This window comes from Lutra lutra, chromosome 1 (genome assembly GCF_902655055.1).
Source record: "Lutra lutra chromosome 1, mLutLut1.2, whole genome shotgun sequence".
Classification (NCBI taxonomy): Eukaryota; Metazoa; Chordata; class Mammalia; order Carnivora; family Mustelidae; genus Lutra; species Lutra lutra.
In genome coordinates, this window is record NC_062278.1 from 36,521,560 (window position 1) to 36,593,648 (window position 72,089).

General features: G+C 33.7%; 1 long non-coding RNA gene across 2 annotated transcripts; it reads right to left on the bottom strand.

Annotated features, from left to right (window-relative positions):
* Positions 1 to 23,743: 23,743 nt before the first annotated feature.
* Positions 23,744 to 35,181, bottom strand: LOC125108685 (uncharacterized). Of its 2 annotated transcripts, none has more exons than XR_007129994.1 (3): positions 35,112 to 35,181; positions 29,409 to 29,660; positions 23,744 to 24,596 (listed from the first exon to the last, which is right to left on the bottom strand). It is a non-coding gene; the product is annotated as an uncharacterized LOC125108685 (long non-coding RNA). The 2 variants fall into 2 exon arrangements; XR_007129998.1 differs by lacking the exon at positions 35,112 to 35,181 and adding an exon at positions 31,725 to 31,787.
* Positions 35,182 to 72,089: the final 36,908 nt, after the last annotated feature.

Genomic DNA, 72,089 nt, shown 5'->3' on the forward strand with positions numbered 1-72,089 from the left:
GAAGGATGTAATGGAAGAATGTGGACTCTGGTATAAGAGAGATTCATATTAGAATCCCTGAAAATTAAATTTCCATCTGAATCTTACATCTCAGCTTTCTAATCATTAAAATGGAGGATGTAAACACTTAACTCACAAAATTATAGTGAGGTCTAAATGTATAAATATATGCCAATCGACCTACATATAAATAAAAATTTAACAAAACAGTAGAAGTAAAAGTAGAATGTGGGCTGAGACATTTATATTTTTCCTCAAGATATTCTTGACCCCGACCCTCTTTAATATTTTTCCTTTTAAGGATTTTAGTCCTGCTGCAAGTTCTGAGCCTTCACAATGCCCTAATTTTATCGGAAATATAAGCTTTTTTTATCCTAGCCACAGTCCTTAAATCAATAGTCTGCAAAAAATCTAAGGATTAGAAGAATTATGTTCTTAAGTAAACTTGCATATTGATAACCTTACTTTTATTATTAGATAGGAACTTTATAAACTTGTTTATAATAGAGGAATCAGAAAACCATGGTCAATTCCCTTCTTTATCACCAACTCATTGTATCAGTACAAACTACTAAATTATCCTTTCCTTATTTTTGGTTTGCTACATATTAAAAAACAACAATTAAACAAACACAATTTTTCTATATCCCTTAACACTGTTTGATTGATTTTTTTTCCCTTTTCCAAGAACTTTACTTTGGTTTCCATACACATGGAATCAGCATTCATTTAAAGCTTTAAAAAAAATCTTCGGCCAATTCTTAATGTTCACTGTTTCCTTTTACTCAATGACCTTTAGGATAGATTAATTCTCCAAACTTCTACATTGCTACAATAATGAAGAAAGATGATCTGACTGGTAGTTATTTTTTTTTTCAAAGTTATTTCTGGGATTGTTCTTTTTAATGGTCTAACTTTAAATATTTTTAGAGGAAATAGATGTCAGAGTAGAGACAGATTGAGGAAGATTTACTAGAGTCTTAAACTCAAAGGCACAGAAGTGCTAAGGACATTGAGCAACATGAGCTAGAATGAGACAGAACAGCTGGGCCACCTAGGCAGTGTCTGAACTTGTATAGGAGACTTCTTTTATATTCTGCTTGTAACCAGGTTGATGGGACAGATTATAAAGAATTCTGATGATAGATATTTTTCCAGCTGATTTGACCAAATAGGCATTTTTTAGAGGATGTCTTGCAGTCTTCAGAAAGAGAATTAGTGAGATATAGGAAGGTTATTATTAGTCAAATATAAATATATAAATATGTATAAATATATAAGTATACAGATATATAAATGTATAATATTTTATATATTTACATATTTACTATAACATATATATATTTTTAAATGGGATCAAAGCAGATTCAGAATGGAAAGAAAAAAGCCCTCTTACATCATTAAATTAAAATAAGTTTTTTTAGGAATTACATCAACACTCAAATATGGTGGAAATTTCTGAACAGGGGGCTTAAAGCAATCTTTTGAAGTTCCATATCCAAAACTAAATTGTTAACTAAAGTGATAGGGTATTGGATGTGTCCAGAAATCCTGAGTGAGACTACAATTCCTAGATACGGGAGAACAACTTGCTTACAAGTATACCTGAATATGGACCTAGAAGCAAAGAGATTCTCTTACGTTTTCAAATACCTTCAAATGCACTCACGTAACTTTCTCTCAGAAAGACGTTGCTTTACCCGAAATTCCCTGAGGTGAGGCTTTTCATTCTTCCCCATCCTGTACAAACCATAACATTTTATAAATACCTTTATTCCCTATTACCACCTCCAGATAGTTACTTGTCCAACTTCATGCAGGATTTTCTGTAGACAAAGTTTATGAACTCTTACTATACTATTCCTTTCTCTTTTTTGTAGTAGGCATGTAATATGATACTGTCTTTGTTCCTCAAACAGATATTCATTGAGGATTCTGGCAACATATTCCTCCTTATTACTAAAAGTCTTATCATCATTTAACATGACTTTAATGCTCATACCAATGGCCTAATCAAATTATTATCTCCAGTGCCTCTTGATCTCAACAATTCTTCAATTAAAAATTTCATTTCCAAAGCCGTACCTAGAAATTTGTCATCATTCTCAGAAATATTGTAACAAGATTGATTAATATCTATGGGAACCCTCTTGTAACTATAACAATTTAATAGCTTTATTGAGATATAGATAACATATAATAAACTACATATATTTAATGTATAATAAGTGATAAATTTTGATATATGTATACATAATAAAAATATAACCACAATGAAGATAATGAATGTATCCATCACCTTTAAAAGTTTCATGTCTCTTTGTAATCTCCATTTCTTTTGATCTTCCCCATACCTGTGTCTCCAGGCAATCATTTACCTGCTTTCTGTCTCTACATATTAGATGACATAGTCTAAGATTTTATATAATTGGAATCATATGATATGTACTTTTTTGGGAGGAGGGGTCTGGCTTCTTTTATTCAGCGTAATTGTATTGAGATTCAACATGTTATTGTGTGTGCAGATAGCACATTTCCTTTTAATTATTGAGTAGCATCCCATTGTATAATGTGCCACAATTTCTTATCCTTTCACATCCTCATGGACATTTCCTTTCTTATAGTTTTGGCTCTTAGACACAAAGTTGTTATGAATATTCAGATATAAATCTTTTAAGGGACATAGGCTTGGTTTTATCTTAGGTAATATCTAGGAGTAAAATGGCTAGATGTGTGATGAATTGGTTTTTAATTTTCTAAGAAATTATCGAATGTGTTTTCCAAAGAGGCTATGTAGTTACATCCCCCCAGCAGTATATGAGATTTACAGCTTCTCTATGTACCTTGCCATAACTTATTTTTTCTTTCATTTGTTTATCTGGTGAAGTGCATTAATTCTGTTTTACAAATATTAAACCAAACTTGTCGTCTTACAATAAAACCCATTTGTCATGCTGTACTGTTACATTGCATAATTGCCTAAAGTCTAGAATTGGCAAATTGGATTTGATAAATTTTATTAATAATTTTTGTTACTATGTTCATGAGCAATATCATTTTGAGTTTTGATTTTTTTTCTAGTTTTGGCATATGGGTAGGATAGCCTCATAGAATGAATTGAAATATATTTGTCTCTAAAAGTTTGTATAGAATTGATATTTTTTTCCTTTAATATTTCATAGAATTCACTAGTGAAGCCCTGTAGGTCTGAAGTTCTCTTATGGAAAAGATTTTATTTCAAGTTAAATTTTTTTTTTTTATGGATAAGAGACTATTCTGGGAATTTATTACTTTGTTCATAGTATTTGATAGTTTGTATCATCCAAGAAGTTTGACTCTTTTATCGAAGTTGTTGAAATTATTGGTAAACATTTATTCATAATATCTCCCTTTTTAAAATATTATTTAGACATGTAATATACAGTAATGTGCATAATACACATGAGAAGATGTGAAGTAATGCTACTTCTTTCTTTAATGATTCTGGAAATTTGTGTCTTCTGGGTTTATTTGTTTACTTCTTTCCTTTTTCCCCTCCGTGTCTCCCTTCCTTCTTTTTCCTTTTCTCTCTCTCTCTGTTTCTTTCACATTCTAGCTAAAGATTTATCAAATTTATTGATCTCAGAGAATTTGCCTTTGGTTCCATTGATTTTCTTCTTTTTTCTTTGTTTTCAGTATCATTGATTTCTGCTCTGACATTTATTATTTTTTTTTCTGCTTGTTTCATGGATTTTTCTTCTTTTTCTACATTCTCAAATAGGAACTGAAGTAATTGATTTATGTTTTTCTTCATATTTTTTTAAAGATCTTATTTATTTATTTGACAGAGAGAGATCACAAGTAGGCAGAGAGGCAGGCAGAGAGAGAGGAGGGGGAAGCAGGCTCCCCACTGAGCAGAGAGCCCGATACTGGGCTCGATCCCAGGACCCTGAGATCATGACCTGAGCTGAAGGCAGAGGCTTCAACCAACTGAGCCACCAGGTGCCCCTTCTTCATTTTTAATAGAAATTTAGTGTTAGAATTTTTTACTGAGGTTTTATTTGTACCCCACACATTTAAATTTTTTTAAATTCTTCTTTTGTTCTGACTACTCTCTAATTTCTATTTTCTTTAACCCTTGTAATATTTAGAAGTATATTCTTTAATTTCCAAATAGATATATCTATTATATTTTTCCCATGATTTCTAATTTAATTCCTTTTTGGTCAACAGAAATGTTTTGTGGTACATGACTCAAATAAAGTTGATTGAGATTAGGTTTATTAAACAAAGCATACCTTACTTGAAATATGTCATGGATATTTGAAAAAAATATATATAATCTGCTGTTGGGTGAGATGCTTTATAAACAGCAGTTAAGTGAACTGATCAATAGTGTTGCTCAAGTCTTTATCCTTACTGATTTTCTATTTCCTATATCAGTTATTCAGAGGAGTATTGAAATCTTCAACTACATCTGTGGATTTTCTATGTCCTTTTTTGCTTTATGTGATTTGAAGCTTTGCTAATACATGCTAAATATTTTGGATTTTTATGTTCTCATCATGAAATTACCATTTTACCATTATAAAATGACTTTCCTTATTGCTTTCATTAATTCCTGCTCCAAAATTTATTTTTTCTAACATAAATATAGCCATTCTAGTTTCTTTTGATTACTGTTAGTATAGTATATTATTAATAATGATAATAGATAATATATAAATAATATGTTATAATATCTATTATCTAATATGTCAATTAATCTATTATCTAATTATCTATTATTATATGTTATTATCTAATATATTATCTATTATTAATATTAACAATACAATAATACATATTAATGTTAGTATGGCATATTATTATTCTATGTTAACCTATGTGATTCTTTATAATTAAATAGATATTTAGAGGTAGCATATAGTTGGATTTTGCTTTTTTTCTTTAATCTAATAACTTCTGGCATTTAATGTATTATTTGTCATTTATATTTAATACAATTATTGATAGGATGTTTAATCTTAAAATTTTCTATCTGGTTTCTATTAATTCCACTTATTGTTTCTCTTTCCATATTTTCTGGATTTCTTTTTTTTTTTTTTTTAAGATTTTTATTTACTTATTTGACAGACAGAGATCACAAGTAGACAGAGAGGCAGGCAGAGAGAGAGAGGAGAAAGCAGTCTCCCCACTGAACAGAGAGCCTGATGTGGGGCTCTGATCCCGGGACCCTGAGATCATGACCTGAGCTGAAGGCAGAGACTTTAACCCACTGAGCCAACCAGGCACCCCTTCTGGATTTCTTTTAAGTAACTTACCACATTTTATAATTCAATTAATTTCCTTGCTGGTTTATTAGCTACAACATATTGTTTTGTTATTTTATTGGTAGCTTTTGGTCAGTACTATATTATAGTCTATTTCTTTTCTTTTTTTTTTTAAAGATTTTACTTACTTATTTGACAGAGAAAGAGATCACAAGTAGGCAGAGAGGCAGGCAGTGAGAGAGGAGGAAGCAGGCTCCCCGCTAAGCAGAGAGCCCGATGTGGGGCTCGGTCCCAGGACCCCAAGATCATGACCCAAGCCAAAGGCAGAGGCTCAAACCACTCAGCCACCCAGATGCCCCTATTATAGTCTATTTCAAACATTGTATAAGAATATTAAAATAGTATTTAATTATTTCCTCTAGGTTTCCATGTTTTGCTGCCATACATTTTACTTCTATATAAATTATAAGCCCCAAATTTCTTATTTTGCAGACATTTTATTTAGATGAGAAAGCATTCTAAAGTGTTAGCATGATTTCCTCCCCATCCTCTTCCTCTTATTCCCCTTTTTTCTTTTTCTTGAAATTCGGAATATGAAAGTTTTAGTGTCTGAGTACACATGGAAGGAAAAAAGAAGAAAACACACAACCTTGGCTTTGACTGCTCTGGAATTATCAGAGTTGAGTGAGGGTCTCTGGTACATTATTTTTTTCCAGAGCTGCAAAGATAAGGATACTGCCTTAAAGCTCCTCTTCTAAGGTATCCCATTATTATAGAGCTTGGAGGAAAAAATTCTATTCATCTACAATGTTAATGCTCTTGGTAGAAATTTTTATTCAATTTTACTATATGCTTTTAATTTATTTTCACTTTCTGATTTTAGTTCTGTGGTTATCATTCCTTTTGGTTATTCTGTTACATTTTACAAGGTAGTATAATTATTTATTATCATTGCTTAGTAAATCTGTAAAAGACTACATTTTCATAAAAGACCTGTCTTGTTTTTTTCATTTGGAATTTGTAGTTTATTGTTATTGAAGGATAACTTTCATTCACATTTTTATAGATTATTTTATACATGTACACATAGGAATGATAGCATCAGTAAAATAAATAGATTTGAGCAAACCTCAAACTTTTAAAAACTAAGGCCCCAATCGATTACATTTATCTACTTCAGAGTTATAATTTTTTTATTATTAGTAAGAGTTATGCTCTCTACCTGCAAGGATATTAATGATGTATATTTTTAAAGAGAATTCCATTAATTTTTCCAATATGAACTTCAAAGCTACTTATACCTATTCTGCCCGCAATGACCATAACAATAAACAGTGACAACCATGTCTTCAATGTAACTTATCAAACTGTGGTTTCAAGTTGTTAAAATATTTTTAATATATACCTTATATCTAATTAAGTACAGTCTTATTTCCATAATTAAAAAATGTTTTACTGAATATTTAACTTGTACCAGGGTATGTGTTAAAAACGGGAGATATAAAAATGAACAGGAAAAGTACATTCACTTCTCTTATGAGCTGGGGGGGGAAGTGGGCATTTGCCTATTTTATTCATTATTTTTCTTCCTAAACCTCAGAGTATTGCATTATGCTGGCTCACTCTATTAAAACATGAAGATTTACACAAAACCTTGGTTAGCCCCAGACTTCAAGATGAGATTCATCCCTGAAATCATTTACTTGGTTCAAGGGAAGTTACAGACAAAGGCTGATAATTGGTACATTCTCAGCTACTATTATCTAATATTTTTCTGATAATTTATAATTTTACTATTGATATAAGCATTTATAATATGTTGCTCGATATAGAAGATAATATTGGGATTGAGAAAATGTGATCCAAGAAAAAAAAACATACCTATAATATCAAAATAATCACACACTTTGCCAAATTAAATAAAACAAGGAAATTATCAATTAAAATACCTGTAATGTTCCCTCTCTTTTCTGTATTTGAAAACAAATGAAGCAGTTCATCGGTTTTGTTGTATAAGCAGGTCAAAAATATTCTATCTGTTCTATAGTTCAAAAAGCAAAAAACTTAAAGGGATATTCAAAACAATATTTTCTATCATTTTCAATATAAAATTACAGTGCAGACCTTACATTGATAAATTACCCTGTGTATAACCTGCTCCATTTGTAGCTCAGGGAAATTGGATAATATAATATCATTATGTATATGGAAGAAAAATCATACCTTCTTATCTCCCATAGAATCTATAAACTGTACTATAAACACAATTACATTTTTCTATTGATTTCCCTGAACTCTCTTTAGGGTCACTCTTATTTTTACTCTGAGGAGACAATTTGACTTCTTGTTTTCCAGAGTTACCTGGAAGAGTAATAGTCACTCTTCACATTGTACTCTTTCCTTGCCAATGAAGGTTTTGATTAAATAATTTTTTTTTTAGATTTTTATTTATTTATTCAACAGAGAGAGAGAGATCACAAGTAGGCAGAGAGGCAGGCAGAGAGAGAGAGGAGGAAGCAGGCTCTCCGCTGTGTAGAGAGCCCGATGTGGGGCTCGATCCCAGGACCCTGAGATCATGACCTGAGCCGAAGGCAGAGGCTTAACCCACTGAGCCACCCAGGCGCCCCCTTGATTAAATAATTTATTTAAAATATGATAGGTGATAAATTTTGAAATGCAGGGAGACCAGTGAATACCTAACCAAGGAAAAAAAGATTTCTACCCTCCCTTGAGGACTAGGCTATTCTCTTAATTGGCAATCTAGTAATACTTCTTACATTTACTGTGGAAATAAACCATTAATGAGAAATAAAAATGAATAGAAGTCACTTAACATAAACCATAACATCAAAAATAAAATGATATTAAACTACCATGTAAAGTTTCAAATCACATATTTAGATGTGAATTTTTTTCTGTAATTAATTTTGGTTTCTGAATCTGTTCTGAGGCTTCCTCTGCATACTGGAAATAAATATCATTATTAGCAAATTTCTTGTTTCCTCAAGTCATTTTACATTTAACCTGACAATTCAGAATTTTCTCCTATACCTAAATACAGGCCTCTTTGGGCCTTCTGTCTTTCTATCTCTGTGATAGTTTACAGGGCACCAGAAACAGTTATTCTGCCCTTGAAGTACCCCTCAGCTATGCTGAGTCTGTTGTCCTTATATCATGCCAATGTCAGAAACTTTGGGAGCAAACACTTCTCAAAGTTTCAGACAGGAAATTTGCTATAGATCATATGATTCTCAAATTATTAATTGGGTCCAGATGTTTAACATCCCCACACTTTTGTATTAACCTGGGATAGGTAAATGGACCAGGTAGAGAAAGACATTTATAGACCCTTTTCAACATCTAACTTTGTCTCTCTTCCAACAAAAAGGTCATTATCTAGGATGGAGGAAAACAGAAATGTTTATTTAAGCAAAATGGAAATGTGGGAGGGAGAACTGGATATTTTAAATACGATTCTACCAAAATCTCTTTGTTTCATACATGGATTATGGGTTTTATCTTAAAGCTAAGAATACCATTAATTTTCCATTAAATGGAAATCTGTGTTAGAGGAAATTAAAGACTTATATGTTACTATTCAGAGGAGAGCCATGGGATTAAAAAGACGGGATAGATGATATGGGGAACCATTCATTAATATTTCACAATTTCATCCTGATGATAATAGAAAAAATAATTGAATTAATTCACAAGATTTCAGTTTATTGCAATTTGTTCTTTCAGAAGACTATGTAAGAGAAAACTAATAGTTAGTGGTTAAATTTCTAGATACATAATTATTGGTACAATATTTTAAGTAGGAAAAGATAGCCCCATGGAGATAGCTGTAGATCCCATGATCTGAAAAGCAGTGCAAATTACCCAACCTGTATTTTAACAAGGCAGACTTGGAGCTTCCCATTGGATGCAATGGAATCAAGATCCATATCTTTCCCTGACTTTGTACTTTTTCAAAACTTGACATCTCCTCCTGCTCTTACCTTTTCTTTTGCCAGAGGTCATTATGCTTTAATTTATTTTAGATTTTAATATATTTTAGAAAATCTCCTGGCATTTTGGAATCTTTAAAGAACATGGCAATATCCCACCTTGTCTTATGTTCTCAGCTTCTACATTTTCTAATGAAGTTACAATAAATCATATCCAAATATGTTTCACTCTCTAATATCAAAAGAATCCTCCAATAAATGTAGGGACCAAGTAGACTTAATATTTTCAACATTTCAAATTCAGAAGTATGCAAATGATTTTTGTTTAATATAAAGAATACATTCCTAGGAGTTCTTAAATTTCTTCAAACTCTTTTATCAATTCCTTCTTTGTCCCTAGAAATAAAAGTAATTGAAGACTTCCCAAATTTTCTTTATGTTTCACTCATTAACATGAATTTAAATCTGTCCAGTTTTGCTGGGTTCAAGGAATGTCCCTTAAGACTTATAAATTCATGATACTTGAGGACTGCAGCATGAGAGAGTGGCCTAAATGAGTAACAGCACAGGAGTGCAGAATTTTAAGTGATTGATTATCTAAAACTGAACATCTCCATGCTCAACCACAGTCATTTGAATTTGGGATTTCTACCCTAATAATGTATAGCTGGAGGTTTAGCCAGTCATGAACTTGACAGCAGGCTTCCTTAAAGGGCCAGGATTTCAACATATAGTTAACATTTTTGTTTACTTTTGCATCTCCTTTATTCACCTTTGTTTTTCTTTTTTTCTGATTCTAAGCCACCTGCTCCTCTATGAGAAGCCAAGAAGCTAAAAAAGATTCTCTTAATGACGGCACCCAAATGCAATGACACTGCAGGATTGCAGGTATGAGTATTGCATATATGAATATTGCATATATCAGAGTGCTGGTCTAAAAAAGCAATGAAATAATTAGAAAATATAAAGAAGCTTGGGAAATAATATCCAAAGAATTTGTTCTCTAAATTACTAAGAAACAAGGTACATATCAGTTATAACATAGATAAACTAGTCATTCATTAAGGGTGACAGTGGGATCCTTCATATATAGTAGGAAGCCTGACCTTTTCAGCATAATCAGTAATGTCATCCACACAAGCTGGAAGCAATAACCAGCCACCTCTTGGAAATATATAAAGTATCTTTATCAGATTTTTCTTTTTTTTTTTTAATATTTGAGAGAGCGACAGTGGGAGAGAGCATGAGAGAGGAGGAGGTCAGATGGAGAAGCAGACTCCCTGTGGAGTTGGGAGCCTGATATGGGACTCAATCCTGGGACTTGATCCCAGGACTCCTGGATCATGACCTGAGCCAAAGGCAGTTGCTTAACCAACTGAGCCACCCAGGTGCCCTCTTTGTCAGATTTTTTCAAGCCGTAGAGATCTCTCTGCTAACGTGGAAGATCGGTGTGTCATGAATGTAACAACTTCATGGTTATTACACAGAAACATGTTCAGGACCACAATTTTGGCTCTGACAAGCAGAGGCTATTACTGCGTAAGGCTGGGCATAGGCCAATAAGGTAACACATGCTTGACTCAAAGGAAAGATTGATGTCTGTCACACACTAGCTTTCATGCAAAGATGCTTTTCTATTGGAACAGATGGCATGCCATGATTCAACTTTCTGTGTCTCCATTTCATAGATTTTCCTTTTTTAACTCACTCTGGGTCTGTGTATGTGTGTGGATATGTGTTTGTCTGCTTGTTCAGTGGCTAAAGCCCTCATGTACCCATCTTCGTGGATCTGTGATGACCCACTTGTACACTAATGACAGAAAAACATTACATAGAACTAGCTCTGATGATGGTCATCCAAGATTTACTTTTTTCCAAATGTATGATAAATTATGATATATAACTTGAACTTCTCATTCGAAGCTTGCTATTTACAACCTAACCCATTACATACTGAGTATTTTTGCCTTTCTTTAGTAACAGCAACACAAGAAAATTTTCCTTTTGTTTCAAAATTTCTAACTACTATCTTCAAAATCCATTGAAACTTTTTAAGGATTACCATGGTTTCTCTATCAAAATAGTAGTTGTGCCCTTTCTTGTCGGACTTATAAAACTAGTTAACTTTATAAAAAATAATTCAATAAAAATAAAATCTTTCAGGGAGCTTGGGTGGCACAGTGACTTAAGCATTTGATTCTTGATTTTGGCTCAGGTTGTGATTATCAGCGTCATGAGATTGAGCCCCTCTGTTTAAGACTTTCTCTCCTGCTCTTCCCTCCCTGCTATCTCTAAAATAAATAAAAATAAATCTTTAAAAATAAATAAAATAAAATCTTTAACTTATATGGTTTGATAAAAATGCATTATCATTTTAGGTCTATAGTAAATGAAGGTTTTTACTTGAAAGATTTCTTTCTGGTCATTAGCATGAAAAAGTAATCAAAAAGTACAAATACTTTACTTCTAAAACCTCTTGCATCTTTCTAAGGTAACTTGGAATTTACAATATGAAAGCTATGTGGTGTTTAATAAGTTTCAGCTTCTAAAAAGATATTATGTTTTAGTTTCTATATGCTAGTGCCCTTAGTTCACATAAGTGTAATGGATAATATTAAAATAATTTAATCATTATTCTATAAACCTTAATTTATTAATAAAATTTGAATTTTGATTGTTTTTTGATAGTAAAATTTATTTTATATCTAATTATATCAATATAAAATTGATAGTTGTAGAATAAGATATATGGTTATTGTAAAAATTGGGTGAAACATTTTTTTGTATTATATGGCAAATTTTTTTGAGTACAAGAATCCTCAAAAGCATAAAATGATTCATATTTATTTTGACAGGTCTTTGTATTCATTGTATAGTTTATTACATAAAATGTGGGTCACTTTGTTGTTAAAATAGTCTTTTGGCAGGTCTAGCACTCAAATTACTTACTTGAACACAGAAGGACAAAATTTCTCCTCATCAAAGATACATTAAATCAATGTCTTTTTCAAAAACAACAGATTAGCATGATACTATTGGTATCATAGGTACTACTATAGGTAATTTTTTCTTGTAACTGTCTCACAAATAGAAATTTGTCCTCCTCACCTGTATGCCTCTCTTTTCTTGACTACCTTTGCAGTTACCAAATATACTATATTTAAAGCTAGGAAAATAATTCTTAATTATCTTCATTATAAAACCAGATTTTATTTTATTTTATTTTATTTTAAAGATTTTATTTATTTATTTGACAGACAGAGATCACAGGTAGACAGAGAGGCAGGCGGAGGGGGGGGGAAGCAGGCTCCCAGCTGAGCAGAGAGCCTGATGCGGGGCTCCATCCCAGGACCCTGGGATCATGACCTTAGCTGAAGGCAGAGGCTTTAACCCACTGAGCCACCCAGGCACCCCATAAAACCAGATTTTAAAAGAAATAGTGATTACCCACCATCTGCAAATATACTCAGGCTGTCAAAAAATCTGCGAATAAATCCACTATATAGTATTTGAATTACTGTGGGAAAGAAGATTTGTTCAAAAGGATCTATTTATTTAGACTCAGGCCTTTAAAAGTAACATAGAATATATACAATTTCTGTAAATAATACAGGAGGAAAAACAAAATTCAATGTGAATAGTGGTTTTAAGATATTTTGGTAGGGAGCACATTAATTGACTGCAATTAATGAATTAATATAGGAAAATATAAATGATAGAATTTATTATAAAACACCCATCAGAGCAATAAAACGTATCATGTAATTACGAAGATAAAGAAAAAACAAGCAGAGGCTGCAGAGATGGGAATGGATAAACATGTAACATAGACTTCTCGGAGCAATTAAAGATGTGGAGAGTTCCACTGAAAGCAACTATACCCTGTCTGTGTCTGTTGTGGTACCCTTGGCTCTGTGTTTCCTGGCAACAAGGTCTTCTGAGACCCCTACTGGGGACAAAACTAGTACTAAGCAATCTTCCGTGTCTAACAACCTGGCTCTGTTTCCAGTGGTTGAGCTAAAAAACACAATTAAACACATTCACTTGCTCACTAAGCTAAGAATAGGAAGACGTAGTTCTTTTTCTTGCTGTTGCTGTTTGCTACATACAAGAAGAAAATACTTCTCAAAAGTGAGATACTGATTTTTTGTGTATATGGAAGAAAAGTAAAAATTATATGGAAAGGTACACATTATGATTGTGAATGCTTTTGATAAATGGTCATGGCACTTAAGATTATATAAAAGATATAGCACTTTAGTAGTATATTAACTGAACATACACATTAATGTCAGGTCACATTCAAATACAAGTTTTTGTTTTCAAAGACTATAATACAATATTTATTAAATATTTGTTGGATGAACACAACAGCAATATATATTTCCCTTACTTCAGGTTTCCACAGAGTATAAAATCAATTTTTTTTTGCTTATCAATTTTCCATAAAATTTCAATCATGAAAAATATTAATGATACCGCTTGAAATCTCTGTGGTCCATCAGTTCTGAATTTTATAATTTGACATATCCAGAAATCAAGATATTTCCATGTTTAAGTCAAATTAATTTCTTACAGAATCAAATGTATTGACTATTGCTTTTGCATCATGCCTTGAATTTGGATTAAGGCTTATTTTAGCATTCAGCCATAAGAAATCATTACTACATTTGTAGTAAGGATAATTTTGAGACCATTGTTCACATTGTTTCCGAATGACCTATTTACAAGGGCTCATGAAGAACTTTCTCCCTCTTCAGTACCAGCAAATCTGTGCTTTTCCTAACAAAATTGATGGATATGATGAATCCTTCTGTCATTCATCTAACATTCCATAATTTATCTTCATTCTAGTTACTCAGAACTAAAAAACAAATTCATGGCTTATCTCAATGATATAGTACTTAGCATATGCATGCTTAACAAACTTACCATATGGCTTAAATTCTTCTATTTTTGGTGGGCTTCTATCTATTTTTTCTCATGTTTAATTTTTAAATGTATTTTTAAGTGTGCATTGCTGGAAGCTGCCTCAAATCCTTTATTAGAATGATGCTGGATAACAATAATAATACATACATAAACATGGTGCCTGATTTAATATACATAATATAATACACATGATAAGATCTCAATGCTGGATTTAATTAAATAAGCAGGTATCACAATTATCTATGATATCTGTTTTTAAAAAATATTATTTATGTGGCTCCTGGATGGCTCAGTGGGTTAAAGCCTCTGCCTTTGGCTCAGGTCATGATCCCAGGGTCCTGGGATCGAGCCCTACATCCGGCTCTCTCCTCTGCAGGGAGCCTGCTTCCTCTCCTCTCTCTCTCTGTCTGCCTCTCTGCCTACTTGTGATCTATGTCTGTCAAATAAATAAATAAAATCTTAAAAAAAAATTTTATGTTTTTATTTATTTGACAGAGAGAGACACAAAGCGGGAACACAAGCACCAGAAGTGGGAGAAGGAGAAGCAGGCTCTCCACTGAGCAGGGAGCCTGATGCAGGGCTGGATTCCAGAACCCTAGGATCACGACTTGAGCTGAAGTGAAGGTAGCCACTTAATGAATAATCCACCCAGGCACCCCTTATCTATGATATCTTAAATGTTAATCTTTGCTTATTTAAGACTTTGGTGATGAAGAGAAACTTTGAAGAAAAAAAGTTAAAAAAAAAAAAATATATATATATAACTGACACCAAAATCAGTCAATTATGGCACCAAAAAAAGACTTGTCTCTTAATTAATTCCTTATTTTAATTCTATCTTATCTAATATAGATATGGTAACCTTGGCTTTCTTTTGGTTTCATTTATATAAAATATATTTTCCCATACTTGAACTTTTAATTTAAGTGTATACTTACATTTGAAGTGATTCTCTTGTAGGCAGTGGGCATATGCATGGATCTTATTTTTGTTTTAATGCATTCAGCCACTCTATGTCTTTTGATTGGAGAATTTAACTTAGTCCATGTATACTTAAATAATTATTAATAGGTATATACTCATTGCCATTTTATTAACTGTTTCCTGGCTGTTGTGTATTTTTTTCTATTTCTTTCTTCATTTCTTGTTGTCTTTGTGATTTGTTGATTTTCCAGAGTAGTTGGTGTAAATTCCTTTCTGTTTATCTTTTATGTAGCTGTGGTAGGTTTTTGCATTGTGATTACCATGAAGCTTACATTTATTATTATTTATTTTTTTTAAGATTTTATTCATTTATTTAACAGGGAGAGAAGCCACATGTTGGCAGAGAGGCAGGCAGAGACAGAGGGGAAGCAGGCTCCCTGCAGATGAAGGCTTTTTTGAAATAAGTCTTAACTTGAATATGTTATTGCATTTGAAATATTCAGAAAAAGAGAAAAGGGGAGAGAGAGAAGAGGATGAGGGAATAAGGGAGAGACAAAACAATAGGGTAAAGGGAAGGGAGAAAAAAAGATGGAAGCAGAAAGAAAAGTTAAAACAGTTAAAAACTATTTAAGACTAGAAGTACTAACTATAAGAAATAATTATAATAATAAAAAAAAAAACAGTAGGAATGTAGGGTAGGCATAAAAATTGCCACCAATAATCCCACTGGGTAACTAGTGACAAAATAACAAAATAACCTGATTTATAATGTGACAATTTTTAAAAAGATTTTTAATTAATTAATTAATTAATTTATTAATTGAACAGACAGAGATCACAAATAAGCAGAGAGGCAGGCAGAGAGAGATAGGAGGAAGCAGGCTCCCCACTGGGCAGAGAGCCTGATGCGGGCCTTGATCCCAGGACCCTGAGATCATGACCTGAGCTGAAGGCAGAGGCTTAACCCACTGAGCCACCCAGGTGCCCTGAAGCTTACATTTAATAACTTTTATTTACAACAGTTTATTTTACCTGATAAAAACTTAATTTTAAGTGCATCTAAACTTTATCTTTTTACTCCCCCTTTTTATAGTTTTGTTGTTGCAATTTGTATATTTTTATCTTTTATGTCCCTTAACAAATTATTATACTTACATTTTTGTTACTTTTGTCTTTAAATCTTCATACTAGCTTTATAAGTGATTAATTCACCACCTTTACAACATTAGATCATTCTGAATTTTATTATATATTTACCTTTACCAGTGAGACAAAATGTGTTTTTTTTCTTTTTTAAAAGATTTTATTTATTTATTTGACAGAGAGATCACAAGTAGGCAGAAAGGCAGGCAGAGGGAGGGGGGGGGAAACCAGGCTCCCTTCCCAGCAGAGAGCCCAATGTGGGGCTCGATCCCAGGACCCTGAGATCATGACCTGAGCTGTAGGCAGAGGCTTAACCCACCGAACCACCCCAGCACCCCAACAAGATGTGCTTTTATCTATTTTTCTGTTACTAATTAACACGTTTTGTTTCAACTTAAACAAGTCTACATTTCATTTATGGCAAGTTTAGCGGTGATGAACTGCTTTAGCTTCTGCTTGTCTGAAAAACTGTCTCCAACAATTCTGAATTGTAACTTGGCAAGTAGAGTATTCAAAGTTGGGAGTTTTTTGTTTGTTTGGTTGGTTGGTTTTGTTTCTTCTTCTTTTTTCTCTTCTTTCACCACTTTGAATATATTATGCCACTCTCTTATGACTGCAAAGTTCCTGCTGAAAAATCTGTTGATAATGTTATGGGACTTTCCTCATACATAGCAGGTTGTTTTTCTCTTGCTGCTTTTAAGATTCTCTCCTGTCTCTAACTTTTTACATTTTAATTAAAATGCGCCTTAGTATCGATCTCTTTGGGTTCCACTTATGTACATCTCTCTGGAATTCCTGGATCTGAATGAGTATTTCCTTCCCTAGGTTAAGGAATTCTTCATCCATTTTTTTTCTTTAAATAGTTACCTACAACTTGCTTTTTCTCTTCTACACTTGGATCTCTATAATGTGAATTTTGTTCCACTTGATATTTTCCATAAATTCCTTAAGCTATGCTTCCATCTGTAATTTTCTTTTTTAACTTTTTTCCTTTCATTTCATTTATTTTCCTGTTCCGTATAAATGAATTGCATTTCACTGTCTTTGAGTTCACCAATTCTTTCTTCTGCTTTATCTAGTCTACCTTTGAATCCTTTTATTGTATTTTTCAATTCACTTATTGTATTCATAAGCTCTGTGATTTCTATTTGGTACCTTGTTATATTTTCTGTCTCTGTTGTAATTTTCACTGAGTTCATCTGTTCTTCTCTTGAGGTCAGTGAGTCTTTATGACCACTTTTTTTTCTTAATCTCTTTATGAGATAAATCACTTATCTCTGTTTCATTAAGACTTTTTCAGAGACTTTATCTTTTCCTTTCCTTGAAACATATTCTTATTTTTCTTCATTTTCCTTGACTCTGTTTTTGTTCCTATGGATAAGATAAAACTGTCACCTCTCCCATTCTTGGAGAGTTGACCTCGTGCGGGAGATGAACGTTATTACTCCATACTGCCCTAGCACTTTGTTGTCTTCTTTATGATTTTCCAAGAAACATATTTTATTTTTGGTGGCTCCCATAGTTGAGGTTGTGTCAAGACAATCCAGTATCCCAAAGAATAGGATCTCAGGTCAGCTCATAGATTCAGGATAACTGAAAGCTAGATCCTTGGGCAGAGCTTTCTTTTTTTTTTTTTTTTTTTTTTTTTTTAATTTATCTATTTGACAGAGGGATCACAAGTAGGCAGATACAGGCAGAGAGAGGGGGAAAAGCAGGCTTCCCGCTGAGCAGGGAGCCTGATGCAGGGCTTGATTCTGGGACCCTGACATCATGACCTGGGCCAAATACAGATGTTTAACCATCTGAACCACCTAGGTACCCCAGGGCAGCAGCTTTTAAAGTATGCAATATATATAGTACTGTGTGACTGCAAGCATAAGTCCTGCTAGTTACCAGATCCAGGTGACCTCGAAGTGTCCTCTAGAGTGGCAATTAGAAAAACCAAGGCTCTAAGCAACTGTATAGCCCCTCTTTGGGAGATACCAGTGGCCCAGATTGAAACAGATAGTGTATCCACCTTTCCTGAAGAGCATCTCAATAAGCCCCTAGGTGTGTACAAATCAGAAGCCTGTCCATCAATTCAGATGATAAGCAAATGGGCCTTTTTCATAGATTGGATCTTGTTTTAGTTTGCTATTTGCACTGTGCCCTGGGGTTAGTAGCCAGTTGAGCTCTGTCTGTTTTTTGTTTTTTGGTTTTTCATTGTTGTTGTTGTTTGTTTGTTTTTTCCAATCCTAGGGGATCCAGGAACACATGACCTACTGACCACCAGAGGTAATCAAGGTGTGTTTTCCTGGCACCAGTCACAAAATTATAGGGCACCAGAAGTAAAAATCAAGACACCAGATACATGTAAAAGCTTCCTTCTAGGAGATACAATCTCAATGGAGCTCAGCAGAGGCAGAGCATAAAAATAGTGCCTGTGATCTGAGGCCTCCAGAAAGAATTACAGTTGGCCTTTAGATGTGTGTTTAATTAGAAGCCTATCCCTAAGCCTGATTTCCTCAGGGAGTTGCCTCTTGCTATTCCATGGGGATGATGCCAGTTTAGAACACTTCTTCCATTTCTTACAGTCTTGTGGGACCCAGGAACATATCTCCTTCTGGCCACCAGATCCAACTGATCAAATGGTATCCACTACATGGCAGTGACAAATACCAGAGCAGTAGATGTAAAAACAAGGCTACCAGGCATGTGTATACCAAGGCTACCAGGCATCTCCCTCCTGGAGATGATGGTGCTCTAGTGTATAGCAGGAAAGTACAAAGATGGAGCTCATTGGGGGATTAAAAATTATAGAGTTTGAAAAAAAAAATAGTGCCCTCCATTGGAGTACTGCTGGTATCTAATGCTGGAGAGTCTCAGCAGACTCCTTCTGTGTTAAGTTAGATGTCTGCTTCTCAGGGTAACACTTCAAAGTCAGAAAATAAGCCTCTTTTACAGAAAATCTGGGCACTTTTCAAATGGCTGCTTCTGAGGTGGGTGAGTCCATGCACAATCTTCTTTTAGTTTGCTATAGTCTTATGGGTCTTGGGTATGTGATCTCGGCTGGCTTTCAAAAACAGGTGTTTTTTGGGCTCATCTTTCAGATACAGGTTTTAAAAGTTGGTCTTCCCAATGTGGGTTCAAACCCTTCACTCCTTAGAGAGAAGCTCCAGGTTTTAAGTACCCTCCTGATAGTGGGTTGCCATGTCAGGAGTGGGGTTTGTGGTAAGGCTTTGTCTTAGCCTTTCCTACCTGCTTTGATATGGTTTCCTGATATGAAAGGGTCACTCAGCTAGTTTTTAGGTGTGTGTTTTTTTTTTATTTTTCCCCCAAGAGGAAATTGTTCTATCTATATATAGTAGTAAGTTCAGAGTGTCCACGGAAGGAAGTGAGTTCACAATCTTCCTACATCACCACCTTGAACCCATCCCAACTGTGAATTTCTTGAAGTAATAGGATTCCATGATCAACACCAAATTTGCATGTTATTCCTTGTAACCTAGAAAACCACACATTATACTGGATTTTGATTGTCTATATGTTTTTCTGTACCTCTGGAAGGAGGCAGGCAGAAACATGTATCTGGCTTCCCACATTCAGAGACAAGGAGAATGATGATACTTAGGAAACATTGATGTATGATGCATGCTTTTTAGAGTATGCATCCACCAAAGTACTTTGGGTGTTGTATTAATTACACATTAATGCACATGTATTGGTTTCCAGACAATTTGTTGAATGTATTGAAACAGTCTGAGGATAAAGAAAATTCTATCAAATTCAGTATAACTCCAAGAGTTTTATACAAGAAGCAAGGGACAAAGAAAAAAGGACCATATCAGTCAGCAAACTGGGGCTTTTCTTTTTTGGGGGGGGCTTTTCATATAGCATATTTTTATATTTCTTCTTTTCCTTTAGAAGAGGAAAAGGTAAATGGAAAGCTATAACAATGGAATGTATCAAATCAGAGATAGTATTGTCATGAATTGTATGACCTGACTCAGGAACATGAATCTCATTTAACAAACCTGTCTTTGCTAAATAAAATGTAAAATTTGAGCCACTGATAATTAGACTCTTTGGGCATATAGATAAAATAAGTCAGAAAATAAATAGCAATTTTAAAGGAAAATGTGTCAGTGAGAACTTTGTCCTGTTTAACAGAATGGGAAGTACTTTCCTAAGAGTGTAGGTAACAGCTGTCATAAAGGGTCAGAGAAATAGAATCTTAAGCAGTCAAAGTGTTCTTATCTGTACTCTGGAAAATTCTCTGAGAACATACACAAAGTTCTCTGATTTTGCTCAGACAGGCATTCATGGATACTCAGGTGAGTTTGATCTTTGCCCAAAAGTGTCATTTTTGCTGCAACCTAACATTAGCCACACAGCTCTGCTAAAATCATCTTGATGACCTTACTATGTATTACTAAAAATCTCCCTAATTTTATTTATATCAGGGAAACACTTTTCCAAGGATTAAAACATTAAGGTAGAAAATTATCTTTATTTTTCTTCTGTAACCTATTTAAAATTTTCTTTTGTATGGAAAGTTGTTTGCCCAAATACCTGTACATCTCAGTTCTTTCTGACCTCTGCTTACATCTTACTTTCTATGATAGACCTTCTCTTTCTTATATGGAAGGACATTCTTCCATCATGATCACTTTCTGTTCCTTTACCCTCATTTGTTCCATCTCACAGCAGTTATCCCCACTTGACATAAGGCATATTTCCTGTTTATGGTATCTCCCCCAGTTGGACATAGCTCCATAAAAACAAAGTGTTTGTCTATTTGATTCATGCCTGTTTTCCTGTTCTAGCACAGTGTCTGGCTGTTGTTGACCAAATGAATGAATTTTCTCCTTTCCTCTATGCCCAGAGGAAATATTTGCTAAAGCATTCAATTGTTTCAGCACCATGTGATTTTTATTAGAATTCCTAAAGGAATATCAGTGCCAATAAATACTTTAATACCTAAAGAAGAGGCTTAATTGATAGAATTTCAAGAGGTAGAGAAAAATATATTTGAAAACTTTTAGTACTAACAAAATCCAACCTTTTTTCTTAGCTGAACAAAAAGTGATAGTCTGAGGATTGAGTACTAAAAATTGGAACATTTAACATATATTTGTCTAGCAACTTTTTCTCCTTAATACAGTTACAAAAATACAGAAAAATAAAATTAAAAGGTGTATGAGAAAAAAAAAGTGAGCTAATTACAAATATGAATTTGTTTTAGTGTATTTATTGGCAGAGGAAAAGGTAGAAACACCTTTCTTTAGGTAATACAAAGAAAAAATATTTAAAGGTTTTTACAAAGATATATTTGTTCACAGAAAAATCAGATATACTCTACTTTGTCATTCTTACTGCATATCCAGTTTTGGAAAAAATATGGAAATTTTAGAATTTTGAGTTGTCCAATTGAGGGATAGTTGGTATTACTTTAGAAATTAGGTAAAGTTTAAAATGTAAGCAAGCAAATAGACTTTTAAAAAATTATCTTTTTTTTCTTTTGCAATTGGCTTTACAAGTAATCATGTGGAATCTCAATGAAGATCCTGCCTAATAACCACTCTACATAAAAAGAACTTGCTTTCTTTTTTTTTTTAGATCAGTATATAGATGAGAAAATTCAAAAACGTATTTGATTAACATAGGAAAATAGGCATTAATATCATACTAACTCTACTTGTAAGTGGCTTCTATAACTAATGGAAAATGTTCTTTCAAAGCCAGTGCTCCTCTCTCCTTTAATAGTAAAGACCTTCTGAAGTGCTTGTGCACACATAACAATCTTTTTAGAAGAATGGTCAAATTTTCTTTAGTGAAAAACATATAACTTAGTATTCATTCTACCTGCGATTGAATAACTAATAGTACAGGGAAAGAAGTGGGATCTCTATAATACCTATATTAGCTCTTTATACTATGCCTTTCAAATTACTGTGTGGCTATTAATTTTTAGCATTATCATAGAAATGAAGACTTATTGATTAAACTACATAAAATATTTTTCAAATTAATGGTTTGAAATTATAAGCAAATGAGTCCTCTAAATAGGCTGAAACCTATCTAAAACACATTCAATTATCTTATCACCTGAACTCTTTTTTATTTTTTGTGAAATAAGAATGTGAAATCAATTGAAAAATATTTAGAATCTACATGGGGTAATTGTTCAAGGGAAAAGTGTGGGTGTGTGCTTGAATTGAGTTACCTTAAACTTCTGTCATTATGTTTTTTAGGACATACAGACCACACACACACACACATACACATACACAAAAATAATGTTGACTATGTAAAATATAATCTCATCAAATCTCTGTCTATATGGGTTGAACTAACTTTACATACCAGCCATACAAGTCATGAAATGTTTTAGGCATTGATGACACCAAATTCCAGTTTCAATAAGCTCACAATCATAATATTTTAGGTAAAAAGTAAACAATAATCATGCTTGTGTATGTACATATTATAGCAGGCAGTGTAATAGCCACCCAAAAATGTACATGTCCTAAGACCTGGCCTAATAAATATCAAAATAACTGTTACATGGGGCACCTGAGTGGCTCAGTGGGTTAAGCCTCTGCCTTTGGCTCAGGTCATGATCTCAGGATCCTGGGATCAAGCCCCACATCGGGCTCTCTGCTCAGCAGGGAGCCTGCTTCTCTCTCTCTCTCTCTGCCTGCCTCTCTGCCTACTTGTGATCTCTCTCTGTGTCAAATAAATAAATAAAATCTTTAAAAAAAAAATAACTGTTACATTAAGCCACTAAGTTTGTGGTAATTTGTTACAGCACCAATAGAAAACTAATATAAATATGTATATATGTATTTATATATACACACATTTATATACAGATAAATGTACTTATGAATACACACACAATGTTAATATATCTTTAAATAAAGAATATCAGATAAGGGATAGGAATTGGCAAGGTGAAGGAACTGCAATTTTTTAAAGAGTTAATGATAGATAAGGTGATTTTAAAAAACCCTTTAATGAGGTGATATTTCAGTGGAGACCTGAATAAAGTGAGAAAATTAAGCCTTAGGGATATCTAGGACAAAAGTATTTCAGGCAGAGGGACTAAAGATTGGAGTGCCCTTGGGGAGTTTGAGGAATATCCAGGAGCCAGTGAGCCTGGAGCAAAGTGAGCAAGGAACATGGCGATAGGGAATCTGAGAGGTTTCCAAACTACCTGTGGTTAAAAACAAAAAAACAAAACAAAAAAAAACACATTTATTTGGATTTTTAAAAATTTACTTTTGTCACAGCCAATATTCTTTGTAAAACACACTTATTTTCTAGAAACAAATTTAACTGTAGAAGATATACAAAATATAGCCCAACTTTCTAATATTAAGAGTCAACATAAAAATAAACTTCAATAAATACAAGGATAACAAACATAACAGGATAAACAATAAAAAAAGTTACAAAAGACATATTCTATTCATGAAGATAGCATACACAGGAAACAACAGTTTGCAGACAACAGACCCCACTTTGATGTCCATGAACCAAAGGACCTTGGGCCTTGTGTTTTGTTTGTTTTGTTTGTTTGTTTGTTTGTTTTCTGATACTGGAATCCACTGCGAGGTTTTTAACAGAGATGTTTCTCAATTTACATTTTATGCATATTACTGTGACTACTTCTGTGAGGAATAGATTTCTGTGGGTAAGTATGTATGAAAGCAGGCAAACCACTTTGGAAGTTTTTGAAATAACTCAAAGAAGGCATGAGGGTAGCATTAACGCAAGTGGTAACACTAATGCAAGTGTTGGTCAACAAAGTAGGAATGTTGGCATTATGAATATATTTTAAAGATACAGCCAACAGGATTTAGAGATGAACTTTATAAGATATGAAATATTGAGTAAAATCAAAGATGAATACAATTTTTTAACCTCATTACACTGGAATACGGAGTCACCATTTCTTGAGGAAAATGGGGAAGAGCAGATAATATTTAAGAGAGAAGAATTAGAAGTTTACTTGCAATGTGTTACATATTACTGGATTTTAGTGATAGTAGCAAAATTAGCAGCTTAGAACATCTACTGTTATTAGAGTTTCTGTGGGTCAGAAGTCTGCAAGTGACTCAACAGGATTCTCTGCTCAGAGAGCAGAAAGGCTAACATCAAAGTGTCCTCCATTCTGGGACTCTCATCTGCAGCAAAACATTTTCTTAAAGGTTTATGTAGGTCACTGGAAGGATTTGCTTCCTTAAATCTGTAGGACTCAGGTTCTGCTTTCCTCCTAGCTGTTAACTCAGGGCTGTTCTCAGCTCCTAGAATCCATATGCTGTCCCGTGCCAGGTGGTCTTCTCCATAACAGGGATGTTGGTTGTTAATAGCCAACAGGAGAATCCCTCTAGTTAGCTATCAAGGAATCCTACATTAAGTAATATAATCACAGAGTGACTACTCATCATCCTGTTAATACAAGATAACCTAATTAAGGGAGTAATAATCCCATCATTTTCACAAGTCCTTCCACAAAAAGAGATGGTTAATCAGAACACATTCACCAGGGAGTAGCAGTCTTCAGAATCATAGAAATCTGCATAGCACAGATGACTATTTGGTATCTGAGTGGAAACATCTAGTAAACCATTAAATAGAGAAGTCTGGAATTCCTTCAAGAGATTGGAGTTGAGATACTCATTTGAGCATTAATTTGACTATTTTACATTTACTACTCTCTTCTTCTATCCATATTCTCACCTTTGGTGTCCTGAGCTGTGCCCCAAGAGATGAATATTTATAACCAATATTTCCTGAAACCACTTGCCTTTAGACTCTGAGCTTCTTTCAGCCAATGAAAAGCAGAAGGTTTCAAAATGCCACAGAGCCTTGACATGACTCTGACATTGGCTTCTAGCCTCTACAGCCAAAATCCTTTTGGGCTACAACTCTTCTGCTGTGCTTCTAGTTATCTAAGGATCTAATGATACCATTGTTTTCCCCACTTTCCCTCCAGCCTACATTTAGTAACAACTCTCTACCATAGCTAGTTTCTGCATGCTTCATTCCCTTATAATCCTTTAGTAAATAGTCCTTTTGCTAAATTATCTTTTGCTATCACTTTGAATCTGCCATCTTCCCCACTGATATCCTTAGTAGCATAGGTATCACAGAACAAATGAAAAGAAAATGACTATGTGAGATAATTTTTTTTAAAGATTTTATTTATTTATGTGAGAGAGAATGAGTGAGAGAGAGCACGAGAGAGGAGAAGGTCAGAAGGAGAAGCAGACTCCCCAAGGAGCTGGGAGCCCGATGCGGGACTCGATCCTAGAAGTCCGGGATCATGACCTGAGCCGAAGGCAGTCGCTCAACCAACTGAGCCACCCAGGCGCCCTATGTGAGATAATTTAATGTAATTAATAACTAATACATAATAATTACTAACCCATGGAAAAAATAACATAATCCCTAACTGAGCATGTTTTCAGATATCTGAGGTGGGTGTGGTTAAACTGAAATTACAGTTTATTACCAGATAGAGGGGATTATCTAAAAGGCCTTATCACAGTTCAGGTAAAAGGTTGTATTATATCTGTGATATGGAATAAATTCACTCAAAAAACTGTTGAAGGACAGAGAAGCCATTCTATAAATGACTTTATAAACAAAAATGCTACAGATCAATAAACCACCTAAATCTTTAGCACAAGTGATTTAAAAGGTGTCAGATGAGGAAAACACTCAGAGATGATCCAAAAAGCTACCCAGGGACTTAGCTGAGATGGAATGACAAAAGAGGAAGTGGCAGTGGCAGTGTACAAAGTGCATATTTTCCTGACCAGTCCTGAGAGGGACATTCATGGAAGAGTGCATTTGGTGATAGAACCTGCTCTCAGCAATACCTAAGTCACTTGAATAAAGTCCCTTCAAGTTGCTATCTTAAATACCATAACAATGTCTAGATCAACATAATAGTTCATGAAGCAACTGAATTTCAACCAAGATATTTTCTAAGACTATCCCCTGCCCCTTGTGAGTGAAGAAATGTTTAATGAATTTGACTGAGCAAAGACAGTGTATGTGAATGGTGCTGTTTGACATGGTAGTTACAACAGACTAGTGCTGGTATGAATTCAGTCTCCCATGTAATCTCTGTGCAAACACAGCATATTGCTTAATATCTGCGAGCCTCTATTTTCTGATATATAAAGTAAGGAACACATATTACTCACCTCAAAACTGTGTTGTGAAGATCCCATAAAATAATGCATGTCAAATGGCAGACATATTCTGGACATTGAACAAATCTCTTTGGCCTTAGTTTTGTATTTTTTTTTTTTACTTAAAATCATGATAACTCAAACTATGATATAAAAATATTCATAGATACTTTGGATGGTTGCCACTGGCAATACATTTTGTAAAATATAAAATATTTATAACAATGATATACACAATCTTTCATGCAAATGCAGTTTTATGCAAAAGGAATATTAGAGGTATTTGCCTTAGTTCATCCCAGTCATATTAAAAAATACAAGGCACTTTATATGAATTTATATGCAAAATAATTTTCTTCATCCACTGACATTTCAGACTTCAGGAATTACGTAAATGGATTCACTTTTCCTCAGTCTGTAGTCAGCATTTATAGGAGCACAGATCAGAATAGAAATCACACCAAACTCAAATTCATGGCAGCAACTAGAGACTTGTGGCACTCATGTCATTAAATCCATCATGCTCACAAAAATGTATACAGTTTGCTTCAAGCCTTTTTTCAGACCATAAATAACCAGAAGAAACCTGTGGGAGAACTTAGTGAGTTACATTTTACAATGAAGAATTAGAGTCTTAGCTAATTCTGTGATATATTTCCTTTAACATACACAGTACTAGTGTTAGAAAAAAGAATGTAGAAAATATTAGTGTATGAAGGTACTAGCATAGGAAATTGATGTCATTAGTGGAAAGTCTGACCACAGAAAGTGTTTCACAAAGTAAATAAAGCTATTTATTTTATTAACACACATATCCATTACCACAAAGCAAACCAATACAGTAAGAAGAAATAAGAATATAGTTATGCCTTCTAAAGTGGGGAAGTTTAAACATGTAGGATCATTATAGGTGTTTAAGACTCTGTTATATTCTAAATGCTATCATAAAGTCTATACTTACTTTTCCAAATTCAAATTGTAGCCTGATTTTTTTTCTGCTTTTTGAAATATGAACAAAATAAACTTCTTTTAGGAAAGTCTCTGGCCTTTTCCTGGCGATTTTGTTCCCTTGTGTTATAAACGGTTTCCCCCACCCATGACAGAAATGCTTTTCCTCTCAGAGATGGAGGAAGCAGGCAGAATTCTTCCATAAGTGGAAGGGACCTAATGGAGACTGAGCCAAATTTGGAAAAAAGTACTGAGAAGTAGGGAGCTTAATGAAGGATAGAAAAAACTGGTTACCTTCTACCTGGGGCAAGGTCCCCAGAGGCCTGAATTAATACATAGAAAGAGCAAAAAGCATACAGGGACCAACAGGAACTGAATAAAGATAATGCATTTATCTTTGCATGTGAAACAATTACCTTTTTGACTCAAGAGCTATATATTACCTAATAAATCAGTGAGAGAAATTTGTCATTCAGATATTACCTGGCTTTAAATATAATCTATAAAATTGGGAGACGTATATGTGCACACATATACTTGGCTTGGTTTGATTATGTAATTATTGAAAACGACATTGCAATAGGCTAAATAACGTCCAAGTGAATAATTTACATTTTTCAACACATGATGAGTTGTCCTATGCAATGGTTCTAAGTATATTTGCAAGGAAGAATTGTTTTGGTAATTCTGTATGAACATGAACTAGTGGGGATTTCTTGATGATTGTGCTACACTTTTAAAATATGTAAACTAAACTAAAGCTACTCTGCAATTTTAGCAACAGCGTATTTGGCTAAGATGAAGAACAAAGATATTTAAGTTTATTTTAATCATAAGCATATGGAATTAAATAATATTTCACAGCTACTATTCTTTTAATCATTTCTACTCTAAATAACTGCCCGATTATCTCTTGGAAAAATGCTCAATTATACATTGGGACACCTGTATACTATTTTCAGGTTTTATTGCAAATAGTTAAGTTTTCATTAAATTTAATCATAATAGCATTGCCTTTATCATCACGTTATTGTTAAGGCAAATTTTGAATGTCATTTTAAAATATTTCCTATTGAAAATTTATAAAAATTATAAAATACTTAGGATACTTTCATTAACATACTTAAGAATTTCATTTTCATGATTGTCCAATCTCCCTTTCCTTACAAAATTATTCCCAACTAAGGAAGCTATTTTTGCCTTAGAAATAAAGATGTTATAAATAGAACATATGGTAAGAATTTGACTTCTATTTTTTTAAGCCAGTGGTAGAGATTCAGAATTTGGGATTATATAAATATTAACAGAAATGTCCTCTTTTCTACTACATGAACTCCTACTAGACAGAAAAGTAATCTATTCAATGGATTCATTATATTGGCTATGGACACTTTTCACTTGAGGCACAAGATTATGACTCAAAAATATATATTTGTCCTCCTGACTATTCCTGCTCATACAACTATGTATCTGCCATTTCTGCTCTCATATGTTGCTTTTTATACATAAAATAGCTGTAATATATTCTCTAGAATATAAATTCTGTTTGATTATCCTTTGTAATCCTAAACCTAAGGCGAGAGTTGCCTTAGTTATTTTAATAATTTATGCTTGACAAACTTCATGTTGGTTCCCCTAAAATCACTAAAACCTTAGACCACTACTTATAATGACATCTGGGTGATTATTAATTACACATATCCTTTACTGTCCCTAAACTTTCCTTAGAAGTTTTTCATTGCATTAGGCTAGGCACTGAATGGAATAACTTTATCTCACCTTTACAATCCCCAAGAGTATTTAAGAATCAAAGTATTAGCTAGAATTTTCATCTGTCATGTTCAAGAATTTCTGCTTCAAGTAAGGCAAATACTGCAAGTTTCCTTTTTGTCATTACAGTGGATTTTTATATCCTAACAAAGACATGCTCTCACCTGTCAGTTTTTCACTTGAAGTGCCTTAAGTGAGGAATGAGAGTGCCCTAAGTGTAACATAAGTTCAATTTCTGTCACTTTACACAGGCCTTTCCTGGGTATACTCTATTTGTACTCCTTCCCATAAAAACTTACCAGAAAGGGGTAGCTTAGAGTAGTTATTCTTTCCTAAGGGAAACTGAAAGCATCCATAGCAAATACATTGCTTTATCTCTCTTCAGGACTTGAGAACTTGCTTTTGTCTAGTTCCCAATGGCAGTCACATCTTTCTGATGAAGCTATCATTTAGAATGGTTTTCAGGACTGCTGGATTTTAAACCTGATTGATTGCTAATGTTGGCTTCTGGTTATAGAATTATAGATCCTAGTGTTTAATGTTGAGGGGATCTGAGGACAAACACACAGAGAGATAATTCTTAACAATCCACATTTCAGATTTGAAAAATTTTGCTTTCCTGTTTTATAAATAATATACAGTGAAATAATCTTGATATCTTCTGGAGAATACACTATACATTTAAATCATTTTAATGAGAAATGTATCCCTAGAGAGTAATGTAGAGATTGTTTGGATATATAAGATATACTTTATATGATCCTCTGTAAAATACACAAATAACACTGGGTTTCAGATGATGTCTGTTTTATGAAATGGGAGAATGATGATCAAGAAAATAAAATTTTATTTTTCTTTTCATTACAAGTGACATCTTTAGCATCTGGAATTGATGAGTAAGTGTCATAATGCTTCCATTGATAAAGGGTGTCTTAAAGTGTAAGAGCTGAGTCATGCTTTTAGTAAGAAATTAATTCAAAGCCACAGTTATTTAAATCACCACTTGTATGAAGTATTTTAGTGATAAATCAAATAATATTTATTCATTAATCTAATCCAAATCCAAAGGAAAAATCCCACATTCAGGCTAAAATTTCTATGGTACTTCTTGTTTGTGATTTGTTATAAAATAATTGAAAGCTCTAATTTCTCTGGTCACCAATGGTGTGGATGATATAAAGGTGAAGGAATACAGTTTATTAGATTTATGGGAATAAAATACCTCTATTTTCATGGAAAAACATTTTATTTTGGAAGTGGGAAAATTATATTTAAATATCTGCATCTTGATTTTTAGGAAGTTTTTGGCACATAACAAAACAAATCTTAAAAAATTACATAAAATCAAATTGTGTATAAAAAGTTTCAAGAATTAATGTGGATAAATTTCATTAATAATGGTATTATTAATATATAAATATTTTCATAAACAGTTCTTTATGGTTAATATTAATAATCTCTAGTGATATGCACAATGTACTAGAAAGTATACAAATATTTTATCTCCTCAAATTAAAAACCTACTGAACCACTGGCTAGTCTCTTAGCAAATATGACATACTAGCCATATATATCACTGTCATCTTTGCATCTACACTAAATGAATCATATATAAATAAAATAAAATTTCTGTAAATGTACATGAACAGAAAAGGGGCAGGAATGGCAACAGAAAAATATGTCAGGAAGTAAAAAGGCCAAGAAGCTATAACTAACTAGGGGGATGAAGGGGGTAAAACATAACGTACTTGCTGAAATAAGAAGTATGTGGATTCGCCTAATGTAGCCCTGAGTCACCAGCCACGATGGAAAATTGAGATGACTCATGGGGCTAAAATAAGGAGTTTGGTTATAAATCTCAATGTAAAATAAGTATAACATTTGGTTCCTTTCCTCAATCTGTGAAACCACAAAACTGAAGGTCCTTATCCTCTTCTAGAAAACCTGGAGTCCCATTAAGACAGACCCAGGGAGGCTCTTGAATGGGAAAGCCAAGCAGAAGCAGAGGTTATCTGGGAGAGCTGGGAGACTAAATAAAACTGCATGTGGAAGAGCCAGACTTTCAATTTATTTCCTTGACTCAACTGCTCAGGTATTGGTGTTGAGATATACACTGTTCTGACACATGGAGGATTATTTAGCTGAAATCTGAAAGGACCCAATGAAAAGCTCTGCCATATTCGTACCCTCTTAGATAACGAGAGGAAAGATTGCTGCTGACCAAACCACCATAAGCACACCCATCACAAGCTCCTGGCCACGTCTCAATCTTCAACATAAACTGAAAGCTGAAGATCACCATCATGAAATGCTGCCTTACAAAATAGGGAACTAGGAACTAGAGAAAACACAGGTAAAGATGACAGGAATAAGAATGAAGAAAGAGAAATGGGACTGTTTTCTAATGTCCTCAGTTAATGAAGGGATGTCAACTGACAACTTAAAAGAGGGAGAAGATGACAGAAATGGATAGAAGAATCCCTCTGAAACAAAGGCATTTGAAAAAGAGAACAGAAGATATCATTTGGAAATGTCATTGGGGAGCAATAAGAGGTCAGTGAACTAGCAGACTAAGCCTAACATAAAAAAAGAGTTAAAAAGAAAATAGCTCCCACCTGTGAAGACTGTTGCAGAAGCTGTATGTATAGGAATCAGCCCCTTCTGAAGAGAATTTATTTCCAGAAAATCTACAAATTGACTTACAAATCTCCACCAGTCCACTAATTTGTAAGAACTAAATGCAATGAATAATCTAGCACATGAGGTTATGCCTAAAGCAAAAGAATTGGGAAAGAAATAAAGTAAAATAATCTACATGTATTTGCATTTTGTACTGATACTTTATATCCTATTTAGGGTTAACCAACAGGTTGTCACCCAGGACAAAAAAGTATTTGCCTCCTTCTAATTTAAATTCTTCTCTAAGATGTAATTGCCCTGGATTTGAGACTGTAGCCACAATCTGTGCAAGGGTGTATGACAACTCTTCCCAGGTTCAGCAAATCAATTGTTGTTAAATCTAATAGTCTTTTAAGTGTGCCCTATTGTTTCCTGATAGTATCATCAGCACCTACTGTCACTTGACAGGCATTACTTAATGATTAAAAATACCTCAGAGGAGAAGAATTTATAAATTTTAGCAACTTCATGTATGTGTGTAATGAATTTAGAACATAAAATAGTCTTGTAACTTGTAGCCATATTTTTCAGTAAGGCAAGTTAACCCGTAATTATTTTTATGTTTTGGGTTGCTACATATCTGATTCAATCTGCATTTATTTCAATTGAAGTAAAATACTACCTACCACATGCCTGCACTTCTAGACAAAATAAGTTTTACAGCTTTTTAGACTTTTCCTTATTTTCAGAAAAGTACAGAAATGCAATACTACTATACTAATTTGAATACTGGCATGTTCTTTGCTAAGAACAAATCTTCAAGGAAAGGTTTTTTTGTTTGTTTGTATATGTGTGCGTGATGTGGAGGGTGTGTTGAAGTGTCTAAAACAAAAGAGTTCTTTCCATTGGTATTAACTATTTAGGATAATTGGAATGCTTTGCCATCATAGCAATATACTCTATACATTTTACTTTGAGGAGATATTGGCAAAAGTCCATTGTTAGCTGCCTTGGGGTATACTGTGTAGCATATATGTATATACAATTTTAACAATAAATCAGAAGATTGGTTATAAAAAGCTCTTGGAATATTCTCTAAATATAAAGTATTAAATGAAAGAAAAAAGAATGTGTTAAAACCAAAATCCGTTTAGTAAAGCTATCCTGGTTTGAGAACATATTAAGTAAAAATACCAGCAAATAAGACAAATGATAGTTATCTGACTTGAAAAATGCAAGATGATCACAAGATATCTAAGTCTTATATACATTTTATATTTCACCTGTGGTGTAGTGCTTGCTTTTGGAAAATAAAATGAAACAAGTAAACTTTGTCTAAAGTACAACAGTGGTGCCTGGGTGGCTCAGTCAGTTGAGCATCCAACTCTTGATTTAGGCTCAGGTCATGATCTCAGGGTCACAAGATTAACTCCTGATTGGGTTCTGCACACAGTAAGGAGCCTGCTTAAGATTCTCTCTCGCTTTCCCTCTACTCCCCTCTCTTTTTCAAATAAATAAATAAATCCTTAAAGTAAAGCAGAGGTTTCATTTAATCAGAATTATTTTATAAATGTCATTTTAAAATAACTTCATCTGTTTAAATCAGATTTTAAAAGTACAGAAATGTTTGTTTCTTTCCCCATTGTTCTAATGCATTTCTTTACATTTAAGAACTGAAAGCTCATTCACATAGAAGCCTAATTGGTTGATAATGGCTTCTATCCTCAGAGAAGTATTGGATCCATCCAAACATCACTCCTTAGGTAAAATGAATAGAGGACTGTGGGTGGCATTGCAGACATTGGAACTTTATCACATTTGTTTTATGTTATTTAATTATTATTACAGTATGAGATGTTTCCTAGGTCAAAAGAAATCTGTAAAATGTTCCTATACTTTGCTTTGATTTATAAAAATATGGGTATTAATATACTTTGTTTCATTTCATTCTTATAATTTTCCAAAGCCAGATAATGACTTTGAACACAAGCTATAGTTATTTGCTTTTAAAATTGCTTCTAAAAATTCAATGTTCAATATTCAGTTTTCTAAAATTGGGTTAACAAAACTTCAGACTTAAATATTATACTGTGCAGATTTATTTTCATGTTACTTCTTGGATTAGTGTATACTTAGATTTATGCTATTTGAATAATCTATTAATGTTATGGAGTTATTTAAAATTGTATTAGGTATGATTTTTAATAATATTTTGTTATTTTTAGAAATGGAAGTGCCGCCTTTTCTACACAGGGAATTGTTGGTTGGAGAGGTCAAAAAGTTTGGGTAAATAGATAAAGAATACTCTGTATACGAATCTCCCTTCTTTAGTTTCTCTTTCTTCTGAATCATTGTTAGTGTATAGAAATTCAACTGATTTCTGTGCATTGATTTTGTATCCTGCCACATTGCTGAATTCCTGTATGAGATCTAGCAGTTTGGGGGTGGAGTCTTTTGGGCTTTCCACATAGAGTATCATGCCATCTGCAAAGAGTGAGAGTTTGACTACTTCTTTTCCAATTTGGATGCCTTTTATTTTTGTTGTCTGATTGCTGAGGCTAGGACTTCTCTTACTATGTTGAATAGCAGTGATGAGAGTGGACATTCCTGTCATGCTCCTGACCTTAGGAGAAAGGATCTCAGTTTTTCTCCATGGAGAATGACATTTGCTGTGGGCATTTCATAGATGGCTTTTATGATATTGAGGTATGTGCCCTCTTGAGAGTTTTAATCAAGAAAGGATACTGTATTTTGCCAAATGCTTTTTCTGCATCAATTGGAGCATCACATGGTTCTTGTCCTTTCTTTTATTAATGGGACACATACATTCATTGATTTGCAGGTGTTAAACCACCTTTGCAGCCCAAAAATAAATCCCACTTGGTTGTGGTGAATAATTCTTTTAATATACTGTTGATCCTATTGTCTAGTATCTTGGTGAGAGTTTTGGCATCCATGTTCATCAGGGATCTTGGGCTGTAATTCTCCTTTTTGGTGGGGTCTTTTTCTGGTTTGGGGATGAAGGTAATACTGGCCTCATAGAATGAGTTTGGAAGTGTTCCCTCCTTTTCTATTTTTTAAAATAGCTTCAGAAAAGTAGGTATTAATGCTTCTTTAAATGTTTTGTAGAATTCCCTTCGGAAGCCATCTGGCTCTGTTCTCCCTTTTTTTAGGCCAAAACCAAATATGTCGGTTGAGAGGAATGACAAGGTCATAAAGTATTTGCCTAACTTTCTGTTTGGATCTAAAGATAATTCAATGAAGAAAACTCATCAGTATGCTATGGTTAGATGAAAGGAGTGGGATGAGGAAGGGGTTGAAAAGGTACTGTGTGTTCCTAAAGGAGACTGAGAAGTTAACTGATGGTTGGTGGGAGACCTTACCCTGGAGGTCAGTCTAGCAGTGAGCCTGTGTTAGAAATCTCTTTGTAGACTTTCCACCTTTGCCTAAAACACAGAGAATAGATCACAATTTAATCATTGGCCAACTTTAGATACCAACACATCTCCTATCCACTAGACAGAGAATCCTGTTCTAGACACCAGAAGAAGAATATCAGAGACAAACTCAAACCTCTCACTTTTGCTTCCATTAGAATTGATCAGCTGTTTTATATCCTGTCAACATCTGAAAGGGAGAGAGAAGAGTGGACATAAACATACAAAAAAGACAACTTGAAATTCAAGGGGAAAATATTCTCTAAAGAGATCTTTAAAGCAAATTATTGGATTGGTCTGAATTTATCAGACTGGCCTAAATCTACTCCTTTTCCTCTGTCCCCCCAGGTTAATTGAGGTTTCATGAGGCAGATCTAGCACCTATTAGAAATTTTTACACATCTGAATATACTGTGTAAATCCCATAATATACAAATTCCTATGGAAGAGAAATGTCAATTTAAATTAGCCTAATAAAATAAAACAAAACAAAACAAAAACAAAATAAAACACAGGTGTTTAATAAATATTATTTGCTCCCACATGAATCTTGCTGACTTGTATGTAATATTTGATAGTTCTTCTCACAAAGTAATGTCACTAGTAACTTCTAATTTTCTACTTATATCTTTCTTATCCAGAATTGTAATTTTAAAAATTAGAAATGCTTCAGACTTAAGACAAAATGGACACAGCCTATATGAGAGGTAGGAGTGCTATACATTTGGAAAGACTTCAAATATAGAATTCTGAAATTTAGTTTCAAATTCAACAAAATATCTATTAACAGATGAATACATAAACAGAATGTAGTATTTAAATACAATGAATATTTTTTCAGCCTTAAATGGAAAGAAATTCTGACACATGCTACAACATGAAAGAACTTGGAGGACATTTCGCTAAGTGAAATAAATCAGTTACAAAAGGACACATACTAAATGACACCAATTATGTGAGGTACCTAGAGTAACTAAATTCATACAAATAGAAAGTTGCATGGTGTTTGCCAGGGACTAGGGGAACGGAATTATGGGGAGTCTGTTTTGTAGTGAGTAGAGAGTTTCTTTTGGAAAGATTTAAAAAAAAAAAAAAAAGAAATCTGGAACTGGATGGTGATTATAGTATAACATGAATGCACTTAATACCACTAAACTGTACCCTTAAAAATGGGTAAATAATAACTTATATGTTATATATACTTTACCCTGATTTTTAAAAGGGTAGGGAAAACAAACAAAGAAATAGACTAACACTTTAAAAAACATCTTGAGATTGACATATCACTCCAATCCTCCTTTGATACTTTATAACAGACCATGATGTAGCATCAGAGGAAAGGTCGTTACTACCAGCCTCTTTGATTATGAAGTTAAGCTATCTGAAAAAATATTCCCTGAATTAGACCCCACATGAAAAAAGAGTAAGGTATCTCATCATTTGAGAAAACAAAAATTCTAACCTGAGCAAAATTTACAGAATTAGTTAAAAATCCCTTAAGCTACTTGAGTCTTTCTTTTTATTTTGCCCTTGGCAATATAGCATAATCAGGCAAGCAGCTCTCTAAGAAAGAATTATTTCCATATTTTAGAAAGAATCACTTATAAGTTATAAACCCAAGAAATAAGTATTAAGTCTACATTATTTGCTAAGAGTAGGAAAAGAGAGAATGTGATTCTATTAAGCTATTGGAAAATGCCCCAGTGACACCATTATTATTATTTTTCTTCAGATAGTGGGAGATAGAAGGAAAGGAGGGAATGGGGTAGAGGGAGAAAGAAAATCTTAAGCAGGCTCTATGCCCAGCACAGAGCCTGAGTGGGGCTTGATCGCACAACACTGAGACCATGACCTGAGCAGAAATCAAGAGTCGGATGCTTAATTGACTGAGCCACCCAGGAGCCCAACTCATTATTATTTTTAAAAGTGCTAAGTCTATTATGGCAAATGACCAGAGGGGAACATGGGAAGTAGGATCCAATCTATGTTGGAGAATCTAAAGACTGCATAATTGTCATATTTTTAAAACCTTACCTCCTTTACAGTCATTAAAACTGGACAGGATTTTATCACCCTGTCCAATGGCTTCGTGTGGCTGTATATATGTGCATCTATCTGCATGTGCATGTGTGAGTGTGTGTGTTGAGAGGGGGAGAGAGAGAGAGAAACTGTGAGGAGAAAAAATAAGTTTATTAATTTCTTCACCTAAAAATTAACTTTGACAAGGTTGTATAGAGAAGTACAGATTTTAAACAACTAGATTTGAATACAAACAAAATGTAAATATATCATATTAATTGAAGAAATCGGTATTATGATGATTTTTTACTCTTTAATTACAAGATTTTTCCCTCTGGAAGTCTAAGTAAATATTTTTTGTGTCTTGCTACTTGGGTCTTCAACTTCCTCTTTAGTTTACAGAGCATATGGCTAAAATGAGAAAACTCAAATGCATGCACTCTCCAAGCTATCTTAAAGTTTATTATATTTACAGCAGAAATAATTGCTGCAGATATCTGTCTATCCTCTTTTGTGGTGCACAGTGGTTTCTATACAGTTATTGAGATTTCAGTGCCCCTATTATGAGTAGCTATCACTTTTTTTTTCAACAGAGCAGATATTTGATGATCTGCCAAAAGCATCTTTGTGAGTCTTAAAGACATTCATACTGTGAAAAATATTCATATAACAAAAGGTATATGGACAAGTGAATAAGTAATTGGTTACATGCCTGGGACTGCCCACAGGGTTTTGTTTTGTTTAAAAAGCAAAAATCTCTCATTCTGTTCTCCAAATAATATTTCTAGTAGTGACAGCGTTAAAATGTAGTTTTTTTTTTTTTAATACCTTGCATGGAAAAAGGTCATAAAGATACCAAGGAAAGAATGAAAGAAGGAATGAGAGAGAGAGAAAGAGAGAAGGAAAGGCAAATAATTAAAAATAAAAACAAAGTGAAAAACATTCAAAATTCATCAAAAACAAACTATGAAAATATGCTCTTTTAATGTATAATCTTTGTGTAACTTACTCCATTGCAGTTTCTTTCTTTTCTCGAGCATAATAGCAGGGAAACAGTGACACTGGTGTGATGTGTTCAGATTACCTGAGTGGTCTATGTGAGGGCTGTACATGTTTCCTAATTAGTCTTTATGAAATTTTCTAGACTAGGAGCAGGCTGTGAAATGCACTTGGATTGAGTCCTACTAAATGTGATGCCCTCCTGGTCACTTTTATACTTTGAATTGACAATTTTGATTTTTCAAAATAATTTATAATTCCTTTGGCTCACTTTACTTTTTTTTTTTAATAAATAGAGTTCTGCTGAGTGTGGCATCTTACTTTCACAATATCCATAAACAACTCTATAAAGTGTAAAGAGAATAGAAAATTTGAAACCAATTTTAATGGCAAAGGATATTCTTAGAGAGACCCTATCTTAAAATTACTTGTTGATATATTTGGGCTGCCCAAAGTACTTTCACTGATGAATTTTTGTGATGTTATATTTATAATCATGACATCATTCACTGAAATTTTGTAGTACCTCCTAATTAATGGAGACAGGAGTTATTATTCCAGTTTGGAAATAGGAAAAGTGATGTTCAGAAGCAGAGTTACTTGTTCAAGATCACACAACTACTGATATGAAGACAAATTCAAAGCAAGATCTGATTCCAAAGTCTATCAATTTCTCACTACACTAGAATAAGAAATCATTTCTCCTCTATATTTTCCAACATATTCCATGCCCAAAATTTTTATGCTGAGATCAGCAGACAGATACCTGAGCAGTAAAGTATGTTGAAAAGGCAGAAATGGTTTCTACCATTTCAAATGATAAATACCATAGGAGTTTGCTTCTTGTAGGAAAAAATAAATATTCAGCATACTTGCCCCTTATGTGGCAGATATGCTGACTGACTCCTTGAAAGGTTGTTTAATTCTTTCATTTAACAACAATAAAACCACATTTTTTAAAAAAATAGGAATGATTTCAGGTCACTTAACCTTTGGATAATCAGAATCATGTCCTATGCAATAATTCACCCAATCAATAGGTATGTACTCAGTATCTATCTACTGTGTACTCAGAAGTCAGTTAATGCCTTCTTTACTGTGATGGGGAGCATGGGGGAGGTAGACTACTCAGGTAAAACCATTTATCAAAGCATTTCATTTTTACTATGTTAACAAGAGATGCCTATAAAACTTTCAAGTAGAGATTCAGGGTGACAATCAGATATACAATAATAAAGCAGAAAAAGCCTGAGCCAAAGATTAGAATTTGGAAGTGATGATTATAGGCATGGTAACTGAGGTCAATGGAAAGAATGAATGAAAGGCATTACAGAGGGGACACAGGGGAGAGGAGAATGGACCCCAAGACAAAGAGTCCTTAAACATAAGTGTTTATGACACTTAAACATAAGTGCCTTATATAATAGTATATAAATATACTAGATGACATCTTTGTATTTTTATAATAAGTCTAAATATAGATGTTGATCTTGATTTGTAAATTTTATGATTAATGTTAACATTATAATGTTAATTCATAAGTTCAAAATATTTCCAAAAATTAGGCCACAGCCTCACACACTTATTATATGGATATCTCAGCATGGTATTCTGAAAAAAAGACAGAGCTATAGAGAAATCAGTAACTTTGATATAAATGTTTTCAATATTACTATTAGCTCATGGGGGTAAATATGACTACATGGGTAAATATGTAACAACTATTATTTAAATATACTGTGGCAAACCTGACTAAATAATGAAGCAATGGTTAGTGAAAGCTCTTGTATTTCATAATTACCACAATATCATAAGAACTTAATATATAATAGCTAGGCAATTTCTTTCAAATTACAAGTAGCATTATACATTATATAACATTATTGTATCTAGGATTCAATGTGTGTTTTTTTTTTTTTTTTTTTTTTTTCCTCCGTACTTCTTAGACATTCAATGCAGTTAGTCAGATAAATAAAAACACCTGCCTGGAACATTTTATTCATTTGCATTTCAGCAGCTTCTTTTGTGGTTTGAAGTTTTGTTTAACAAAAGGAAGGAGAGAGACAGTTGTGTGGAAAAGCAAAAATTAGAAAGTAGAAAGTAGCTGAACAGAGGAAAAATGTAAATATCTTAATAAACAGCCAAAACACAAAAGAAAAAAAAATAGGAAAAGGTAAGGAATTTACTCTTAAATCTTCAAGATATTTTATCTTAAAATGGCATGTCTGATACTCTATTTATTTTAGAATTCTGCCTTAGAAGTTTAAAAAAATAAAGTTTATCCAAAGCAATTGCATTAGTTTCTTTTATTGGAGTAAATTAAGTGATATCTTCTGTTAATCATAAAGCTAATTGCAAGTGATAATTATGTAATTTTAGTTGAATCAGGATAAAAGCAACATGAAACTACTGTATGGGTCATTTCAGAGAATAATGTAAATGTTCTACCATGTTAAGGCAATACATTTGTTGTTCTATTTCATGAAATCTTTCTTCCTCCTTTTAAATTATTCTTCCTATGACACTTTTTATACCATAGGCTTTACAGACTAAGAGAGATTAAGTGACCACCCTTTCATTTCAACCATTAGGATCATGGAATAGTGTTTTTTTTGTTTGTTTGTTTAAACTTGATTCTTAAATATTCTACAATTTCTTTTTTTTTTTTTTAAGATTTTATTTATTTGTCAGAGAGAGAGAGAGAGCACAGGCAAGCAGAGTGGCAGGCAGAGGCTGAGGGAGAAGCAGGCTCTCCACCGAGCAAGGAGACCAATGTGGGACTGGATCCCAGGACACAGGGACCACAACCAGAGCCAAAGGCAGCCACTTAACCAACTGAACCAACCAAGGTGTCCCTCTACTATCTCTTTATAAAGTTGAATACTAATGGAGATTTAAAATAAAAATTTCTATGATATTTAAACTGTGTAGGTCAAAAAAGAAAGAATAAAAAGCTGTTCAAAGCTAAATTGGTGAAATTGCCCTAGACACTTGTTAAAAACAGCAAGACCGATTTTATTTGAGCTATTGCAGTAGAATAGAAAAGCTTCAATATAGAATGGAGCACAATTCTAAATACAGCTGTAGAGTTGGTGATTTTTAGCTTGTGGGCAAAATAAGGAGGTTAGTGGATGAAAAATTGTTAAGAGTAACTTGATTTGATATAAAATGGAGGAGGGGGTCAAAGAACATGATTAGACATATTAAGGGTAGTGGGATTCTCCCTAAGGGTAGTGGGATTAAGGGTAGTGGGTTTTTTTTTTTCTCATTAACACAAATATTTATTGATGCTATTTATACAGTAAATTAGGTTGAATGCGAAGTTTTGGAGAGCTTGAATTCACCATTTTCTTGTGTACAAAGGTATTCTCTCATTTACAAATGGGCATTTCTCTTTGGCATCCGTTAGTTTCTTGCCCAGATATTGGCCTCTGTCAAATATTAAAAAATCAACTTAGTTTCTATTAAACAAAACTAAATGTGATTCCATGAAGAGTGACTGTATGATTACCAAACACATCTGATGTTAAATGTCATTAAAGTGCTGCTTGATCATCTCCGTCAGTTTGTGCTAATTAAGACAGAGAGGGCTGGGATTTATAAACCCCACGAGTCTTATCTGAACAGTCTGCATATAAAAGTTGTCTTTTAGCCTGGTGAAGGGGTAGTGGGAGTCTCCCTAAAAAGACTTACCAAGATTCTAGCTAAAACAGGACTCAGCAGTGAAGGGTAACATCTAATCAAGAACAGAATTCAGAAGAGACTGAAGTTTGATCACGAACTGACTTTTTGTTAGTAGGAAACAATCCTTCATGTGTAACAGGAACAATAAAAAAGAAGTAAATTATCTTGAGCTTTATCTTTTTTTTTTTTTTTTTGCTCATAGTCTTTAAACGAGTTTATACTTACACCTATCATAAAATGAAAACTATAGCAAAAATGAAAATTAGCAATAAAAATGTGCTACAAAATATAATTTGTGGCTTATATCTTTTCATTTAATGTTCAAGATAAAAAAATTACAGTAGGGTGAGGAAAACAATTATCACTTATACCTTTTTTATTAGAAAGACATATAAAATGTTCACAAATGGGTGGGGGGTGGGAGGTTGGGGGCACCAGGTGGTGGGTATTGTAGAGGGCACGGATTGCATGGAGCACTGGGTGTGGTGCAAAAATAATGAACACTGTTATGCTGAAAAAAATAAAAAATTAAAAAAAAAATGTTCACAAATATCACATGTGTTAATCACAATTTGAAATTCATTTTTAAAATGTTTAGCTTCTAATTTTTATGATTCTGGCTATATATCTGTTTAGTCTTTAGATTAATATTAATTATTATACATTATTTATAAATGGCAGTATTATATACTCAAGTTTGAAAAAATTATGAAATTTATATTAACAATTATTTTTACTTGGATGTTTCTTAATATTTTTCACTTTTTAATATTTTTCTTTTAATATTGATGACTTTAATAGGCTCTTCTAAACATGTAAGCCAGATTTTAAATATTTAAAATTCAATATATTATAAATGCATAATGACAACTTTCTCTGTTTTATGATAATCTTGAAGAAACTTTGAGAATTCTTTTCTTTCCCATTCTAGGTCCAATAACACTAAAATAACATATATTTTTAAAGATTTTATTTATTTATTTGAACAGACAGAGATCACAAGTAGGCAGAGAGGCAAGCAGAGAGAGAGAGGAGGAAGCAGGCTCCCTGCAGAGCAGAGATCCCAATGCGGGGCTCAATCCCAAGACCCTGAGATCATGACCTGAGCCGAAGGCAGAGGCTTTAACTCACTGAGCCACCCAGGCAACCCTAAAAGAATATTTTTATAGACATCTCATAATGAAAGAAATAAAGGACATTGCAATTAAAGACAGATTTTGCTAGCTTGAAGGTTTTATAGTATTTTTCCTAATAAATTTCTGATTTAAGAGACAGTTAAGTGATGTTAACCTAAATAAGGAGGTAAATTGAGGCAAGCTCAAATAGATTTATTCAGGAATAGCAGAGGAATTGCAATTTGGGACAAGCAAACTGTAGTAGACTATAGGTAAGCCACTTGAGGGACTGGGGTGGGCTGTAATTATGGGCAGGAAATGTAAACAGGAGAGAGTTCAGTTAAAGCCAATTAATTTAAAACAAATGGAGACAAGTCTTGAAAAATTTCTGAGCAGACAAAATCAGTCCAGTCACATAGAAAACCTCAATTCAACCTACTTTGTGGGACCAATCCAACCTGGGTCATTTCTATTCATGCCTCCAGCAAAACCTCCCAAGGACTTAGATGACTACTACTACGATTACTACTGATACCATTACTACTACTACTTCTTCTCCTCCTCCTTCTTCAGATTTATTTACTTATTTTAGAGTGCAGAGGGAGGTACAGAGGAGAGAGTAGTGGGGGAGGTACAAGGGAGAGAGAGAGATGGGGGAGTGGAGAAAGAGAGGGATAAAGAGATTCTTAAGCAGACTCACATGGAGCCCATGTGATTCCATGACCCTGAGAACATGACCTGAGGTTAAATCAAGAGTTGGACACTTAACTGACTGTGCCACCCAGAAGTCCAAGATGAGCTTCTGATTAACATCCACAACCCAAGATATTCCAACACTCAGTTTTCTGTAAATACAGTATTTATGGGAAATCAGTCTTTTAGTCCTTAAGTTGTTTTGTTGTTGTTGTTGTTGTTTTTTCATCCTATGGTGAATGGAAGTACCCATTTTATGTTCTCCAGTTCTATCAAATTGAAATTTTTCTCCTGGTTCTAATTCAGATTAAAATTTTTCACAGTAGGCTATATATACAAAATGTTAAAATTAAAATGTGTTTTGTTTTAAAATTAGATAATTGTAATTTCTGTGATCCCAATCAAGAGAAGGTATTCTAATGGCCTAATTTGTAGCTTTAGTCAATCAAGGTCATAAGAAGACAGAAAACGAGAAAGGTTAAAAAAAACTATAATGCATTAAATTTTAGTATATGCCGAAAGCATACACATTAGTACCTGCTGAGGCAAGCACAATGGATAAAATTTTGAATTAGGTGTAGTACATATAAGTCATTCAAGTGTTTGATCTGAATGCTCCATGCAATTTCTCCAAGCAAAACAAATTATTTCAGTATATTAATTAACTGCATGAATTTAAGCTAGATATGCAGAACCATTGAATTATCCCAAGGATTTTAGTTTTCTCTTTTTTGGAATCAGTGAGTCACTCATTTGTCCCTTCAAGACATGAAAGACAAGAATGTTCCCTAAATTTTCCATTCTAAACTCTTTCCCGACTGCCACCAAAACTTTGACATTTAGTTATAGTCCTGGAAAAGGTAAAAAAGGAATCAATTTACGAAGTGAATATATGGTAATCTCTTTCCTTGACCTTACTGCCTGTAGCATGATTTTTTTTTCCTGCTTCAATACCATATGACCTCATTCAGACCATGCATATGACTTTGGAAGTTGGTTATGAAAGAACAATTTAAGTTTCGACACACTGATGAGTGCTGTCTTCTTAAATAATTTCCTTAGTCTTCTCAGTTCATGCCATGTCTGATTAAAGTTCAAAAACTCAATCAAGAAATCAAGAGATGAAAGCTTCTAGTCTACTCATTTATACCTCTTTGGTAGGCAGTAAGCTGAGAAATTAAATTGTTAAATATAAATAAATTCATTTATACTTAGTATCCAACTAGTCAATAGCACTCAAATTACCGGGAATTATTAGAGAGTGGGGAATAATGGATATACACCATACACTTAATTAATAATATGCTATTATATAATTATAACATATTATATAATTATAACATATTAATTACATTATCCCTTCTTTCCTCAAACATTATTGAACAACATTATGCATTTGGCTCTCTGCTATGTGTTGAGATGGCATTGATGAACAAGACACATTGCAATTCTAAAAAAGCTAATATTTTTATGGCAATACTATGAATTATAATAATGGATCCTAGGTGCCATTTTGGGGATAGCAACCTTCCATAGTCTTCATCAAGAAAGCATATGTGTGTGTGTCTGTGTGTGTAGGAGTAAGGTGGTTGGTGGGGGAATGTCGGGGAAGGAAAGATAATGCAAGCAAATCTAATACAGACTCCATATAAGGCATGTAATACAGACTACAATGTTTTTTAGAACAAAAGAGAAAGGAAAGATTAGATTAGACTAGTTTGAATGAAGTTGATCTACTTAATATGCTTTCTGGTTCAGAATCTGGATTCTGGCCCATTCTTGCAGAAGTGTATGCCTTTCTTAAACCTCCCACTTAAAGAATTTTCATCTTTCTGTGAATTTTAATTCAAATGCTAATTAATTTGTTTTCTTCTTAAACTCTTGGGCAAATTGTTCTCAAAGTTCAGCATCTATGAGTATCACTTGCCTGGCTTGTAAGAGCACAGATTGTTCTGTACAGAATGGAATCAACAATGTTCATTTCTAACAGTTGCCCTATTATACTGATGTTGTTGGTCCAGAGAACCTACCTTGAAAATCTTAGGGAAAAGTTCCTGGATCTCCCTGAAGACAAGAATTGCTTTCAGTTTCATGAAACACACAGCTTTTTAGGTTTTAGACAAAACCTAGTAAATCAGAATGTTCTTATAACTTGGCGATAATTATAATCTGTATGCTTAACTGGTATCCTGACCCAGATTTGGTCCTGATAATTCTTCTTGAAGCAGTCTCATCCATCCCATGGTTTTCAATGCCATTTTTTGCTGTTGACGATATTCTTGATCTCTCCCCTTCTGTCTACACTTCTATATTAGTTTTTTGAGATTGCCCTATAGTTTAAGAATAAACAATTTATTATTTTAATATTAATTTTAGGGATTAGGGATTTCCAAAATGTATTTTTTAGAAATGCAGGTAATTGAAATAAACAGTAAAGCAAACACTAATAGATACACCAATTATTAATATTTTGCCATATTTGTTTTTCTTTCTTGTTTTTCTGAATTATTTTAAAGTGAGTTATAAAAATCACATTTGTTAGCATGTATCACCCCAAGAACAAGAATGTATACCTGCCATGCCATTGTCATACCTAAGAAAATCTAAAATAATTTTAAAATATTGTATAATAGCCATTTTATAATTCAGCAACAGCCTCCCCACCGTGTCCTTATAGTGTTTATTTTCCCTAATTCAGGACTTAGTCATGGTTCATGAGCTGCATTTTTTTAATGTCTCTTTAGTCACTTTTAATCTAGAACATTACAATTCCTTACAGATTTTATTACATTGATATTTAAAATCTAGGTCAATTGTCTTATAGAATATTCCATTGTCTGAAATTTTTTCTATCTATCCCTTAACTTAGTTTTGGCAAAGATACTTCATAGGTTACGTTGTAAGTTTCATTTTAATCAGGATGCACATAATGTCAGAATGCTCCACTACTGATAATTCTAAGTTTGATCTTTATGTTAAGTGGTAACCACCAATTCTCTAGTATAAAAGTACATTTTTTCACTTTGCTCATAGTAAATAATCTGGAAAGTAATACTTTGATGTGATCTAAATATCTTGTTCTTCAACAGCTTTTCATCCTTTTTATTTTAGTATCCATTGGTATTCCCTGCTCCAATTCATATTAGAGCTTTCTAATTATATCAGAAATACCGAATGAATAATATCAAATACTATGGTCTTCTTCAACTTCATGTGGATGCAATTACTGTTATTTCTTCAGCCCCTATTATTAAACATTTTCTAATATGATGTACTCATAACTTCCAAATATAGGCTGGATTTTTATTCACTTCTGGCACCATTTTCCTGAAATAAATCTTTCTGCAAATCTCAAACCAAGACAATTCAAAACCTTAAATTTATGATACACCAGACATTGTTTTATCATATGCTACTTAAAGATTTTAAACTAGAGTATATCAGATAGCATTTTGGAGTACCAATGCACTAAGTATTTTCTATACATGATTTCAATTTACTATACATGATTTCAATTATTTTCCTTATAATAACTTAATGAATATTATTAAAATCCCTGACCCCAATTATGTTTATGTGTGCACATTATTTTTCCTTTCTTTTTTTGTTTGTTTGTTTGTTTTGCATTTTTTATCTACTTTTGACTCTTCAAACAGATGTTTTAAAATATTTACCACATTTCTTGTTTCCCTCAAACTTGTTAATGGTGCTCCAGGGCCTAACCTCAGAAACCCTGTTTTCTGGGAAGTTTGGGAGGTAACAATTTTTCAGAATTTGGAGACTGTGAATTAACTCTTGTTGAATGATAGTGTGTTTTTGAAACATCTTAGCCTTGAGGAAGTACAAAACAAAACAAATGTAAACCACACACACACATACACAACCACACACACACACAAATGCACAACCCACCATTAATCATAAGAAAGAAAAATATAGAAATGAAAGCCCTATTAATTGGCCTTCTTTTGTAAGAATCAATACTTTATACCAAGGTGGTTTTCAAGGCAACATAATAAAGCTAAAACAGATGTTTTATGTAAGCATATCACTCCAAACCTATATCCCTATTATGTCCTATAAATGTGTATGTTAGTTGAGACCCACATAACATCCTATTTTTTCAGCTTTCTTTATCCATTGTCTCCTATTCTCCATTCACCCCAGATACACTTTATCTCCATCTAAGTTATTTTCAGTTCCTGAAAAGCTTTCCAATTAAAACTATTAAATTCTTATTCATAAATCAAAGCCATATCAAATATCGCCTATATTAAGTCCTCTATAAGAGAGACCATCAATCCCTTTGTTTATGCTAACTACATAATGAGAACTCTGCTCAAAATTCAGTTTGTGAATAGTGGTGTAAGAAAGAACTAAGCTGACCTTTGTCTCCAGGAGGAAGGTAAACTCTAAACCCCTTGCATTTATAGAATGTTAAGAATGGCTTTATTATTCATGGTGTACCCCCTTGTACCATACCACATGAGAGACTCCCATATGAGAGGTGATTCATAGTGGGTATCCACATAGTTTCTGCAAAATAAATGATTCAAGATAGGGGAAGGCCATGCCAGGAGGACTACCCATATTCATAGATGGTTGGAGCGTTGAGTCATGTAAGGGCACTGGAGATTGAATTCAACCACATAGTAATGATTCAGTCAGTCATGCCTAGTAATGAAACCACAATAAAAATCCTAGACACTGAAGTTAGGTGAATTTCCTTGTTCAGCAATACTCATGTACTGTCATATCAGTTTGCTTGGAGGAGAGGGAGACTTAATATCTGAAATCCTCCCAGACCTCACCCTATGTCTCTCTTACCTTGACTGGTTCTGATTTGTATCCTTTTGCTGTAGTAAAATAGCAGTCATAATTATAGTTCCTTTCCTGAGTCCTGAGAGTTGTTCTAATGAATTATTAAACTTGAGGAGTTGATAGGCACCCTCAAATTCTTAGCGAGTTGGCCAGATATAAGGGAGGCCCTAGGGACATTCAAAGTTGTGCCTGGTGTCTAAAGTGAAGGCAGTCTTGTGGAAGACTCTTCTCTTAACTAAGTTTGGCAAACTCATTGCAGAAACTAAGTGAAACAGATTAACCTGGTATATTTCAAAATGATGTTTCCTATCCCCACAACAGATAATGTTAAATCAAGATTTATTGGATATGACCCAGAAATCTTTAGGTTAACATAATCCCTCACATCTTTACCTTTGTTTGTTTGTTTGTTTGTTTTTAAGATTTATTTACTACTTGATAGAGTAAGGGGGAGAGGCGTAGAGAAAGGGAGAGAGAGAATCTCAAGCAGACTCCCTGCTGAATGTGGAACCCAATATTGGGCTTGATCTCACAACATTAAGATCATGACTTGAGCCAAAATCAAGAGTTAGTTGCTTAACCAACCGAACCACCAGGACACCCCATGCCTCTAAGTTTTGAAATCTATTCCTTCAGTGTTTATCTCCAGTTACTTACCAAGTTCTTACATATTGAAAGTATTTTATTAAATATTTATTATGAATGACAGAGAATATGCCTTATGCATATATCCATATCCAAATTAATTAAGAGTGTATTCAGCACCTTATGAAGACTCCAGGAATATGTCTTTATGTTTTGTTTTTTTTTTTTTTTATCTTTGGCAGTGTTTTATTTAAAAGATAGGTACCGACAAATTATATTTGAATTTTGATTTTTATCTCAACACAGATATAAATGGCACTTTGGGAATAAAGTTTCTCAGCTACACATAAATACTTTTAGAACTCTGACATTTCATCTTGTGTAAACATTTCACAAATCCTTGACCTGATATGGATCGTTCTGTAGCAACCGTTCTTTAGTGACAGTTCTTTCGGTGCTCCCACAACTTTGATTGCATGTCAAGAATTTCAATCTGGGGAGAAGTTTTTTCCCAAGATGATGTCCCTGAATCCAAGACAATAAAACCTATCAACAAGCACTTCCATGATGACTAACAGAATTGATTGTCTATCAACATCATCATAGCACTCATCAGAAATAGCATCTATAGTCAGGTCAGCATCTGTCATAGTAGGGATTACAATGTTTTTTTTTTTAGCTTTTGTTTACCTGTTTATAGGAATCATTGTCACTCTTCTAATCAGTCTGTATTTCCTAAAGTGCTTTTAAGAAACAAAGAACTTGCACTCTGCCTCATGCTAGATAGGCAAAAGTATCTTATGTATGGCACTGACTGAAATATCATCATACTTCTGTATATATTTTACTACATTCTGTATAGAACTATCACATATAGAACACTTTGCCTCATTCTTTGGTGGGTGACAAAAGACTTTTTTTTAAATAAAATCTGAGGTTGTTTATTAGTTAGTAAAAGTGAGATTTAATTCAATTACAGTTGACCCTTGAACAATGTGGGGTAGGGGGCACTAACCCTCTGTACAGACAGAAATCTGTATAACTTTTGATTCCTCCAAAACATAACTATGAATAGCCTACTGTTGACCAGAGACCTTACTGATAAACTGGACAGCTGATTAACACATATTTTTTATGTTATTTGTATTATGATATATATTTCTACAATAAAGTAAGCTACAGAAAAAAATGTTATTAAAACCATAAGGAAGAAAAAATACATTTATAATGATTCACTGTATTTATTGGGGAAAAATGCTTATAAGTGGACCTATGGGGTTCAAACCAGTTTAAGGGTCAACAGTACATTCATCCACAATAAAATGAAGAGTGAAACTAAGTTTTTTAAAGTAGCAATTTCCTATTTTCCCGTGTGATTTCTCAACAATTTCTATGGTTACCTAATTGATGTGGGCATTGTGAACTTAAATGAAACACCCACACTGAAACTTTAAGTTCATTCTACATTAAGAGAGAGACATAGCCTAAATTGGTATTCCTCTTGTATTTTATTTTGTGGGCAAAAGCATCTCTTTCTTACTGTAAGCTATTCTCAGGAAACATTTCTTGTCCAGTCATTTTGTTTTTGCAGGAAATCACTTAGCTTCAGGTAGTAATCAAAACACATTCACTTGCAGTGATTTTCTATCTTTTGAAGCAGGCCTTGATGCCAAAGATTTGTCACTCATGAGTCAGCATATTTTGATGTAAAAAGCAAGTCTGGGCACTGTTCGTTAGAATTAGAAATATGAAGATTAACTCTAGTAGAAGATGAACAAAAATCATCCTCAAGCATATTCCATTTGAAGTGCTTTTATGGACCAATTTTAAATTTATATTACTATACAAATTTTATAATGTCTGAGAGGAAAGCTTTGAAGATGACATCACTGTGTCAGCTTACTAAGGAATGTGACTCTATAGAGACATCATAGAAGTTCCACACTTTAGAGTAATGATTTAGAGTAACATTAACTAATCATGTAATAACTAGTTAAACTAACAACAACAAACAAAGAGAGAGAAAAAAAAAAGAAACTCTTGGGAGCCATGTATCTCACCAAAGAAGACCCAAAGTTAACACACAGACTAAAAGCTAATGTCAAATTGAGATGTTCATTTATGTATTGTATGCCTGTATCTCTTAATAAAAAAATAAGACTAATGTCAATTTGAGGATTTTTATTGCCCTAGGCAATATGAAAAATGTCTCCTCCTTCTAGCAAGTAATCACTCACATAATAAATTACCATAAAACACTTTACTTCTCTAATATTTTGCTGCCCCAGGCAACCAGCTGTTCTTCCTATATGGTATAGCCCATCATAACAATTGTGCATGTGCAGTTACAGTGGCTTAATGTAATAGTAATAACAACACATAATATATTCTGACTCACAGCTTTGAAGAATTGCCAATTGCAGGCCAAGATTCTCATTATTTGAATTTTTGCTTTGTAGCTATTAAAAACACCTTTACAGAGGAAATAAATTGTAATATCCAGAGTTTAAAGTATGTTTAGAGTATGATGCAATCTGTATTTATATTTTTGATAGTTTTGATAATTACATAGAGATAACTTATATAAACTGTCCTTTGTTAATGAAAATAATTACTCATTCTAAATATTAAGCAATAGTTATTAGCTACTATGGGAAATCATAGCTATCTCCCTTTATCATGAATAATAGTATTTTTGAATTTTAAGAAAAAAAGAGGTGAAGTGATAATCCTTGACTTTTAATTGTGAAAAAATAAACTTTAGAAAATTAAATAAATATGATTATAAATGAATTGATACAAAAATATATCCTCATATTTCAATTATATTTTACAATATTAATGAATGTGCTGTAATTTATTTGTGATTTTTATTGATAACATTATGTTAGTTTCGGGTATATAACATAATGATTCAGTTTTCTATATATTGCAAAATGATCACATAAGTCTAATTAAAATGCATAAAAATACATAGTTACAATTTTTTCTGTGTGTTGAGAACTTTTAAGATTTACTCGCTTAGCCACTTTCACATATATAAAGAATGGTATTAACTATGTCACCATGTTGGACATTACATTACTAGTACCTACTTTTATTATAGCTGAAATTTTGTACTATTCAAACCTTTTCACCCATTTTTCCCAAGTCCCAGTTACACTGCCTTTGGCAACCACCAGTCTATTCTCTGTATCAATGAACTCAGTTTTTGGTTTTTTGTGTTGTGGTTTATTTTAGATTCCACATAGAAGTGAGATTATCTGCTATTTATCTCTGTCTGAATTCTTTCATTTAGCATATGCCCTCAAAGTTCATCACTGTTGACACAAATTTTTTTTTCTTTTTTGTGGCTGAATAATATTCATTGTATATATATATTCTATACCTTCTTTATTCATCCACTGATGGACATTTAGATTGTTTTTGTATCTTACCTATTATAAATAATGCTGCAAAGAACATGGAGGTATATATATCTTTTTATGCTAATGTTTTTATTTTCTTTGAATAAATAACCAAAGGTGGAAATGCTGGATCATATGACAATTTTATTTTTAATTTATTAAGGAACCTCTGTACTGCTCCATGGTTGCTGCATCCCCACTAAGATAGCTGGATGACTATCTTTGTATGTGGCTTTCCAGTTTTCCCAGCATGTCTTATTGAAGAGATTGTCCTTTCCCCATTGGATAGTCTTAGCTCCTTTATCATAAATTAATTGACTAAACATCTGCGGGCTTATTTTAGGGCTCTCTACTCTGTTCTATTGATATACATGTCTGTTTTCATGACAATACCATACTGTTTTGATTACTATAGCTTTGTAATATAGTTTGATATCGGGGAGTGTGATATGTCTAGCTTTGTTCATTTTCTCAAGATTGCTTTGGCTTTTTGGCCTCTTATTTTTCCATACAAATTTTAGAATTGTTTGTTCTATTTCTGTGAAAAATGACATTGGAATTTTGACTAAGATTATATTGACTCTAGACTGGCTTGGGTAGACATGTTAGCAATGGTAATTCTTTGAATTCATGAGCACAGAATATCTTTCTATGTGTGTCATTAATTTTTTCAGTGATGTCTTATAATTTTCAATATAAAAGCTTTTCACCTCCTGAAAAGCTTTTTGGTTAATTTTATTCCTGGATATTCTATTTTTTTATGCAATTGTAAATGAAACTGTTTTCTTGATTTCTCTTTCTTCTTGTTCATTATTAATCTAATAAGATGCAAAGGATTTTGTATATTGATTTTGCATCCTTCAACTTCACTGACTTTGTTGATTAGTTCTAACAGACTTTTAATGAGTTTGGGGTTTTCTAAACATATATAATATTATGTCATCTTCAAATAGAGACAATTTTACTTCTTCCTTTCTAATTTGGATGCCTTTTAATTCTTTTTCATTATTATTCTTGCTAGGACTTCCAATTCTATGTTTAATAAAATTGTCCAGTTGAGCATTCTTATCTTGTTTCTAATCTTAGAGGGAAAGATTTCAGCTTTTCACTATTGAGTGTAATGTTCACTGCGGCTTACATATATGCCTTTAGTATATTGAGGTATGCTCCCTTTATACCCAGTTTGTTGCACATTTTTACCTTAAATGGATATTGAATTTTGTCAAATGCATTTTCTGCATCTACTAAGATGATCATATGATTCTCATCTTTTTAATGCATGTATCACACTGATTTGCAAATGTTGAACCATCTCTGCATCCCTGGAATAAATCACTCTTAACTATGATCTATGATCTTTTTAATATATTTTTTGTACTCCATTTATTAATATTTAACTGAGGAGTTTTATATGAATGTTTAGGCATATTGGGCTGTAATTTTCTTTTCAAGTGGCATCCTTGTCTGGTTTTGGTGCTTCTAGACTTGTAAAATGAATTTTGAAGTCTTCTTTTTTCTTCCAAAGTTTGGAAGATTTTAAGAACAATTGGTATTATTTCTTCTTTAAATGTTTGGTAATTCACCAGGGAGTCTATCTGATCCTGGACTTTGGCATATTGAAAGTTGTTTTTTTTTAATTAATATTCAGTTTCATTTCTTATAATTAATCTGTTCTGATTTTCTAGCTCTTCATGATTTATTTATAGGTTGGATGTTTTTAAGATTATACCCACCAAGCACAATATGTTGGTGTATAATCTTTCATAATAATCTCTTATGATTCTTTATATTTTTTGATATCAATTGTAACATCTCCTCTGCATCTCCTCTTTTATTTTGTTTTATTTGGCTCTGTCTCTCTCTCTCTCTCTCTCTCTCTCTCTCTCATGCATTCTCTTTCTCTCACTCTCTCTGGTTAGTCTAGCTAAAGATTGGAAAATCATTTTCATCTTTTCAAAGAAACACTTTTAGTCTCATTGATTTTTTAAAAATTTCATTTATTTATTTTAGAGAGAGAGAACAAACAGGGGCAAGGGGAGGGACAAGCATATTCCATGCTGAGTGCAGAGCCCAACATGAGACTTGATCTCACAACCCTGAGATCGTGACTTGAGCCAAAATCAATAGTTGGATGCTTAATCAACTGAGACACCTATATCCCTTATTGATTTTATTGATCTTTCTTATCATCTTTTTTTCCCCCTTCCTTCCACTAATTTTTTGTTCTATTATTTTCCCCCTTTGTTTCTCAAGCTCTTCAGTTCCTAGTATTAGGTTATTTTTTTTTCCTGTTTCTTGAGGTAAACATTTTTTACTATAAACTTCCATCTTAGAACTGCTTTTGTTGGATCTCATAAGTATGGAATATTTTACTATGCTGTATTTCCATTTTCATATGTCTCAAGGTACTTTATTTCTCTTGAACTTTTCTTTGACCTATTGTTTTTCCACTAACATGTTGTTTCCTTTCTACATATTAGTTAATTTTTATGTTCTCTTCTTGTAATTGATTTTTAGTTTCATACTGTTGTGGTCAGGAATTATTTGATTTCCAATATGATTTCAATATTCTTAAATTTATTAAGATTTATTTTGCGGCCTAACATATTATCTTACTTGACATATTATCACACTTAGTTGCTCCTAAATATCACTAGGTAAGGCCTCGTCTCTTGTTACAGTGTTTGTTCTAAAGTTTATTTTGCCTCATATAAGCTTTATTTCACTTTCCTTTTTGATGAAATATCTTTTGCACCCTTTCACTGCCAAATTGTGTGTCCTTATATATGAAGTGAGTCTCATAGGCAGCATATGAGTGGCTCTTGTTAAAAATTATTTATTTATTTTAAAGATAATGAACATGAGTGAGTGCAGGAAGGGTAGGGGCAGAAGGAGAGGGAGAGAGAAACTGTAGCATACTCCATGCTCAGTCCCCAACATGGGGCATCATGGAGGGCTCTATCTCATGACCCTGGGATCATGACTTGAGCCAAAACCAAGCAGCGGGCACTTAACTGACTGCACCACCCAGGGGCCCTGCATGATCTTTTTATCCATTTAGCCACTTTATGTCTTTTGATTAGATAACTTAGACCATATATATTTAAAATAATTATTGATAGGTATTTATTCCCATTTCATTTTTTGTTTTCTGTTTTGTAATTCCTCTATCCCATTTGTCTTCTCTTGCCTTTTCTTTTCTGATTTGATAATTTTCTGTGGAAGCATACTTAGATTGCTTTCTCTTTTTTTTTTTTCTTTCTGTATTTACTATAGGTTTTTGCTTTGTGGTTGCCATGTGGGTTATGTAAAATTTTATATTTATAACTGTTTATTTTACATTGATAACAACTTAAGTTTGAAAGCACTCTAAAGCTCTATATTGTCACTCTCTTCCCGCCACTATGTTTTATGTTCTTGATATGACATATTACATCTTTTTATTTATAGATCCCTTAACAAATTATTGTAGTTACAGCTACATTTACTATTTTTGTCTTTTAACCTTCATATTAGTTTTGCAAATGATTAAGTCATCACCTTTACAATATTAGATATTTGGAACTTTGCTATAGATTTATTACCAGTGAAATTTATATTTTCAGATATCTTTTTTTTTTAAAGATTTTATTTATTTATTTGACAGACAGAGATCACAAGTAGGCAGAGAGGCAGGCAGAGAGAGAAAGGGAAGCAGGCTCCCTGCGGAGCAGAGAGCCCGATGAGGGGCTTGATCCCAGGACCCTGGGAATCATGACCTGAGCCGAAGGCAGAGGCTTTAACCCACTGAGCCACCCAGGTGCCCCCAGATAGCTTCTTAATACTAATTCACTCTCTCTTTTTTTACAGCTTTTTTTTTTTTTCTTTTAAAAGCTTTTGTAAGACTTGTCTACTGGCAATTGATTGCTTTAGTTTTTGTATGTCTGGAATACTCTGTTTTTCCAGTTCTGAATGACAACTTTGGGGTAGTATATTCTTAATTGGATTTTTTTCTTTATTTTAGCACTTTGTATATGTCATGCTATTTCCTTTGGTATGCAAAGTTTCTGCTGAATAATCTACTGATAGTATTATTGGGGTTCCCTTATATATAACAAAGTGTTTTTATCTTGCTGCTATTAAGATTTTCTCCTTGTCTAGAACTTCTGACACTTTAATTTTAATGAGCCTTGATATGGGACAATTTGGGTTCCTCTTATTTGAGTCTCTATGGGTTTTCTGAATCTGTATGTCCATTCCTTCCCCACCCAGATTAGGGGAATTTTTAGCTATTATTTCTTCAAATAATTTTTCTGTCTCTCTCCCTTCTTCTGGGAACCCTATAATATAAACATTAGCCAGCTTGATATTATCTCATAAGTCCTTTACTTTTTTACCTTTTTTCATTCTTTTTGCTACTTTGATTAGATAAGTTCAGCTGTGCAGTCTTAGAGTTCACTGATCCTTTCTTCTATTCATCTAGTCTGTTGAACTTCTTTAGTGCATTTTTCAAGTCAATTATTGTATTCTTAGATCTGTGCTTTCTCTTTTTGCTACTATGTTATATTTTCTATCTCTTTGTTGAAGTTCTTACAGTATTCTATTCTTATTCTCCTGATCTCATTGAGCATCTTTATGAACATTATTTACTCTTTATCAGGTGAATCACTTATCTCCATTTTATTAAGGACTCTGCCTGAGGTTTTGTCTTATTCTTCTGTTCAGAAAATATCCCGCTTTATTTTGATTCTCTGGTTTTACTTCTCACAGTCTTGAGGAAGTGACCTCATGTAAGAGATGAAACTATTTGTTCATCACAGCCCTTACTATTGGTTTTCTATGAAACCTTTGTGATTGTACAAGCAAACTATTTTATTTTCAGTGGCTCCCAAATTTTGAGGGTGTGATATGACCTATCAGTGTCCCAGAAAGGAAGCTCTTAGCACCTAGATTTTGGCTGATTTGGAGCCAGATCCTCAAGCAAAAGTTTCTGAAGTATACAAATATATACAGTCCTGTGATATCATCGGCCTAAGTCCCACAAGTCACCAGAATAGGCAACTTAGAACTGTCCCCTATGTAGCAGCCACAAAAACTGGAGTGCCAAATGAGTGTACAAGTTCCATTTTAAGAGATGCCAACAACCTGGAGTGAGACAGATGGAGAGCACAAAGATGGCATCTATCAGCACTGATTTCCCTGAAGTGTATCTTAGTAGGACCCTAGATGTGTGCTATACCAAAAACACTTTCCCCCACACCAAAGCTCAAGAAGAGGCAAATAGGTCTTTTCACAGAAAGACTGGATGTATGTTTTAGTTTACTTTCTATGTAGTGTCCAGGATGGTAGTTAGCCAAGAAATATCTCTCCATTTGTTATAGGTCCACGGCACTCAGGGATATAAGCCCCACTGGCCAGGAAACCAGGTTATCAAGGCGCATTCTCTTGGCAACATCATATAAACTGCAGCAACAGATAAAAAAATGTGGGGGAAAACCAACCCATGTACAAGCTTTTCTCTGGGAGATACTGGCATTCTAGATCATTGCTGAAAGAGGACACAAATAGAGAAGTTGCCCTCTGAGATATTTAGAGAGGATTATATTGGGTCATTAGATTTGTGTTCAATTCTAAACCTGACTCCTTGGTTCATAGCTCTGAAGATAAGCTAGTAAACTTCTTTCAGAGAATATTTGGACATCTCTGTGTTTCCGCTTGCTGTACCCTGAGGGATGGTAATCAGTCAAGAACTGTTTCTCCATTTGTCAGTCTCATGGGACCCAGGAGTGAAATCCCCACTGGCCACCAGAGCCAGGCAATCAAGGAATGTCTTTTAGGTAGCAGCCACAAAAACCTTAGGCACAAGATGTAAAAATCAGGGCACAAAAGGTCCATAAAACTCTCTTCCAGGAGACACTAACACTCTAGAGATTGGCAAAGGAAGAGTGCAAAGATTGCATCCATCCTCTGAGGTCTATCGAAAGAATTACAGTCAGTCTTCAGATGTGTGTTTGATTAGAATTTTACCCCTAAGGTTATAACAATGTAGATAAACCAGTAGGCCTTTCATACAGAAAGACTGGTATCCTGAGACAGCTGCCTCTTGTTGTGTTCAGTTAAAAATTCATTTTCAGTTGATTACAGTCTTGTGAAACTCATGGGCTTATGTCCTCCTGGCTACCAGTACCAAGCCATCTGGACATGTCTCCTGGTGGTAACTGCAAAAATTGTGGTGTGAAATGAGGATAAGGGTATAAGCTCCTTTTTGGAAAACACTGATGAGCTGGATCAAGGCAGAGGGAAAGCACAATGATGACCTCTACTGGCTTCTGTTCCCTGGGAGTGCCTCAGTAGGTCCCTAGGTGTGTGCCAAATCAGAAGCCTAACACTTAGGCCAAAGCTCTGGGGCAAGCAAATAGGGCTTTTTCACATAATAGCTGGAGGTGTGTTTCAGTCTGCTGTCTCCACAGTGCCCAGGTGGTAGTAACCACCCAACAAATATTCCTGATGTTATATTCCTGTGGGATCCAGGAATGCAATAAAATGTGGTATCATTGGGCAGCAGTCACAAAATCGTGACACCAGATATAAAAAGGGGATCATCAGACACATTTAAAAGCTCTCCTCTGTAAGATGCTGTTATTCTGATGTTCAGAAGAGGGAGAGCACAAAGATGATAAACACCAGTATACACACACACATATTGTTGTTGTTGTTGTTGTTGTTGTTACTTAGAAGATGACACCCAAATTTGGAGCTGAGCAAATAGCACAAAAATGGTGTCTGCCAACCTCTATTCCTGGAGAGTGCTCCTAGGTATGTGTTAAATTAGATGCTTAAGATTTTGACTGACACTTTAAGAAAAAACAAAAAACAAAACTTCTTTCACACCAAGTCTGGGTACTTTTCAAAAGACTACCTAGCACAGAGGTAGTTTTTTGACTACCTAGGGGTGGATGAATCCTCACCTAAGTCCATTAAGAATTAGTTCTCAGTTACAGAGAAAGGAAGGGTCTTGAGCCCCACTGGATTTTATTTTTTTCCCAAATTTTTATTTAAATTTCAGTTAGTTAACATACAGTATAATATTAGTTTCAGGTGTAAGATTTAGTGTTTCAACACTTACATACAATACCTAGTGCTCATCATAGAAAGTGCCCTCATCATACCCTCATTTATTTAACACCCCCTGCCCCCCACTTCTGGTAACCATCACTTTGTTCTCTATAGTTAAGAGTCTATTTCTTGGATTTCTTCTCTTTTTCTTCCCTCTCTGTTCATTTGTTTTGTTTCTTAAATTCAACATACGAGTGAAATAAAAAGATATTTATCGTTCTCTGGCTGACTGATTTTGTTAAGCATAATATCCTCTAGCTCTATCCACATTATTGCAAATGGCAAGATTTTCATTGTTTTTAAGGCTGACTAATATTCCATTGTATATGTGTGTATACCTTTTCATTCATTCATCAGTCAATGGACATTTGGACTGGTTCCATAATTTGGCCATTGTAAATAATGCAGTTATAAGTATTGGGGTGCATATATCCTTTTGAATTAGCATTTTTGAGTAAATACCTAGTAGTGCAATTGCTGGATCATAGGGAAATTCTGTTTTTAATTTTTTGAGTAACTTCCAAACTGTTTACTAGAGTGGCTACACCAGTTTGCATTCCCACCAACAGTGCAAGAAGGCTTTTGCCATCTGACAGATATGAGGTAGCATTCCATTGTAGTTTTGATTTGTATTTCCCTGATGATCAGTAATGTTGAGTATCTTTTCATGTGTCTGTTACCCATCTGTATGTCTTTGGAAGAATGTCTAGTCATGTGTTCTGCCAATATTTTAACTGGATTATTTGGTTTTGGGGTGTTGACTTTTAAAAGTTCTTTATATATTTTGGATACTAACCCTTTTTGGATATGTCATTTGCAACTGTCTTCTCCTATTCTGCCTGTTGCCTTTTAGTTTTATTGATTGTTTCCTTTGCTGTGCAGAAGCTTTTTATTTTGGTGTAGTCCTAATAGTTTATTTTTGTTTGTTTCCCTTGCCTCAAGAGACTTATCTAATAAGTTGTTATGGTTAATGTCAAAGAGGTTATTGCTTGTGTTGTTCTCTAGAATTTTAATAGTTCTCTGTATCACATTTAGGTCTTTAATCCATTTTGAATTTACTTTTTTGTATGGTGCAACAAAGTGGCCCAGTTTCATTATTCTGCATGTTGCTGTTCAGTTTTCCCAATATCATTTGTTGAAGAGACTGTCCTTTTTTCATTGGATATTCTTTCCTACTTTGCCAAAGATGAGCTGATTGTATAGTTGTGGATTCATTTCTGGGCTTTCTTTTCTGTTCTATTGACCTATGTGTCTATTTTCTGTGTCAGTACCATATATATATATATTTTTTAATTTCATTGCTTTATTTAAATTCTAGTGCATTAACATGTATGGTAAAATTGGTTTCATGTATACAATTTAATGTTTCCTCATTTATATATAACACCCAGTGCTCATCACAATAAGTGATATTCTTAATAGTCATGTCCCATTTAACCCATTCTCTGGCCACCTCCTTACATTAACCCTCAGTTTTTTCTCTAAGAGTGTCTCTTATTGTTTGTTTGTTTGTTTTTCCCCCTTCTCTTGTGTTCATCAGCTTTGTTTCTTAAATTCCATGGATGAGTGAAACTGTCTTGATCACTACAGCTATGTAATATAACTTGAAATGCAGAACTGTGATGCCTAGCTTTTTTTGTTTTGTTCTTTTTTTTTTTTTTTTTTTTTTTCAAGATTGTTTTGGCTGGGCACCTGGGTGGCTCAGTCAGTTAAGCATCTGCCTTCAGCTCAGGTCATGATCTCAGGGTCCTGAGACCAAGCCCTGCATCAGGTTCCCTGTTTAGTGGGGTCTGTTTCTCCCTTTCCTTCTGCCCCTCCCCCCTGATCATGGTTTCTCTCTCTCTCCTCTCTCTTTCAAAAAAAAAAAAAAAAAAAGATTGTTTTAGCTATTCAGATTCTCTGTTGTGGTTCCATACAAATTTTTAACATTGTTTGCTCTAGCTCTGTGAAAAATGCTGGTGGTATTTTGATAGGGATTAAATTAAATGTGTAGATTGCTTTGGGTAGTATAGTTATTTTAATATATTTGCTCTTCTAATCCACAAGTCTGGATTTTTTTTTCCATTTATTTATGTCATCCTTAGTTCCTTTCATCACTATTTTAAAATTTCAGATTTAAGATCTTTTACCTCTTTACTTAAGTTTATTCCTAAGTATCTTACTGTTTTAGTGCAACTGTAAATGGGATTGATTTCTTGATTTCTTTTTTATGCTGCTTCCCTTTTGGTTATAGAAATGTAATAGATTTCTGTACATTGATTTTGTGTACTGAATTTTTGTATCAGCTCTAGCAAGTTTTTGGTGGAGTCTTTTAGTTTTCTATATAGAGTACCATTCATTTGCAATTAGTGAATGTTTGACTTCTTCCTTGCTGATTTAGATGCCTTTTATTTCTTTCTGTTGTCTGATTGCTATGGCTAGGACTTCTAGTACTATGTTAAATAACAATAAGGAGAATGGATATCCCTGTCTTGCTCCTCACTGTAGAGAAAAAACTCTCAATTTTTTCCTCATTGAAAATGATATTTGCTGTGGGTTTTCATATATGGCCTTTGGGATGTTGAGGTATATTCGTTCACTCTATCCCTACTTTGTTGTTGGTTTTTATAATGAACGGATCTTGTACTTTGTCTAATGTTTTTTCTGCATCTATTGAAAGGATCATAAGTTACTTTTCCTTTATTTTATTAATGTGGTATATCACATTGATTGATTTGCAAATATTGAACCACCCTTGGGCCCCAGGAATAAATCTCACTTGATTGTGGTGAATAATTCTCTTAACATACTGCTGGATTTCATTTTCTAGTATTTCATTCAGAAATTTTGCATTCATGTTCATCAGGAATATTCACCTTTGGGTCTCTTTTTTAATGGAGTCTTTGTCTTGTTTTGGTATCAGGTTAATACTGGACTCATAGAATGAATTTGGAACTTCTCTTCAGATTTCTATTTTTGGAAGTTTTAACTCTTCTTTAAATGTTTGGTAGAATTCCTGTTGTTAGCCTTCTGACCCTGGACTTCTGTTTTTTTGGGAGATTTTGCTTACTGATTCAATTTCTTTGCTGGTTATTGGTCTGTTTGAATTTTCCATTTCTTTCTGTTTAAGTTTTGGTGATTATGTATGTGTAAAAATGTATCCACTTCTTCTAGGTTGTCCAATTTATTGGGATATAATTTTTCATCATATTTTCTTACAATTATTTGTATTTCTTTGGTGTTGGTTATGATTTCCTCTCTATCATTTGTGATTTTATTTATTTGGTTCCTTTCTCCTTTATTTTTGATAATTCCAGCTAGGGGCTTATCAATTTTATTAAAATTTTCAAAGAATCACCTCCTGGTTTCATTGATCTGTTCTATTAGATTTTCTGTATGTTTTTTTTGTTTGTTGTTTGTTTCAGTTCCTGTATCATTTCTTTCTGTTCTAATCTTTATTATTTTCCTTCTTCTACTGCCTTTAGGCTTTGTTAGTTTTTTTTTTTTCCTAGATCCTTTAGGTGTAAGGTTACATTTGACATTTGTCTTGCTTTTTTTTTTTAAGATTTTTATTTATTTATTTGACAGAGAGAGAGATCACAAGTAGATGGAGAGGCAGGCAGAGAGAGAGAGAGAGGGAAGCAGGCTCCCCGCTGAGCAGAGAGCCCGATGTGGGCCTCGATCCCAGGACCCTGAGATCATGACCTGAGCCGAAGGCAGCGGCTTAACCCACTGAGCCACCCAGGCGCCCTTGTCTTGCTTTTTGAAGTTGGCCTCTATTGCTATATGCTTCCCTCTTCAGACCACTTTTACTACATACTGAATGTTTTAGACTGTCATGTTTTCATTTGTTTCTATATACTTTTTAAATTTCTTCTTTGATTTACTTACTGACCCATACATTATTTAGTAGAATATTGTTTAACTTCCATGTATCTGTGGTCTTTCCATATTTTTTCTGGTTGTTGACCTGAAGTCAAGTGGTCAGAAAAGATGCATGGTATAATCTCAAACCTAAGTCCTTGTTGAGGCCTGATTTGTGACCCAATATGAGATCTGTTCTGGGGAATGTCCCATGTAAACTTGAAAAGAATGTGTATTCTGCTGATATAAGATGAAATGCTCTGAATAGTAGGTCCATCTGGTCCAGTGTGTCATTTGAAGCCATTGTTTCCTTGTTGATCTGATTACATGATATGTCCATTGCTCAGAGAGGGGTGTTGAAGTCTCCAGCTATTATTGTATTATTATCAATGAGTTCCTGTATGTTTGTTATTGTTTTATATATTTTGTTGCTCCCATGTTGGGGGCATAAATATTTATAATTATTGGATCTTGTTGGATAGTCCCCTTGATTATGATATAATACCCTTCTTCATTTTTTGTTACAGTCTTTTATTTAAAATTGAGTTTGTCTAAGTATTGCTCCTCCTGCTTTTTTTTTTGATGTCCACTTGCATGATTAATGTTTCTCCATCCTCTCACTTCCAATATGAAGGTGTCTTTAGGTCTCAAATGAGTATTTTGTAGGCACCATATAAATAAGTTGTTGTTTTTTTTTTTTAATCCATTCTGACACCTTTTGTCTTTTGCTTAGAGCATTTAGTCCATTTACATTCAAAGTAATTACTGATATATATGTATTTAGTGTCATTTTGTTATTTGTTTTGTCATTGTTTCTGGATACTTTCTCTTTCTTTCTTGTCTTTGTCACTTTTGGTCTTTCCTTTCCACTCAAAGAGTTTCTTTTAATATTTCTTGCAGGGCTGGTTTAGTGATCATGAACTCCCTTTGTTTTTGTTTGTCTAGAAAATTCTTTATTTCTCCATCTACTGAATGATAGTCTTTTTGGACAGAGTATTCTTGGCTGCAGGTTTTTCTTATTCAGTACATTGAATATATTCATGCAACTGCCTTCTGATTTGCCAAGTTTGTCAAGAAATCTGCAGCTAGCCATTTGGGACTTTCCTTATAATTTAGGGATTTCTTTTGTCTTGATGCTTTTAGGATTTTTTATTACTGTATTTTACAAACTTGATTACAATGTGTCCTTGTTAGGAGGTTCTTTTGTTAATTTTGATAGGAGTTCTCTGTGCTTTCTGGATCTAGATGTCTGTTTTCTTCCCCAAATGAGGGAAGTTTTCAGCCTTAAGTAAAATTTCTGTCCCCTTTTCTCTCTCTTCTTCTGGGACTCCTATTATATTAATGTTATTATATTTGAGGGAGTCTCTGTGTTTCCTAAGTCTTTTCTCATGTTCCATAATTATTCTTTCTCTCTTTTGTTCACTTCACTGTTTAACATTATTTTCTCTTTTGCATAATTTATCCATTCCTCCACTTCTTCCATCTTTGTGTCCTTTGCATCCAATCTGTTTCAAATCCCAGTCATTGTAATTTTCAGTTCTATTTTTTTTAAACTCTTATCTCTATGGTAAGGACCACATAGAAGTCTTCCATTCTTTTCTCAGACCCAGAAGGTTCCCTATTGCTTTAAATTCTCCCTCAGGCATATTACCTATATGTGTTTTGCTCAGATCTCTGACTATGAGCTTGTTTCTTGGGATGAATTCCTCTGTCTTGGCATTTTGTGAAAGTTGCTGACTTCTCTGTGTTAGAAAAGCCTATTATGTTTCCCACTCCTGACAGTAATGGCTTTATGAAGAAGTGGTCATACAGTGCCCAGGGCCTGGCACTTTAGAGTGTTTCTGGTGTGTGCTGCCATTGTATTTGGTGGCTTAATACTTCAGGCCCTTTGTCTGCAGAGGCTCTCCTTGTCTGCAGTGGGCAGTGTTTGATCCTTGACCAGAGTATGACAAGTTTTAACTAGGTGTGCTCTTCTCTGCTTGTTAAATGAGACCTGATATTATTTCATTAGAACTGAAGCCCTGCATAATTGTCTGGTTGGGAGACAGGATGTGTGCATGGGTTTCTGGTCTTCTGGGGAAGGTACCTGCTGATGTAGGACTGAGGCAAATTTGACTGGGAAGGGAAGTGCTTGCAGAGTGCAGAGACATGGGACCTAGTCTAAGCAGATCAGGCAGCTAGTACTGGTACTGTGGTGTTTACCACAAGTGGGTAGCTTTGTTTTTAAGCTGGGGAGCAATAAAGGAAAATGGCACTAGTCAATTCTTTGGTTCCCAGAGAGGGGGTCTCCGTGCTTGCTTCTTCCAGGAAAACACTCCAAGAAGAGTGAACAATCTCCCCTCTGTGTGTCTCAGGCATTCTTCAGATCACTGTTTAAAAAATAAAAATAAAAAATCACTGTTTCCATGCTCTCTGCCTCTGGGTTATTTACCTGCCCTCTCCAGAAGCAACACACTGTCTTCTGGACTCTATCACAGCCAAGCCTGTTGACTTTTAAAACTCCAAATTTTAGGGACATGGTGTCGGCAGGGGATTTCACTGGTCTTCCTGGGGATGGTCTTGCCATGTAGGGAATGAGATGGGCGTTGACGAAACAGGGCCACCATGCCAGAGCATGGGGTAGAGCAAACAGGCTAGGCAGCCAGTGTCTGGGCTGAGCTGTCCTTCACAGGTGGTTCTACCATTGAGGGATGAGGGAAGGAAATAGTAATCACTAGCTCCTTTCTCTCCAGAGAGGTGTCTCTGTGAATGCTCCCATTGGCTTTTAAAGGTAGATGTTTTGGAGGCTTGTCTCTCATGTGCAGTTCTTAAAAGTTGGGGTGTTCCAATATGGGGTTCAATCCCTTTGCCCCTCAGGGAGAAGTTCCAGATTTGAGATCCCTGCCAACTGTGGCTCACTATGCTGGGGTGGGCTTTACAGGGAGATTGCATTTTAGCATTTACTACATTCTTGGGTATAGGTTTTTTCCTTGTTTGATATGTAGGAATTGCTCAGCTAGTTTTCTTTCTTGTTTGTTTTAATAGAGGAAATTGTTTCATATGTAGTTACAGATTTGGTATGCCCATGGGAGGAGGTGAATTCAGGATCTTCCTATCTCACCAACTTGAACTGACCATTCTTTGTTTTGCTTTGTTTTCTTTTCTTTCTTTTTTTTTTTTTCCTTTTCTTTTCATTAGATTATAAGTGATTGCAAGTTATGGCCCTGCTTTATATCACTTATACCTAATTTCCACAAAACATGTATCAATATTTGATTGTCATAATGATATCAATGATAATGGTAATCATTGCAAATAGGTTGATGAATTTAGAACCAGACACGTTATTAAAATATTACCTAAATTATCTATGTGACAGCAGGCCTTCTTGTACTTGAGAAAGTGGATATTTCATTAAGGAATAGCATAATAATAATTAAGATAGCACTGAGATAATGACTAGTTGAAATATAATCTATAGCCAGAGTCTTGCAAAGTAACAAGAAGGAAGAAAATGTCCCATTGTTCTTTTGTTAATATTAATAGAATGGATCAAAGAACAAATTCATTGCTGTAAATATAATTGCTCACTGGGACCTAAAAATTTTCAGAGATTTCAGAGAAGTAAAATTATCCTCTCAAAAGTAAACTATTTCTGAGTAAATGAGAATATGTCTCACCCATGCCCAAGATATGATGGCATTATAGGAATATTTTTACTATGAACTGTATATACAATAGGTAATTATGTCTATGTCACAAACTTGATTTTTCTATTCTGAAATATGTGATAGAAAGCAAAAGGACTTATAATGTTATAATGACAGCTGGCTCACAAAATATATCGTAGTTCAAATTTCCAATACCTGAAAACATCTCTCATCTATCTTCAGTCTTTGGGGTCTACAATTTAAGATTTCCCAGAACTCATTAAAATGTCAAATTTCAAAGTAATTTTTCTTACTAGCAAAATCTCTGTACTCACTGAAAATCAGTTATTTAGTTCTTTTTTTTTAATGAAGAAGAAGCAAAAGAAAAAAAAATGTTGTTCTTTGAATGTAAATGTACTGTCAAATCACCCACTATATGTCAAGAATGTTGAAAAACTATTTTACTTATGAGGAGCATTAAGTAAAACTAGGAGGGATATAAGTTTATAGCAATACATCAGAGCAAGTATTACCTATGTTTTAAAACATAACTTTCCTTCTTATACAAAATACCACTTAATATAGGTTACATATTTCTTATACTTTCTGACTTTATCCACATATTATCCACTCATCAGAGAATGACTTGAAGAAACATTCAATCATATATGCTTTCAAATTATATAAATTCACTTTAATTCAACTTGTGGTACTGATAGTGAAAATCATAAAAGCATGACTTTATGGAGTTTATCATGACATAAAAATTTAAAATAAAAATGTAGAAGCCAACATGATGTTATAAAACTATACACACATACACACACATGCACACCAGAATAAATAATCCCAGGAATTATACAGTGAGTATTTACAGTCCATATTCTTATACATTTAACATGGATTGGAATAGGAGGCTCCACTTCACATAGAATCCATGAACTATCTTCACATGCACAAATAGAGGAACACAGCAGATAATCTCAAGGATTTTTAAATTTCTCTTCACATAGTGACACATGATACTTCATATTTTTTAGATTACTGAGGTATAATTAACAAATAAAAGTTGTATATAATCAAGATGTACAACTTGATGTTTCAATCTATGTCTACATTGTGAAATAATCTATATTCTCTATAGTCTCTATATTTTAGCTAATTACCATATCCATAATTTTACATAGTTTCTATTTTCTTGTTCATTTGCTTTTTTGTGGTGATAACACAAGATCTACCCACTTAACAAATTTAATGTATACAATACAGTACTGCTAACTATAGTCACCTTGCTATACATAGATGTCCAGAACTTATTCAGCTTGCATGATTGCAATTCTGTATCCCTTGACTAATTGCTCCCCATTTCTACCTCCCACCCATAATATACCATTGACTGGGGCTAGTTATATGGCCTCTCTCAATTATGTGAGACCTGAAAATATACGATCATGATATTTAGTATGCATTACTGACTCTGACAAAATAGGCAAAAAAATCTGAGAAGAGATGAAATTATGTTAACAATGATTAACTCCATCTAGTTAGACTACAGTTGACTTTAAAAAAATTGTTTAACTTTTTAAAAAAAGTACTTTTTAGCACTTTTAAAATTTCCTAACTTAGCAGCTGTATAAGAACAAAAAGTCTATAATACATTTTATTTTTATTATTTAAAAAGTTATAATGGGGTTTCCACATTGGCAAGCTTATTCATATGTCAGTTCGGCTACTATAAATAACTTAGAATGGTTTGTAAGAAAAACACCTTAATAATATTTGAACTCAAGATTGCCTATGTTTGTGAACAAACAATTAAGTTGGGTGGAATTGAATTTGCTATGATACCGAAACATAGAAGATGTGCAGTAGCTAAATATCATTTACTTAAACAAATATATAGTGCTTTTTCTATTCAAGGTTATCCTCTAACCACTCTTATTCGATGACCTACAAAATCATCTAATCCTCTGAGCAACTCTCTGAAATAGGTACAATCTCACAGTACCTTCACAGGACATAGAGAATGGTAAATTGCCCAAGATTATATAGATAGGAGCAAGATTAGAATTTGAGGTTAGGCAGTAAGTTTCCAGAATATATTAACCATTATGCTGCTGAATCCTAAAGTTTGAGATGAATTTTTAAAAATATCATCATATAGATAAAAATTTTTTTTGGAGTATACAGTTCAGCAAAAAAAAAAAAAAAAAAGGCAACAGTTAATGTAAAGGGAAAATGAAATTGATAGTATAAGTAGAGATGACACTTAACTATAAATATGAGGAATTATGTTTTTTTTTCTTGCAGATAGAATAAAAGAACAAATGAGAACAAGGCAACAAAAAATTTTTTAGGTAAAGACAAAAGATGTGAGTATCCTGATAGTGAGTATAGTAGAAGACTTATGCATTTAAGGAAGGTCTTAAAAAGGAGCCATACAATGAAAAGAAAACAAATAAACTGACTAAAAAATGAGCAAAGTACTTAATAAACATTTCTCCAAAGATTATATATATATATATATATATATATATATACACACACACACACACACATATATATGGCTATATATATGGAGATATATAGGGAAACATATATACACACACACATATGTACACAGTCTTTTGAAGTATCAGCACCATTGTTGAATATATGACCAGAGTGTTTGAAGAAATAAGAAAATTAGCCAGAAAGAGGACATATCAGTGAATTTAAATCTAGGTCTGCTTCAATTTGAAGTACTTTTAAGTATATTGCACTATAGCTACTAAAAATAGACAAAAGGAAAATGTGTATGGGGTAAAATGATAATTAAGTAATTTAATGATTGTTAAAGAATGACATAAACTTCATGAACCTAAAATTGTTCTCTGCATGTGACTCTAACATTTGACATGACAATTTCATCTAATGTTGGCGAAAACTAAAAGTAATGATTCAAATAATGAGAAATAGTTCTTGTAAGAACTAGTTAAGCCACCAACTGACAAAATGCAGCAAGAAAGTATATTGCGATGGCAAGTCAATACCAACTTTTTTTATATGATCCAAAGTCTTCTAAAAACATTTTATGATAGAGGACTTCAAGGTTTGGCAATCTGAAACTTTGTGTCAAGATAAATTGAAGGGCTCTCAACTGGCTCCGTTGGTGTTGTGTGCAACTCGATCTTGGGAGTTGTGAGTTCAAACTTCACACTGGCTGTGGAGCACACACATACACACACACACACACACACACACAAGTAAAACTGAAAGGGGTTATATTTTCACAAAGTTTCAAAAAGCAAATCAAGAAATACTGTAGATATTTTCTCAGTTTGTATAAAATTAGGCATTAAGTTGTTTTATGTGCTACTGATTTCTGTATTTTTTATTTAATATATAAAAATTCATATCCTCATATATTTTGAAAATTCATAGTCAATTGAATGCTTATGTGAATCCCTTTCATATTTAATAAGCACAATACAATGCTGCAAAAATAATATTGCTAAAGTATTTTCTATTAAGACTTTTTAAAAAATGTTTTTGAATATTTTTTAAGGTTTTATTTGTTTATTTGACAGAGAGAGAGTGAGTGAGAAAGGGAACACAATGAGGGAGCTGCGAGAGGGAGAAGCAGGCTTCCTGATGAGCAGGGAGCCCAACATGGAACTCAATCATGAGCTGGGATCATGACCTGAGCTGAAGGCAGATGCTTAACCATCTGAGCTACCCAGGCACCCCTATTTTAGAGAGAGAGAGAGCATGTACATGAGCATGGGAGTGAGGGGCAGGGGGAGAGACAGGAAAAAATCTCAAGCAGACTCTCTGCTGAGCACAGAGCCTAATGTGGGTCTCCATGTGAGGCTCAACCTGGGCCTTGATCTCACAACACAGGGATCAAAACCAGCTGATATCAAGAGTTGAATGCTTAACTGACTGTGCCACCCAGGCACCCAAGTTTTTGTATTTTTTTAATATGTTTCTACACTTATTTGTGTTCCTTCAAATTTATTTTTACATGCATTTACTCATGACAACAAAGGGGTTTTAGAATATATTTATTTATATATCTAGGTTGGAAACATCATTAACAATGAGAAAGTTTATGTACCTTCTGTATTTAATTGATACTTTGTTATAGGCAAGTAATATATAACATTTAAAAGTACCATATAACAGGCATGCAGTAATTTTCCTAAAAATAAGTGAATAGCTAATGACTTAATTGAACTCCCATATCACCACCACCCAGGTCAAGAAATAGAATGTTGGGGCGCCTGGGTGGCTCAGTGGGTTAAGCCGCTGCCTTCGGCTCAGGTCATGATCTCAGAGTCCTGGGATCGAGCCCCACATAGGGCTCTCTGCTCAGCGGGGAGCCTGCTTCCTCCTCTCTCTCTGCCTGCCTCTCTGCCTGCCTCTCTGCCTGCTTGTGATCTCTCTGTCAAATAAATAAAAATAAAATCTTAAAAAAAAAAAAGAAATAGAATGTTGCTTTATAGTTGAGACTAACTAATTTTTTCTGTAAAAATACATTCATTTTAAAACACAGCCCTTATGCAAGTTGAGTTTAATTCCTCTTCTAAGGAATTTTTGAAATATTGTAGCTAACAATTTACATGAAAAAGTATATAAATTTCAGACAACGTGCATTTACAAGTCCTTGTTTTCCCTGCAGGAAGCCCAAAAATTTCATTTTAAAAAATTTAAAAATTTGTCTTGCTTTCTCTAAGAAAAATATCTAACCTCCTGTGGCAAGGAATATACTCCTGCCATAGTATTTAAGCTTACCATTTATTATTATATCAGCAGAATCACAGGACAATGATCCCTCAGATCAGTTTTTAATTGTGATTAGAAATTATTCACTAACAGTCACTCAAGTTGCAAACCTAATAGAGAGAAATGGATCAATTTTCCATCCCAAATAATGGCAAAATTATAGAAGAGAATAATGAAAAAGGAGATAAGAAATTTATGCATAAATTACTGAACCCAGGAAATTCTGAAACTGATGATTCTGATGATATTGATGTAAAGGGACAGATG